The sequence below is a fragment of the Glycine soja genome, chromosome 6 (genome assembly GCF_004193775.1).
Source record: "Glycine soja cultivar W05 chromosome 6, ASM419377v2, whole genome shotgun sequence".
NCBI lineage: Eukaryota > Viridiplantae > Streptophyta > Magnoliopsida > Fabales > Fabaceae > Glycine > Glycine soja.
This window is the reverse complement of record NC_041007.1, coordinates 40,074,815-40,146,903: the sequence shown is the minus strand read 5'-3', so window position 1 is coordinate 40,146,903 and position 72,089 is coordinate 40,074,815. Positions and strand designations below refer to the sequence as shown.

Sequence of the window (72,089 nt, the reverse complement as noted above, 5' to 3'; positions counted from 1 at the left end):
TGATGTTATTATTGATGGTTATGTCAATATGGAATAAGGTTGTTGTGGTTATTGGTGATGTCATTGAAATGGAATGTTGATGATGTTGGAAATGCATTGACAAGTACGTGTTGTGTATGTTCGTGGGGGGGGGGGGGTGCATTGGCCTTGTTGGATGTCCCTTGTGTGGGAAAATATAGTGGTTAAATAATCTAAGCATTTCTGAGGGGATGCTTAGGAGCTTTAATTCATCCATGGTCATTGTACTTGATGGTGCCCACGTTCATACGTTGTATGTTGTGTATGTCCATGGGGGGTGCATTGACCTTGTCGGACGTCCCTCGTGTGGGAAACTAAAGTGGTTAAAGAATCTAAGCATTTTTGAGGGGATGCTTAGGAGTTTTAATTTATCCATGGTCATTGTACTTGATGGTGCCCATATTCCATACCTCATATGACATGGGAAATAGTATAAACTGTAGCAGTATGTACTTTGTACTAGGGGGTGTGTCACTTGGTAGGGAACTCCTTATGGCCCCAGGTTGATCACCTAGGGGGGAAGGGGAGTTACGGTGCACGACTAGGTGGCCTCGACAAATACTACATGGTTTCCTGAGTGAGGTGTCATGTAGACACGCTTAGGGCTATTTCCTTGGTATTGGATACGATACGTACCGCATTGCATCTGAGAGTTGAGGTCAGGTGCATGCATCATTCTGAGCAGTCTTGATTGGATCCATGGATGGATGATGAATAATTGTTGAATGTGTCTGATGAATAATTGTTGAATGTTAGTGTTGTATAATGAATGTTGTGTAAGCTCATGATGTTTGCTTATGTTTTCTTGCTAAATATGATTATTTGGTTTTAGCATTGGTTCTTTTTATAATGAACTCACCCTTGCAATTTTGTATTGTGTGGTTGATACCTGTGATGATCACGAACCTTGTTCGTGGGAGCAGAATGACAGTAGTAGGGTGCAGGAAGTGAGACTTTGTCAAGGAGCCGCCGAGCTGACGTGATGACGTTGGGATTATTTTGGAAGAGAGTTGTGTTTTGTTAATCAACTCCTCCATAGTTGGTTCCATGATTCTTTTGTTGAATTAAAGATGTAAATCACAGATTTGAATTATATGTATGAACAAGTTTAATTTCCATTATGTGAATAATGTGTACTGAATTACTATACTAATATATATATATATATATATTCACTTGAGTATTGGTGCGATGTTTGGCAGATGTATATCGAGGAAAGAAGGAAAATTTACTTTCATTTTTTTATGAGCAAATTAATGGAGTTTTCATTTAAAACTTGAAATTTTTTTATGGTTTAGAGTGGTGATATCGTAGCGACGAGGCGGGTCGTTACAATAATCACAAAGAAATATATTATCACACCTCATGAATCATATACACATCACATGGTATTAATATTTACATGCCACAAAACATGTATATATTAAATTGAACTATATTATTTTCAATTAAAAATAGTTAATAAAAAATTAAACTAAAAATGCATTGAAAGTATTTATCGTTGAATCTTAATATATTGATTTCCTTCAATTTAATTTTATTATTTGAACTATTATTTCCTAATTTATTTTAACAATTCACACACACACACACACACATATTATATATATATATATATATATATATATATATATATATATATATATATATATATATATTTGTGTGTGTGTTATAATCATCCACAAGTAATAAGCTTATAAGACCAAAACATGACAAAGAACATTTTCAACAATCTAATTCTCACGCTAATCTAGTAAATCTTGTTCTATTCTTTATATAGACTTATGATTATCCAATTGATTTAAAAGCAAAGTGCAACCCTACACATTTGAGTGGTATCATGGAGTATTATATAAAAATCTTTCCGATCATCATTAATAAATAAAATACAGAGGTTGACGCCAGTAAATTGAACAATAATATATTAAAATCAAATAGATATCTCGGGACACAAAAATACTAAAAGCGCACTTAATTCACGATAATAAAGCAATCAAGCGTACAATTTATAGGTACGAGAAACAAGAGAAAGACACACAATATAATTATAGATAAATTTTAAAGCACCAAACAAGGGAATAGAACCCATCAATTTGACTACAATGTTGCATTAGGACATCAATTGGTCCATCAAACACAGCCATTTTGTGATTAAAAGCAAGAGAACAAAATTAAATTTCATAAAACAGCCCAAAATAACCAAAAATTGGTCCTTTAAAGATCCTTATACATGTTCATTGTATTCCCTAAGCATCAGTAACTCATCCCTTAGCTCTAAGCGAGCTCAAGTGTGTGGTCCAGTAGCAATAGCGGTGTCTCTAACGATTCCCTGAGATTTCTCAAGCTTTTCCTCTGGTTGTTCTACTAGGGTTTCCAAGCGTTAGAGAGAATGAGAAGAGATTGAAACCTCAATTTCACTCTCTTTATGTGAGAGCCATATCTCACTCTACAGACATTATGTCATAAATCCCAACGGTGGAAATGTGCGAAAATGAGTTGCAAAGGTAGTGTCTAGATTTTAGGAAGATAAATGGTCAACGAGTTTGGGATCGTAGTTTTATGGGGATAGGTTTAGGTGTATGTGGGAAAAATGTCAATCCCTTGATCTCTCACCCCTCCCCCCCCCCCCCCCTTCCTTCTCAATTTTTACTTCACCACTAGATCAATCTTATAACTGTAAGTGCATAAGCTGTATGAAGATTTTGATGACGCCAAAAGATGAAAGCTATTCAACGTTGATTCAAGTCAAGATCAAGAACTCAAGAGAAACGATTTACAAATAATCCTTCATGTTGCCTCTCTATTTATAGTTTTATACCACTATTGTGTAATCGATTACCAGTAATGGAAAATTTTGAAATTCAAACTGAAAACATATAACTCCTCAAAATTAACTGTGCAATCGATTACCACATATCTGTAATTGATTACTAGTGAGGAAATTTTGAAAATAACTCTGAAAAGTCACAACTCTTCACAAGTTTTTTTAAAGGTTACCAAAGGCCTATAAATATGTAATATGTGACTTGTACTCAAAATTCTTTAGAGTTTTTCAGAACATTCATTGTCCTATCCTCTCAAGAAAATCTTTGGCCAAACACTTGCAAAATCATTAAGGATTCTTATAAGTTCTTCAAGTTGTATCATTCTTCTCTACAAGAGAGAAAAACAATCTTCTGTACTTCAAAGTACTCAATTGTTAATCAAGAGGCAGTGGGTCTCTTGATTTGTAAATTTCTCTGAACACAAGAGAAGGGTATCCCTGGGTGGTTTAGAAATTATAAAGGGATTTACAAGTTAGTGGAAATTTCAAGTAGATTAATTGAGGATTAGACGTAGGCACAGGGTGTGACTAAACCGGTATAAAACTAAGTTTGCAATTCTCTCTTCCCTAAACTCTTTTACTTTATTGTAGTTTAATTTTGCTTTGCATATTTAAAGAAGTATCAAGTAAATTGTTCATTACTTCCTTTCTACATATTTCTTTTAAAGAGAAAATTAAAATTTATTAGGGGATTTTTTTTTAACTTAATTCACTCCCCCCCCCCCCCTCTTATGTTATTGAGACCACTTATTTAACAATAAATCCTATTGTCAAACTTTCTTACTTATGCATGGATCCATAACTGTCCCTGTCTTAAGAAGATGGACTGCAAGGGTCTTTGTCACCTCTCATTTCTTACAACATCATGTTTTCATGATTGCTCCAAAATCATTTTTCCTTCCTCTAGTTTGCATACTACCTTGGGCCTCTTCTATTCCTGACTTCTTCACCTCTAAATTCTCCTCTAAGGGAAAGTCTCACTGCGAATATTTATCTTCATTTTTTCGTTCTCTTCCAACATCAAGGCATACAGATCACTATAAGAGAAAAATAAAAATAATAAACATAATAGAATTAATGTTTTTTAGTATTTAATTTTTATATAAAAATGTATAATAATGCAAAAAAGAAAATTTGTGTCATAATTTTCTAATCCTTGTATAGTTGTTGTCCCTAAAATAAGAAATTAAAATTTATAATTCACACACACATACACACTTACCTTATTGTCTATGACACTTAAAAATGTTGCAATGGGCCGATAGCTATTTTTCACTGGTTACTTAATGCACACATGACATTTGAATCAATCTAGTCATTTTAGAATTCAACTCAAATGTAACCAACTTAGTAGCTTTTGGAACTACACAAAACCTATAAAATTATTATATCATTGTAATCTAATTAATATTCATTATAGTTCTTTTTTTTTACATGGTTCTAATACACACACATTACACACATATATAGAGAGAGAAAGACAAAGAGAAATTTTGCTAAAATCACCAACGAATAACAATTAATCATCATCCATGAATTAAAATGCATATGTTATACTAGTTTAATTTAATAATCATTAAAAAATATTTCATTTGTTGACTTGGGTTATAAAAGACCAACTTCATGAAAATCCATCTCTAAAGTTGGTAATAACAAATTTTGAACTAACACATATCTCTAAAGTAGTAAAAATCCTAAAAGTATAAAGTGACTACAAAATATCAAAGATGACATATTTGCAATATTTTGAGTAGAATGGATAATTATTGTTGAGTTCTGACATTTTGAACTCCATCAACACCAGCTAATTGATTATTGATTTTTTATTCTAATCTGATAGAGAGATAAACTAAAGCTCTTGATAGTGTCAATAGACTTTTTGCCTCATCAACAATTGAGCAAACACAATATTGGGCATTCTTTCTATCATGTTGGCATTTGTAATCAAATGCTTAGCAAATTTCACCTCTTGGTCCTTGCATGTAAACCACCGTATAATAGCATATTTCAACTTATGATTAATGCAATTTCACCTTCTTGATTTTTTATACATGTGTGTGTGTGTTATAATCATCAACACATAATAAGCTTGAGACCAAGTGTTAGAGAGAATAAGAAGTGATTAAAGCTTCAATCTCATTGCCTCTATGCGAGAGCCATATATCACTCTATAGACAATATTGCATAAATCCCAATGGTGGAAATGTGTGAAAATGAGTTTCAAAGGTGGTGTCTATAGTTTAGGACGATCCAATGGTTAACGTGTTTAGGATCATAGTTTTATGCGGATAAGTTTGAGTGTATGCTGAAAAAAGAGAGGATTTCGGAAGAGGAGAGAAAGAGAACGAATTTTGGGAGGAAGGGAGAACACAAAGCATAGGTTCATAAAAACTATCCCGATATTGAAAGGGTTATTTATATGTCTGAGTACTTTGAACCTATCATTTATCCTATTTTTCTTTATTTTATTATTTTATATAAAGAACTATATTTTACTCTTTTATTAAATAAATAAACAATTAAAACATATCTTTATTTTCTAAAATATCATTTTACTCTATTTATTTTATAATACTATGAAACCCTTATTTTAATTAACAAAAACTCATTTCTCTCATTTATTTAATTTCTAAAACTCTATTAATTTTTGGTCCACGTGACTAATCATTAAAACTCAATTTCAATCCAATATCTCCCCCAAAATATTTACTTAATTTAATTAATTACAAAAACTCAAAATACATACGTAATAAAAATCAATATATATTTATTTACAAAAAACAGGGGTGTTACACTTCTCTAAAAAGAGTTAAGCTAGATAGTGAGATGATGGAGATTTTCACGAAAGTTGAGATAAGCATTCCTCTCCTTGATGCAATAAAATAAATTCTCAAGTTTGCAAAATTCCTGAGTGTGTTTGGATATAAAATTTTAACTGAGAAAAGTAATTTATCAGAGAATTTGAATTTCTGTAATCTAGAATTCATTGTTTGGATATTTTTTTGTGAAGAATTTAAATTTTTGGAATTTTAAAACAGAATTTTAAATAACTAAAAATGTGGAATTTCAATTTCCTTCTAAAAGGTGAAAAATTGAAATTCTCTTCTTATAGAAGAATCTTCTAAAATGTTCGCGTATTTCCTTAATAAACTTCATCATTTCTTCTACCTGAAAGTTTCTGAAATCATGTTATTGAACTAAAGACTCTACCCTCACACTAATGATCCTCTTCAAAAAACACCGTCTGAGCTCATGGAACATCGATCGGGTGTGAACGTAGAGGAACACGTATAACTAGCAAACCAATCATATATTCTCCCTTTTTTGTATTCATTTTTTTCACCTCACAATTTTAATTTTTTTTATCCAAACACAAAATTTTGAAAATAACCATGTGTTTGGATGGTGAATAATTTACCATCTAAAGCTTCCAAAAACTCCTCTAGACTCCGAAGCTCCTCTCCTTCCCGAAGCTTCCGAAAACTCCGCCCGCGACGTTCTCCTCTGGACTTGCCGCAGCACTCCCTTCCGTGCGCTCTTCGTCATCTCCGTAAGAATAAAATAATTTATTCAATCCAGTTATAATATTTCTTCGATATGTTGGTTGAATCGAGATTCCTTTCTGTTTATGAATCTTTTCGTTCTTGAAAAGTTCTCCATGCCTTTGAGTACAATATGATTCTTTGGTTTTTAAGAGAATTTCATATGACTCATTTTTTGTTAATTAAAATTCCAGATATTTAATTTCTCTTTAAATTATTATCCAAACACTAAATTTAAAATGACAGATATTCAATATCTCATTTAAAATGAATTACTCCGTTGAAAGTATCCATCCAAACACATAGTAAAAGAATTTCAATTGAAGTATTTGAAATTCTTAGAATTTAAAATTTTTCAAAATTTTAAATTCCCCCATCCAAACACACTCTCAAGGAATTGTGAAGATACAAGAGAAATCTACCAAAGATTTTAACAATTAATTTTATAGAAATAAATTATGTTCTTTTTTTTAAAATAAAAAAAAAGAGCTTCAGAAATTTTATATTTTTAGCTAAATTGATATATCCATTTTACCATTTACAATTAATTACAATTGGCATAAATTTATTGTTTGAAATGATTTATGTTACTTTCAAAAGATAAAATAGCTAGTAATAAAGTGAGTAAATTACATTGAATTCCCATTGATTTTATGAATTTTCTCATAATAACTCTTTATTTTATTTTACCTCTGTATTAATCCCGTTAATTCTTTAAAAAATATTACATTGGCACTCCTTATGCATTACATCAACCCATTTATTATTGTTTGGAAAAAGATTACACCTTGCAACCCTTATGCCCTAGATACTATCGGTTTAGTGCACAATCAAACCCACATTCAAAATGAGGAAGATTGATCCTATAGTTAATGTAAAATATTTTGTGTTAATATATAGTCTTACATTGACGTGGTTAAAAAAAATACAATATTAATAATATTCAACTCAAGTTTTTCCTCTTTTAAAATTATTTTACACCTAATTAATTAGAAAAAATTTCAAAAAACAAGTATATATCTTTTTGTACTTACAATATTCAAAATTAAGTTTAAAAATTTGTTATTGCATGAAGTGAAAATTGACAAAAATTCTAACAGAAATTTAAATGTTATTTTTCTTTTTATATTTTCAATTTAATATTTAAATAATAATGTAAAAGCATGAAGTTTCATCGCAATTTCATGAAACTTTTTTTCGTATGAAACAATATTTCTTTAGATTTGATGCCTGCGTACATCTTTGTATAAGTTTATTTTTTCAACAAAATATTAGGAAAGAAGTGTAAAAGAGAAAAGTGGATGCCAACCAAGTAAGATAGAATATTTATTATATAGACTTAATATGTTCTCTCTCCATTATAAATTGCCACATGGTCAAGCTCTTAGTCGAGTTTTATTAGAACTCATTTTACTACATAAAAACACAACTATGCCGAAACCTCCCTTGAATGGTATGACAAGCGGATGGAAGGATGAACACAGCTAACCAACTCCCTGCAATGTTAAGTCATGTCATCTCTTGGCTTCCTGTTGATGAAGCAGTGAGAAGTAGCATCCTTCCTAGAAGATGGAAACCCTTGTGGAAGTATGCCTCTTGCCTTGACTTTGATGTGAGTAGTGTGATAAAGCCCTTGTCCCAACTTGAGAATTCATCATAAGAGTGGTAAGTTTTGATCAAATTAAAGCCATATAAGTTATGATGATATTATAATTCTATAGGTTTGATGTAGTTTCAAAAATTTGTCTTCTTGTGTTTTGGATTATGTTTTTCCCTGCTGTTCTACAAATCAAATTTGATTTCGATCTTCTTTATACAACCGTGTTTTGCAAAAATTACATGACAAAGTTTTTGAAGTTCATACATACGTTATTTAAGCCAGTTTAGTGTGTTTCTTTTATTTCAAAACTATTTCCAATAAATTAAACAACATTGTATTTCAAAAGCTTTAAAATTGCTGGATTTAAAATTCAAACATATATGTGAGTTGTTGTGACAAAATCGATACCTAATTAAGGAATATGACAATTGAGTAATGCCTCATTTAGAATTTGTGACCCTCCAACACCCCGTGCTACTATTAGAGATTTTCTCATTATTTTTAAAATGTAGAATAATCTAATTATGAAACGTTGAAGTCACCTTTCCAAATTAAGGGTAAATTTGTCTCCTTCAAAAAATTTATTACTTGAAACCCCAACCAATTACTACTTATTAATTCGCCATTCAATTTAAACAAAAACACTCATTAGTGAGATATTGTTTTAAGTAAAGACAAACTTGAATTATACATCTACAAACTATTAAAACAATAATAAAACTTTATTCCAAACTTATTATTAAACAAATCTAGCACACAAACATAAGTTACAAATTTACATCCTAATAAATGACTACATCTTACAATTAAGTAACCTAAAAGAAAATGATTCATCATAAAATCAAATTCTTGTCTATCCTTTTTTATAAAAGAAAAGGACAGAGACTCGATGAAAATTAAAACCCAAAATACCCAATAAAACCCATAAGGCATCCTTGAGAAGATTCTCCTATTCCTTGAACACGTTTATTAGCATCAATGGTAATTGGTGTAACATCCCCATTGTGACACTCTAATAAATCATATAAGGCTACAAAAACCTTTGAAGAAGTCAGTGCAGGTACTTACATATTCCCAGGAGCACACTCGTGACTATAGACGATGGGAAGATCCATGCTCACTGAGTTTAAGTAAACTCATGTGACATTGGCATGGAACCAAATCTAACCCACCCTCAGAACATATCATCCTTGTACAAGTCAATGTTAGTTCATCGACCCTTAAGCACTGTCACTGAAAGTTGGAATATTGGGCTCTCCTTAGGTCCATCGTCCTCTAAAACATAAAATATGGGAGTGAGTCCATGTTGAATCAACATCCCAAGACTTTTATTATGACAAACCATTTGTAATACAAATTGTAAGAATGATGAAGAATGTTATGATGACTAACATATCTACCAAGTGTTTTAGTAGTACTATATATATATATATATATATATAAGAGCAAGCATTCTAATGAGTTCAAATCAAGCTCATAATGAATGTCTCAAGTGTGCATCAAGTGAGAAATCTCTGAAGAAATGATTGAAGCCCATATGGATATGATGAAGTTGATGCTTCCCTATGAGGATTCAATATTGGCATGCTGCAAAGACATCAAGAAGGCTATTAGAGCATTATTTAGCATTCATTAGTGGATCATTTTGTGCATAATTCTCATATTTTAATGGTTTTTTTCTCTCTTTTAGGTGAGTTTTGTAACATTGGGATTCATTGGCCTAAGAATTAAAGTTTGTTATTCCAACTAACAAGTAATTGATCTCTACACGGTCCCTTAAAGTAAGGTATCAGGGTTCAAGAAAAAATTACGGAAAAAAATATTTTTTATTCAAACAAAATATATATAATTAGCTTCCGAAAATATTGCATAGCAAGCCACGAGAAGTTGCATTGCAATTGTCATGTTCACTTTCACACTTAAACTCAGTTACCCGTTTCTTGATTCTACTGCAAAAAAAATCTAACACCACATTTTAATCCAAAATCTTAAAGTTCAGTATTATGGATTTTCTCTTCTGTTCAATTTTTTCACTTCTAGTCAATGTGGGACTTCACCTAACAATTGTACTCCAACAATTGCCACCCCAACCTAATGTAGCAATTGAAGCCTTCAATTTGTCAAAAGAAGAAAGTGTGCCTGTAAATTACGATACTATATAATGTTAATCTTCTCAGTGCTTGTTTGTCTCCTGATGACCTTTTGGAACACGGAATGCCCATCCATGCACATATAGTTGTAGCAGGATTTGAATTAGATACATTTGTCCAAAGCTCCCTAATTACAATGTATGCCCAGTGTGGTGATCTTAATACAAGTAACTATATTTTTGACGTATTAGCTAATAAGAATTCTAGTACTTGGAATGCCATTCTTCCTGCAAATGCTCATTATGGACCTGGTGAGGAGGCACTAAAGCTTATAATAAAGATGAAGAATGATGGGGTTCATTTGGATCAGTTTAGCTTCTCTGTAGCTCTTGCCATTGTCGGTAACTTAACTCTACTGGATGAAGGTCAGCAGCTACATAGCTTGATTATTAAACATGGTTTTGAGTCAAATGATTATGTTTTAAATACAACAATGGATATGTATGGAAAATGTGGGGAAATTGATGATGGTTTTAGAATCCTTCCCCAACCAAGAAGCAGGTCACAGAGGTCTTGGAACATTTTAATATCAGCATTAGCCAGGCATGGTTTTTTCCAGCAGGCTAGGGAAACCTTTCCTGAGATGCTTGATCTGGGATGGAAACCAGAAAATGTGAGAAAGCAAATGGAATCACACAGTATAAAGAAGAAACCTGTCTGTTGTAACATCCCATTTTTTTCATAAATAAATTTAAAAAGTTTTTTAGTAAAAATAATATAAATAAATAAATAGAATAAATAATAGGTCGTAAATGTCCCTAGTTATAAATAGCAACATGCTAGGTTTTTTAGACTGACTCCTCTGCCTTTCATCTTCGTTTTTTCACTTCTCCTCTCAAAACCCTTTCTTTTTCCCGCAGCTCACTAAACCTGTCTCAGAAAAATGACGATCTCGGACTCATTCACCGTTGGATCGTCGTGAAATTTAAACACCAGGTTCACAACCCAATTCCAAACATTCTCACCGTTGGGAGTTTCAAAATCATGTCTGAGCTTATAGGAAAACCATTCGCATTGTAGCCTTTTAATTTCTCGTAGAAACCCAAAACTGTCTCGGTAAAACTATGATCCCGGTTTCGTTAACCGTTGGATTTTTATGAAATTTGGATATATTATTTGAAATTCATTTGCGCACACTTCCATCGTTGGGATTTGTGAGATAATATTCGTGGAGGGAGAAAAAGGAATCACATGAAGACAGTACAAGTGGAGGTTTCAATATTTTCTCCGTCTCTCTGACGTTTGGGAATTCTATCGGAGCAGTCAGAGGAATAACTAAAGGAATCTCAGGGAACCACTAGAGATGCTGCTATCGCTGGCTGAAGACACGTGAGTCCTCTCAAAGGTAAGGGATGAATTATTCACAATTGGAAATTAGTGAGAACATGTGTAGGGATCCTTAGAGATATCAATTGGAATGAGTTTTTGGGGTGTTTTTTGTAATTTTCATTTTATCCTTATAATTATTACAGTGAATGATATATGTTTGACAGACCAATTGTTGTGAAATTGATATGTTATTGTGTTGAGCATGAACCTTATAAATCGAGCATTTTTCTAATTAGTATGAATTGATGAAATAAAGTAAGGAAAAATTTAGAAAGAGATATTGATTTTGTATTTTCTCTTTTTCTTGCTTTTTTAGGTTTTTATATATAATTTAAAAAATTAATATCATAATTGAAATTATCATAATTGAAATTGACCAAAGTGTTCATATAATTATTTAGAATTTGTGCATTGAAAGCTTACTTTGATATTTGTGATTCAATATGATGTATGCTAGCTTATATGTATAGAGGTAGTTATTTATATTAATAATTTATGTAAATAATATTGTAGAGTGTTATAGTATGATTCCAAAAATTATTAAGTGTTGGAGTTTGAGAATATTATGGTTAAATTTGATGAACATGTGTGTGTTGTACCTTATAAATATCATTAGGAATGTTATGAGATAGTTGATGTGATGTTATGAGATGTTAAAGTGTGGACATGATATTTGGTTGTGAATAAGTGGATGTGTTTAACACTTGATGTTACATTAATTATATTGTGAGCTATAAATTATACAATAACTCGACCAGTGTTTATGCGCAGTGTTAAAGAGAAAGTGTAGGTTCCTAGTTAGGAACCAGTGTTAAATTGTAGCGCAATTGTGTTAAACATGTTTGAAACACGAGTGTGAGGTCGTGGTATTGTATAATTCATGAGCGGTGTTTATAAATGAGATATGTGATGAATTATGGAATAATATGTTGCCTTGAGATTATAATATTGTTATTGAGATTGAGTAAAAGTGTAAAGTAGAACAAGTGTTGAATTGTGAGATACGTGAAAACATGTGATGGTGGATTGTGACATCATGAGATGTGAAATTGTGAATGAGTTTTGGTTGTAAATAAGTGTGTGATTAACTCTTGATGTGAAATTACTTGTGTTGTAAGCTATGAATTGTACAATAATCCCACCAGTGTTATCTTGAGAAAAGTGTAAATGCGCAGTGTTAAAGAGAAAGTGTAGGTTTCCAATTTAGGAACCAATGTTAAATTGTAGCGCAATATGTTGTATGTGTTTAACACACGAGTGTGAGGTCATGGGTATTATATAATTCACGAGCAGTGTCTGTGTGCTAAAATGATTTTAGGGGTTGGACCTGAATCAGGAGGGAGAGGCCCTGACGGACTCTTCGGAGTGTAGGCCTTGGGGGTCACCGGGTTTGAGTGCTCCTTTAAGTCTATGCTAATCCCATATGGTTGGAGCATTCTCGCAAAACATCGTGACCCTAACTGGTCTCCCTATGATCTTACTTAGTGAGAGTGACCTGACAAACCCATTGTGTGATGTGTCTTGTTATGTACTCCTAAGCGCCCCAGGGTGGTTTTTCACTGACACGGTACCACATTGCATATAGGCTTGAGTCTTAGCATAATTGTCTCATGCGTTTGCTAATTGTTTATTATGAAATTGATGTGTTATTATGTCTTGATCAGAGCGTGTGATTCTTGTGTAATGTGATTAATGATTGAAAAGTGAACTTTGAATGACAAAGTGGTGGAATTACGTGAATTACGTGTAACTAAGTTTTATTTGGTTTATATGATATGTATATCTAGTTGCCTTGTTTCTCTATTAGTTAGGAATGTGATAACTCACTCCCCATGTGTTGTTTGTGTTTGGATCCTGTGATGATCTTGAACTTTGTGTTCAAGGGAGCAGATGACTAGGTGAATTGCTTTAAGGAACCATGTGCTGAAGGACGTCGGGACACAACACTCTGATAGGATGTGGCATTGGGGTAGAGTTTTATAGACGGTCTTGTTTGAACCGAAGTTAATTTATTATTTATTTAGAAAAGTTTTATGATGATGTTAGAAAGGTGAATGTGAGTCTGCTACCCTCTTGAAAGGCTTGTATTTAAATATGTTTTAAAAACTTGAATTAAGTTTAATTTTTTTTAATTATTTCTTTTATTATTAGTACATATATGTGTGGGGTAGAGGGTGTCACACCTGTCGTTAGATCAAGTTGAAAAACCAGGTTACTATTGGAATAGGAGACCAATATCTTCCACAAAATGCAGAAATCTATGCAAAGTTGGAAGAGCTCAAAAAGATGATCAGCGAGGCCAGCTATGTGCACACAAGCTATTCATTGCAAGATACAGATGAAGAACAAAAGGAGCATATTCTTTGGAACCATAGTGAGAGAATTGCTCATGCATTTGGGTTGATCAACAGTTCAAAATGTTCACCTTAGAATTTGTAAGAATTTCAGTTTCTCTGGTGATTGCCTCTCTATTTTCAAGATGGTTAGTCAAATAATTGGTAGGAAAATCATATTAAGGAATGCTTACCGGTTTCACCATTTCAGAAGTGGCAAGTGTTCCTATTCCGATTATTGGTAATGGATTGAATTTTGTTGGATGAAGTAATTGAAAAATGCTATAAAGTAAGCTAACTAGTTTAATTTTGATTCATTGTGTAAAAGTTTTTATATAATCATTGAATCATAATTTGTCACGTCAAAAGTTTAACACTAGTTATAAAGTCACATTTGTTTCATGAGGTGACATGGATAAATATGTAGTAGCATAAAATAATTTATATGGACAGGACATTAAAATTAAAGTTTAAATATATTTTTTATGTTTGATATATTTGAATTTTGTATTTGATCTTTAATAAATTTTTGTTTTGCGATAAGTCTCCAATATTTAAAACGTTTTATGCAAAATCTCTATATTTAGAAACGATTTGTAACCATTAACTCAACACGTTGACAAACTATCTCTGAAGTCATGTTAGAATAAATGTGACATCTAAGTTAAGCACACGTCACCAATATGACATCATATTTTAATTAAAAATAAAATAAAAGATTAGAGTTCATTTGCAGGTTTAGCCCTTGCATCAGCAGATCCTCTCCTTTCCTGATGAACAACAAATTTAGGGGGGAGCTAGAGAAGTGTAGGAGGTTTCTTTTCTATTATTTTAGACCAACATCTTTGGACTATTTGCCTTTGTGTTTTGTTAATCGAGACCGGTATTACTCACAGTCTTGTATATTTAAGCTTCTTTTAAATTGAACCTTTTAAAATAATTTAGAGATCAAATTAATAATTAAATCATAAATATATAATAATTGAAAACATAATACATTTTCTTTACAAAATCTTGCGATTTCATGAAGAAAAACATACAACTAATTGAAAATAGGAATCGAGGTGCTAATTATTGATCAATTTCATCTGATTCCAGTTCACAATATTGAAATGACATTATTCTCTTCTAATTATTGGTTTATGCAACGAAAAAGTTTACTAAGGATTTCATAAAAATTGGTCATATATTAAGACCCACAAACATATTTAAGTTTGCCTTTTTTAATAAAAGAAGGAAACCCATAAAGAGGAGAGTTAGCATCCCAACAATGTTGACACCCTAGTCCACTTCCCTAAGCACTATTTAAGCCTACTTTATTTCAATTATTTTTTTGCATTCTTTTTTTTTCTCACAACCAAACACAATATAAATTCTTAGAGTAAAAACATTTCAAAAAGGAATTGATTTCTTTAAATTATTTGAACTATAGTAAAACACTAACACTTTGCGTAAATGAGAACAAAAATTATAGTTGATTTCAAACTCCAACTCATTTATTGACTCAAGAGTTTGTGCGAGTTTAAGTACGCTTAAAGAGTTTACTTGAGTTTATCCAAAAAAAAAAGTTTTAACAAGGAGTTAACTCAAGAGTTTGACAAACTTAGTTGTCTAAATGCATGCAAGTCATACTTCCATTTCTTCACCATCCATGCATAGTTAATTATCCACAATTAAAGTTGTTCTTTGATGGATGGAAGTTTGACATCAAATTCAAAAGCATTGTATCTCCAAACACGCTCTAAACGTGTCCCCTCACTAAATGTGATAAAAAAAACAAATTGTCTCTAGATCACTTGAATATTGAAGAAGTAAATATGGAGTCTTTGCATGATAAAAATTATTATAAGACTTATTTTTTTATCGATAAATATTAGTTGTTAATTGTTAATTTTTTTATTAGTAAAAAAAATAGAACCCATGATCTCTCACCTCTTTTCTTCTTAGTTTTTACTTCACCACTAGACAAACTTTCTTATTTATGCATGAATCCATAACTGTCCATGTCTTAAAAAGCTGGACTACAAGGGTCTTTGTCACCTCTCATTTCTTATGACATCATGTTTGCATGATTGCTCCAAAATCAATTTTCCTTCCTCTAATTTGCATACTACCTTGAGCCTCCTATATTCCCGACTTCTTCACCTCCAAATTCTCCAATAAGGGAAAGCCTCATTGTGAATTGTACACGTGCCTTTGTCTCTTCCTACGGTTTCCTAGCGTACCAGCTTTACCAGACTCGACTGTCCACTATGGTTCCGACTATGACGACTGCGCTCTTAAGAAATAAGGGAATAGAAAGAAAAAAAAATGAAAACAAAAGGCAATTTTTTGCAGTTTAAAGCTGTTAGAAAATTTATTTATACTTGTTAAAAGCTAAAACAAGTATTGGTTTTAAACCGCCAAAAATGTAATTTTGAATTTTCTTTTGATATTGGAACTGACATATTTATGAGGAAAATAATCAAATTGAACCATTTTTAAAACATAAAAGGTTAGAATGAATTTTAAAAAAATAAATAATCAAAATAAATTCAAAAAATAAGATAAAGATTAAATAGGTTATTTAGTATTATTTTAATCATTATCTATTTAACTATATATAACCTTTTTCATGAACATTTATCTTCATTTTTTTCATTCTCTTAACATCAAGCATACAAGTCACTATAAGAGAAAAATAAAAACAATAATCATAGTAAAATTAAAGTTTTTTGAGTATTTAATTTTTATATAAACATGTATAATATTGCAAAAAAGAAAATCTGTGTCATAATTTTCTAATCCTTGTATAGTTGTTGTCCCTAAAATAACAAATTAAAATTTATAATTCACACACACATACACACTTATTTTATTGTCTGACACTTAAAAATGTGGCAATGGGCCGATAGCTATTTTTCACGGGTTACTTAATGCATACATGATATTTTAATCAATCTAGTCATTTTAGAAATTAACTCAAGTGTAACTAACTTACTAGCTTTTGCAACTACACCAAACCTATGAAATTATTATATCATTGCAATCTAATTAATTTTAATATAGTTTTTTTTACATGCTTCTAATACACACACATACACACATACGAGTGACGGGGCAGAGAGAATGTTTTCTAAAATCACTAACAAATAACAATTAATCATCATCCATGAATTAAAATGCATGTAATACTAGTTTAATTTCATAATCATTAAAAAGTGTTGCATTTGTTGACTTGGGTTATAAAAGACCAACTTCATGAAAATCCATCTCTAAAGTTGGTAATAACAAATTTTGAACTGACACATATATCTAAAGTAGTACAGATCTATAAAAGTATAAAGTGACTACAAAATATCAAAGATGACATTTTTGCACAGTTTGATTAAAATGGATAATTATTCTTGAGTTGTGACTTCGTCAACACCAACTAATTGATTCTTGATTTTTTTATTCTAATGTGATAGAGAGATAAAATGAAGTTCTTGGTAGTGACAATAGTAGACATTTTGCCTAATCAACAATTGAACAAACACAAACAATGGACATTCTTTCTATCATGTTGCCATTATTGGATGACCAAGATACTTCCCAAAAATTGAAATTCTTGATCAATGGAGGAACAATATCACCATTTTTGTTCAATAAGATACCAAAGTGGATGATTGACTCATTCCATACTAGAAAGAATGACAGGAAATCTTTTGATAACACATATTCCTATTTCTCAATGATATCCCACGATCCAGACAATTGGCTGAATCCCGTGAAACGTCCATAATTGACCAAGCTTCCATGTGCTGAGTGTTATTCTTGGTAATCTTACCATCAACAAAATATTCAAATTCAGATTATAGCCTATTATTATTATTATTATAAAAAATTACCATTGATATAAAAAAATAACTTACAATCCTATCTGTAATTTCTTGTGTCGCCTCAGACAACATTTGACTTGATCTTTTCATGCAAGTCATCTTCCACTTCACGTGTCATCTAATGGGAGATGGAAGATCAACAATAATTTCAATGTTGCTGGATTAGGTTGCTTCCTCCAATCGTTTCTTTTGTTTTTCTTCTAATACGCTTGAAAATAATGCCTAAATATGAATTTCAAAAAAACAATGAAAATCAACTAACCTCCCATGAAGGGTCTCTACGGCTTTGACAAAAAAGGTTCAACTTCTTTTTGCTTATACCGTACTTTTCACATATTTTATCATCGTCTCCTTCCTTGTCTTCTGTCAAAGCCCATTTAGAGGTCAAATTCGACTTAAATTGTCTCCATCGCTCTCCTACTATTAGAAGGATTTTCTTTTTCATCCTTTGATCGGACGTTTCTGGAATATCAAATTTAGCCTACAATACAAAAAAATATATATTTAATAATTAGTCAATAACAATTTTAGATTTTTAGTACAACCAATTACAATAACATTCAACATTTAATTCAAATATCTGAATGTTCTTCCAAATCAAATCCTTCTAAGCTACAAGCACTTGTTTCCAGTTCACAAAAGTAACATCCACCTTGTCTCGAGCGACAATCCTTAAATACGTTCTTAATTTATTTATGTGGGGACCATCAGCTTTCCTAGTGGCAGGATCCACATGAACCACTGGCTCTATGATACATATTTTGTTCTACTATCTATCTATCTATATATATATATGGTAGATAAGAGGAGTATGAGGTAGAAGGCACAACAGCTACTTGTGCAACACATACATCTCTTTCTCATTATAATTAGTTTTATAGCTTTGTTGTGTGATGTACATTGCTTCTAATAAAGTAAAGTGGTTACTAAAACAGAGAATCATATAGACAAAGAGAGAAGGCCCTATATAGCGGAAGGTGTGACGCTTGTGCTTTCAATTAATTTGTGAAGCAATTATTATTGGTATTATAGCTTTTCGATCCATTGCATATTTCGATTCATGGGGTTCAGTTGTACCAAATTGACAACAACATGGTCAAACATATTTTTCCAGAGGAATTAGAAGCAACATGATTAACAAATATATTACACTGACCCGTAATCATTATACTTTTTTTGCAAAAGTCAAAACTAAATATTATTAACAAACATACTAAACTTCTTCCATGTTTAGTCTGACACATAATGAAGTACAAAATAAGTGCCTACTATATAGTAGCACATAAACCACAATAGAATCATCCCACCCTAACAATTGCACCCATGACACAAATCAACGAGCAGCTGTAAATCCACCCATGAAGACAAAGAGATGTGGAACCTTACAAGCAAAATCAAAACATATATCTACAAAGCTTCAATAGCTCTAAAATAATAGATTTTTCGCTACTTCACCATCTACTCATTGCAATCAAGCACTATTATGCCCAATATATGACCCTCACAACTGTTCAAGAATATACCCTCCAACTGTTCGAGAATATACCCAACACAATATACATCAATCCCAATTACCTTTTCTACTTACTTTCTACCTACACCAACATCTTCCCATGCACCAAAAATCACGCCAAAACAAAACATCCTCACAAATAACACCCATGTTAATTTTAGACATAATGTAACACCCTCACAGTTTCTTATAACAACCGCAACAAAAGTTAATTTATCAAAATTGTTCAACCATCATCACCTACTACCAATCAAGTTGAACAATCAACACAACCACAATCAGAGACTCCAAAAATCTGAAAAGCTTCTCCTACGGTGTAGAAGGAGGAAGATACACATAATGCACAAAGCTTCAAGAGAAAAACATACTAGAGGTTTTTGCCGTCATAAAGAGACCGAGAGTAAAAGTAACAATGAGACCCAAACCGAGAGCAAGAGTGAGACCCAAAGTGAGAGTGTCGACAGTGGTTTCAGCACCACAAGAGTGAGAGTAAGAAAAGGTTCGAGGGACTAAGGTTGCACAATGAGAAAGCTTGAAGGTTTAGGCGCCAGAGATTTTTTTATAAAAGACATTAAACAAAACTAACGTTATCAACGCATTCTACAACATCGGTTTTATGAAAACGATGTTGCTATCAGAAACTTAACATTGATTTTTTGAAAACCGGTTTTTGAAAAACCGATGTTGAGTTTTTTATATGAACATCGGTTTTTTTTGCTAGTAACATCGGTTTTTCAAAAAATCGATGTTAATGTTATCCCTTTATTTATGAAAATGCCATTGCGAAAATTTTAACATCAGTTTTTCTTTTAATCGATGTTAAATTGGCGATATTGAATATATATTTTATAGTAGTGATTAATCAATGATTTTGAGTTTAAATTTATATTAAATATTTGGAAAAAATACATAGTAATCCTATCTAACTCAAAAATAATTCTCATAGAAACAGTCTCTATCAAATATTATGTATGTATTTGTATATCATGTATGTATTCATAATCTTATTCATATTTAGGGTTTTGCATCATGGGAGAAAAGCGTAAATTTTAACATAGGAAAGACGGTAATATTTGCATCTCTCAAGAAAGGGGAGTGATAGTTCTACTTGGATCATTGACATATTGATAATTATTCTAGCTTTTGATAGTAATAATGGTTATATCAATTTAACGAAACAATTAAAAACGCCAAAAATGTATTGTTCAAAAATAACTTTTTTTAAATGTTTTAAAATATATTTTATAAGTAATAATAGCATGATATTGTAAATTTCATATTCAATTTTTTGTTTTTTTGAATCATTTGATAATATATAGAAAGAGTAGTATGAAAAGGAGGGTATTTACAATTTTATTTGATCATCAAGAACCTAGTTTAATTTTAGTGCCATAGACTTTTTTATTTTTTTCCATACCAGAAAATTTTGTTCAAAATCCATTCCTACAAAATTTCTAATACATTTTTCATCTTGGTAAAATTGAAATGTGTTTTTTTTTTTTTTGCCTGGGACAAGTTTCAGATATTCAAACATGTGTATTTTTATATTGGTTTAGACAAATGTCATATTTTACATCAGTTATGGTTAAAGAATGTAAAAATATCACAGTACATGAGTTATATATATAATCAATGTAAAAATTCAACATCTTAGGTTTAGATGTCCAAACATTGCCTAAACCAAAAATCAACAATTTCAATGTTATGTGGACGAAAAACATTTTTAGCCAAACAAAAATAACACCTCTGTAAGACTGATTTATTTTTTTCACTTGTGCCCCCAATGACCTTTGTATATATAAAAGAAAAAAAAACCTGAAACTTAAGTATTTAGAATAATTTTCCCCATCCAAATAATCTTTTGAATTAATTGAATATCGATTGTCACCACCAAACGGCAGAGATGGGATTGGTCTTGCTGTTATAGACTACAGAAGGATAAAGCCAGATGCACACATTTACTAAATACATCTATTTGAGTCGCATGGAATTACAGACAATATTATGTGGGAAAATATGTATTATTCCAAGATCAACATGCACGTGCGAAAAGATATAGATCTCTATTAACTGAACAATTATCTGTTTAACCAATACACCAAGAGAAAACTGTTGTCATAGACACAAACATAACAGCCAGAAAAAAAATTTCCCTTAGCATTGAAGATATTAAAACTTACTTTTTAATATCTTCAGACTGAGATTTAGATCACATCAATAGAATATACATGAGCCATTACTGTTTTTCACCCCACAAAAAAGAAAGTGAAAAGATATACAAAAGCAAACTATTGACTAATCAATATAACTGTGCGATCTTACGAGTCTACAACTATGCACAACCTATCATACTTCCACATGTAACAAAATTGGTAGATATACAATTTCTTTCCCTTCACCAATGAGTAAATTGGTAACACTTTTAATAAGTGCTCCAGCGAGATATAGAAACAACAGCTCGAAAAGGACAACAGTTCATGACAACAATCATTTTGCCAATTTTTCTGATTCTTCGGCATTACTATTCTCAGCAAATGAGTTTAAAAACTGAATACCATTATGCTTTTGAGCTGAACTTCCCCCACCATGATCGCCGACTTTTTTCCGTTTCTGATTTATAAAGCCTTGTTTTAGTCTCGCGTAATCTAACCTTGTATTGATTCTTCCATCCCTCAAATTTCTGTTTAAGTTTCCGAAGTTCTTCAAAGGAATTCATATTGGCAGACTGCTCCGGTTTAACCTCATTCAAAGCTTTTACTTCATCATCAAAGTTCTGTCTTTGCTGCTCGAATTCCTTCATCAGATTGCCAACTGTGGTCAAAGTACCATTGACCTGTCTCCCAGCATCAGAGACAGATAGACTACCAGAAAGCATTGGTGTGCTCCCACCAGGTGTTTGAGATCCCATGGAAGTAGCATCTTCAGAATCATAACCACGAGGCAACACAAAATCACGTCTTACAGGCTGAACTGTAGCATTCTCAGGAGCAAGGCTCTTTCTAGCAGCAACAAGACTCATCTGCATTGAAAAAGAAATCAGAGTCTTTTATAGAATTCTAAGTTGGATATGAAACCCTTGTGCATATGACTTGTAAAAAGGACATAAAAATTGTGGCAGATTAGAAAACCAACAGACTCGTTAACTTATCAGGAACACTTTTTTCTTAATAGCAATGACAAATTCAAGGCTGTATTTGCTTTGCAAGACAGAATTAATTGACAGAAGACGAAAATGAAGCATGCGAGTTTGGTTGCGATGATTTTGGAGAGAGTAAAGTTACAAATTGGGTGGCCCATAGCATAAAATTTCTCTTTCCAGTTGCAGTAAAATTGATTTTTTATGTCAAAAGAACAATTCTTTGGGGAAAAAATTGATTTTTAGACAAAAGAAATGGATTTATTGGTTGGGGGAAGGTGGGGGGGGGGGGGGGGGGGGTGGAGAAATTGATTTCTAGGAATAAAAAAACAATTTTCTTTGGTTATCAGGCTATATTTAGGCAAAAATAATCAATTTTTTGAGACAAAAAATTGGCTTTTTGTGTATCTGTTTAATTTTCCCATCCCTATCTCATCTATACTAAACAACTTTTCAGTATTATTTCTACTCTTTTCTCACCTATTCCTCTTAAACCAGACAACACAACATATCATTTTATTTCTACTCTATTTCTCCTTTTTCAAATTATCTCTCTTATATTTCCATCTACTCTATTTCTCTCCCTCAACAAAACATGGCCCAAAGCTAAACCCCACTTGATATCAAAATTCTTTCAGAAAACTGATACAAGTGATTGAAGTTCGGTTTGTTTTTTTCTGATAAAAAGTTATTTGGCTATTCAATTGAGGGAATGTTAGGATCCAATTGATATGGGAGTTGAGTCCCATATCAGAAGTATGGGATTCTAGCATGGGATTTGAAAGGCTTAGGTCTCTTCAATTACAATGACTATTTTTTGGGGTGTGATTCTCTCCCAAGGTTATTATCAAAATAGGATGAAACTGTTCATGTAGACTACACGAGAATAAACTAATATACTGGTCAAAATTTTTTATCAGACCAATGAACTACATCCATGATCCATTACAATAACATGCATATGTCAAAAATTGAATATTTGTCTGAAGTCTGAACTGAAAACTTACTTGCAAAGATGCCATCTGTTTTTGCCAAGCCTCCTCCATTGATTTCATTTTTGTCTCATATTCTATCCTCTTCCTCTCAGATTGTCTTAGCTGTTCCCTCAATTCAGTATTTTCTTCTTCCTTTTGCTCCACAATTGCATCAGCCTTGTCAACCCGCCTTTGGAGTCCTGCTAAAGCTGAAAGCAGATTCTGAACCGGCTCTTTGGACAAGTCCTGCTAAATCAAGAATGAGGGTGGGGTTTGTTATGTTTTGAAACACACCATGAAAATAGTTTTTGGTAGCATTCAGCTAAAAGGTTTAAATGATAGTTAGAACAATTACCAACAACAAAGACATAATATTTTTATATCTGGCTGTTTACCAGTGAAAGCTGGAAACAACGAACTTTGTTTTTTAATCTTCCTTAAGGGGAAAATTTATAAATTTATTATAGACAATTGAATCATAACTTTCTCTAGTTTGCTCAAAGGAACTTATATTTTTAGAACATATTTGTGTGCCAAAATATATATATATATATATATATATATATATATATATATAAACTAAATTAATCCACCCTATTCAGAATCCTATGATTTGCATCTCTTTTCCTCTGTCATTTGTTTGATAAATCCAAGATAACTAAACTGTGTGACTTGGGACATATTATCTCCAATTTTTACCTCAGCCAATGCTAGTGTGTATGATATTGAACAAGCATTCTGTATACTCCATTTTATTTCTACTTAAATGGAAACCAAGTGATTCCTAAGCTTCCCCCATAACTCTAGTTTACCATCAATCAAATCTCTCAACTCTACCATTAGAAATATATCATGTGCAAAAAGCATGCACTGGGTCGCAAGCTCCTAGGTATGATGAATAAGAACATTCAAAACCAAAATAAAAGGAATAAGGCACAGGGTTAACCATTGGTATAAACCTATAGTTATAGGGAAATCCTCCATGGCCACACCATGTGTGTGTGCATGTTGGTTTAACCTCATCATACATATCATTGGCGACATATGGCCTGAATGTAAGCAACTCGAACTCCCCTATTCTCCCATGCCTTCCACAAGACTCCCTATCATAAATCTTTTCTAAGTCAATGGCAAACATGTTTAGATCTTTTAATTTCCTCCAATGTCTTTGCACCCAATCCCTCGAAAGGTATATCAACTCCATGGTTGACATCTCAGGCATAATTTCAAATTGGTTATTTGAAAAGTGTCCCTCGAAAAGTGACTCTCGTGTCTCCCATAATATCAAAGAATTTATGTGCTAAGCAAACATTGCTAATATACATTCTTGCTAATTTTAATCAGTGCATACCAATCACAGGAATCTTAAACAGGTATAACTTGTTTTTATACATTAAAAAAACATTGGTAATCCCAATTTCCCTCACCCATAGACACTTGCCTAAGAAATAGTAGTGGTTGGTGGGTTAAAATGAACTGAATATGATTGGGACTTGGGTATTATGGGGTGTCTAAGTCCTACATCATGCGGTATGGAATGCTCAGTGGAGTATTAAAGTACTTGATTTCAAACTTACAGAAAATTGCATGAATTTAGATTTCGAACTCTAAATCATCACAAGTTTTCGTCTGAGAGAATTAATAAGAACGGGAAAAATTACATTTTAACGTAATACAACTGAAAAATAACCACATAGATGGAGATATCTAAACTAAGACATGGAGAAAACAAGACTAATGTAAGTTCACAGCAAAATACCTTTACTTCTGGTGTTATCTTCATAAAGGACTTTCGCCTAGGTTTAGCATTTTCAGGATATCTCTTAGACCTATTTACATGACTAGCATCCCTTCTTACCAGCCAACCTCGAATTACTGCAAGAAAAGGAAACAGATGATAAGAAAATCAACATCATCTCCAATAACTTTTGACAGAAAGCAGAATCATTCTAACCAGATTGTAATAGTATGATTGCATGGATCTCCTCCAGTTTTCTAGAATAAATTGTTATTGAAGACTTCACCATAACACCATATCTCCTTCTTGTATTTTCTCCACGAATAACTGCAATGCAACAAAAATAGCAATTTAAAAACAAAGTAGAACTAAGGTTATAAATAAGCACCTGAGAGGCTGTGAAAATTTTATGATTTGAGTCATTGATTTAGGCATCTAAAGTTCTTAATTCAAAGAGCATCAATTAGGTTTTTGAATAATATTTTGGAAGTACCAGCCAAATTGCACTGAGATTTCATTTATCATTATATTTTTATGAAAACATTTACTTCACAAATCTTCATTAAAATGAAGAAAAATGTGCATAATGCCTACAATAATTGATACTTCAGCTCCAAATGAAAATTATATAGTTACTGGCTGTACATGATTGTAATGTTGTCATTCCATTCTTAAGTTCACAGAAATAACCACGAGCTTGATGACCACGGAAGCATTTTTGAATCTCAAGTATTCCCTGAAAAACCTGTTTTCTCTTATTCTCCAGTGCATCAATCTACAAAACACAAGAATAACTAAGTCAGAGAGACCACAATGTAAACTCAACCAAAACATAATATAATTTAAAATTCTGCTACGCAAAAGATTCATGGTTCAAAAACAAGATACTAACTTATGTACCAGAAAATAATAATTTAGCAAAAACAAATGGTTGATAAACTTTGAGTGGCATACAGCTCTTCAAAGTGCAATTGAACATGAAATATGATTCCAATGCCAAACTAAGGAGAGGTAGTTATAAATCCAACCAACAAGAAGCAGTGGAAGAAAACAAAAAGTATAAAGTATGACTTCTACCCCTGCACAGAAAACTTGGACTTTAGACATATACCTGCCCTGCTCGAAGATACAATTTGGTGTAGCCAACATGGTACATTTCATAAGGGATATAAAATTTTTGCAAAACAGCAACCGAGATGCTCAATGGATCTTGCGATACGTTGGCCTCAGAAAGCAGAAACCCATACCTAGATACATTAAGGAACAGAAATCAGCCCATCACTCAAGATAATCTAAAAACCATGGGAAGTTTCTCAATTACCTTCTGGAAAACTCTTGATGGCCCATTCGAATAGGATATCCAGCCCTTGAAAGTCTAACAACTTCTAGAACTTCACAACACCTGAGCTGTTGTAGGACAAGGCCTTCATCAAAAATTCCAGGAAGATCCTTACTATTTGGCTTTATGCAGCGAATAAAGTGAGGTGTGGTGCTCTCCAACTGCTGCATCAACTTGAACAATTGAACCTAAAAGTATGAAACTAGTTAGATTTATTTCCCTCAATATACGCATTTCAATTATTTCTTTGTATACTTTCCGTACTATGTTTATTCAATAATGTAATTTTCAGAATATAGTTCATTTCCATCATCATGTTCAAATCTCCCATAACAAGTCATAATCATTTCTTTTGAAATCTTAATGAAGCTCGGGAATCTCAAGAAATGCTACAAAATCACCTTGAACTTTGTTGCAACACTCTGCTTTTGAGACTGGTTAAACATTTTGGAAAGCAATTGCAGCAGTTCACAGTTACAGGATGACAGGAATTGAATGGAATCAGAAGACAACGTGTCTCTATTTTTTTCCAGAAAGTCATTTGTATCATACAGAACCTGATAGAGATCCAGATGTTAGTAATGTGCATCAAACAAAATTGGTTTCCATGATACATAGTCTACCCAAAGGTGGCTCAGACAGAAAATTAGAAAGGATTTACTCACAAATACTTAACAATACAAGGTCCAGATTTAAAACATTTGTCAGACGAATAATTGTATGCATAGCATATGAATGACATTTGTATCAAACTGTTTCTAGTAAGTAAAGTAACGGACCAAATATTTAGACATGTTACTATATTGCAGGAAAAGAAAGAAATCAAACTTCTTATAAGGTAGGAAGTAGGAATTAGGAAGAAAGCAAAACACAATGTTTAGAAACAACTAAATGATCATATTCAGAGACTGAGGTCAGAGATCTTTTGCAAATCGCATGCTGGATAAGATTACACTCCAGATTATACAAGAGCTTAAAACTGTGGTTTCTACAATCCATACATTGTACTCTAGTCTTTTACATGCTATCTTGAGGAAAAGAAAGCAAAATTTAAACAAGTAAATTGAAGTACTAATTCAGATATAAAATTAAAAAGAAATAGATTTCGTTAGAATAAACTTCCAAAACTCCCTAAATGATGAGCCAGAACTAACCTCCCCTGCATAATGACGAACACGGAAAGCTCTGCCTCTTTCTCCTTTGAAGCAAGGATTAGCACCCAGGTGGTGCCTAAGTTTGTTGGCAAATGTTAAATCAGAAGCCTTGGCTAAATTTGACTCCTCATCCAATAAAGAGAATAGACCGTGAGGTTTCTGCACATTTTGCAACAGAGAACATATTGACTACACCAATAATAGAGAATGCTGTGAGCACAGCCACAATGGGACCTGAACAAAGTGTCCGGAAGTAGACACAAATAAAACTACAACCATAACAATGGCCAATTTCCCAAGAAAGTGGAGTAACTCAAAAACATTAAGAAAACCAAATCAAATAAGTACCTTCTCAAAAAGATCCAAGCACCCTTCATTATCCTCAAAATCTACCTTAGTCCAATCAACACCATCCAATTCATAGTCCTGATAAAATTAAAATTGCAAAATTTTTGTTATGAATATCAACCTAGTGAAGAATACACACTTAGCATATGATGATAATCTTATGCATGAGAAAAAATAGTACCTTTTCTCAATGCATTCTTTTTCAACTCTGAGAACAATAGTATGAAACAACTTTAACTCTTTGAAATGTGCCCTTTGATTAAACTATAATTTTTACAAAGCATACCACTATTTAAGAACCATGAATGTATTTCAACTACAGAGCCAACATGTTTAACTATTATACCAATTACACTGTTCAAAATATGTTCTTATTTGCATTAGTATTTGACAATAATTTACGGAAGTCTTGGCCAAATCTGTTCTTTTCAAAAGAATATAGAAGTATTAAAAATTTAAATGTAAAGAAAGAAATTTCAAGGAATTCACAGTAATATCATATTCTTAAAAGACATGATGTGCAGCAACAAAATTCATTATATTACACTAATAAGGCTCAATAATATTTCTGAAACTTTGGTGTTAACCGTGCTGAATGGCATCATGTGATCCATGTAGCTGACATCACCTAGTGGGATAAGGCTTTATTGTATTTGTATATTACACTATTTCATTCAAATTAAAGGCAATTGGCATCAAAATACCCAGCAATATTAACATTTAACATGGTTACTGACCTCCTGCTCAAGTTTAAATAGATGCCGATTAAAATGTTGTTGAATCCTCTCATTGGCATAATTTATATAAAACTGTTCAAAGCTGTTTTTCTGAAAAAGTGATACAAGAAACTATTAGTACGTATGAAACATTCTTTGAAGCATAAATAAACACATTAATACAAATTCCACACCTGGAAAGTCTGAAACCCATAAATATCAAGGATACTTATGGATTTCCCAGTATGTGGTTTACCCACTTCAAGTGACTTGTTAACTTGTTCTACAAGCCAGTCAAACAAGCTTGCATAGATGAATTTTGCAATTGCATCTCTTCTTTCAGTTGCCTGAACAAATAATGTGAGAAAGATAAACATACATGAAAGTACATCAAGTGAGAATGTAAGAGGAGCTAATCTTGATTCTTGAGTCGTGACCAATGACCATACAACCAAAATGGAAGGTTTAAGATTAGATTTAACATTAAAAAAAAAAATCAACCATCAATATATGGATGTATGGTCAAGATTAACCCCTTTCACTTCTCACACTCTCACTTAATACCATTCCCCACCCACACATATATATTGAAAATAGAGCATTTTGAGTCATAGAGAATAGAACGATGAAATGTTCAAATAATAAACACACCTGCCTCAATGCCAAATTTTTGGCAATAGTATCCTCGTCAAATTGAGTTTTAAGGGTACATAATGCTGTCATTAATTCCTGGGAACTGCAACCCATCAGCTGGGCAGTACTGGTTACAGCTGAAAAAAAGAATTAGATAAATTCAATTTACTCATAAGTTGTAAGTGAAATTTCATATATACCATCTAGAGAGTTACTATTTCAGTCAGTCAAATTGAACTGCTAGAAATTCCTTTATGACACAATAATATATATATATATATATATATATATATATATATATATATATATATATATATATATATATATATATATATATTATTTCTGTACTGTATACCGCATTGCAAAGAAGCCAGGTGAGTCTCAGTTTGCTTTGAGAACTCAATGACACTAAATTAACATACACAAACAGCCTAAGGAGGAAATAGTCCATCAAAAGGCATGCTACTGCTATATACTCTGAATCTTACCTTCATCATCAACAACCTCAATGTGATTTTCACTGTCTACTTGGAATGATATATTTCCCAGCCATAGTATTGCAGCGAGCATCTTAAAGATCATCTCTTGATCTTCTTTACAAATTTGAACAGTATCCAGCGCTTTCTAGGAAATTGCAGACGCCACAGGGGGGAAATGACATGAGATCTTGGGAGGTCAAAAACAAAGTTAAAGAGTTTATTGTAAACCAAACTAACTGTCAAGTGATATACCATCAGCTGATGAAAGTTGTTAGCATCATTGACACCATCAATTAACGTGCAGTCACTCTGAACTAGATATTTATATTCACTGACTGCTCTAAGATTCAGTCTCTCTGAGGAAAAGAGAATAATTTTACATGAGTCAAAATATTTGCAAATTCAATTATGTTCAATCAAGAAAACACACTGCAAAGATAATGTAACTTTAAAGGCAGAAATTGATGCCAATTACTGTGTATTAAAACTAAATGTCTGTATAAAATTAGTTTACAGAATTCAGAAAGTGCAGAAGAGATATACTCATAAGATTGCAAGGATCAAACTCTGCATTTACATTTTAAATAGATGGTCCCCAAACAAAGATAAAAACTTAGATTTCTGACTTAATTTTATAGTTGCTTTTTTATAGAATAATCCTGTTGTATCTAAACAGGATAAAATCCAATGATGGGGATTGTTCTTATGATATAAGCATGCCAACTGTCACTATGGTAACATAAGGGTAAGTAAAACTCAAAAAAAAAAAAAAAAAAGATACCACAAGCAGAGAACTTTTGGGATAAAAATTACTTCAATTCTTTCAGAAGGAACAGAAGAGCGGGCTTCTTCACTATGATTTTCTCATTTCATTTCTTTCTTCTTTTAACATGTCATTTCATTTCAACACATTGCAAAGAACACATACATAGAAAAACAAATATGTCATACAAGAAATGATTATGTGATGTAAAAGTATACATGTATACAAACAAATTGATAGATTGCTTAGAAAATATACCTTTAAGACCAGATGAAGATCCAGTACAAAGTTGATAAAATATGTGATATGATCTCTCACCATTGGCCAGTTGAACAACTCTAGACTGCTCACAACAGACATGATTATTTCAGAAGTGACAAAAATCAAACATAACAATTCCACTCTTAGCTCGAATAAAGAATCACAAATTACCTTTTCTAACATTACTGTTCCAGTTAGCATATGGGTTGGCATATGACAAACACAAAGCCATGAAAATAAGCCAACTCAGTAAATGCAACAGAAATGGAGATCATAAAGAAAAACATTTGTTGTATAACATATATAGTCTGAAAAAGCTTACAGGTTTGAATTTTAGCCCCACATATTTTACCCATGGAGCTGAAATGAACTTCAATCAACTTTCCCTGCACCAAATTAAAATGTATATCAATTAAACTGTTCACCCTTTAAACATGGTCCAAAAAGGTGCTGCCTAGCCTTCAATAATCAATAATAAAACAATAGCAAGAACAAGTTTCATTATACTGGGGGAAAAGCATAAACTCACAAATCTGCTAGAGTTGTTATTCCTAGATGTTTTTGCATTCCCAAAAGCTTCTAGTATACGATTTATCTGAAGAAATTCATTTTCTATCGCACAACTTCCACCACCACCAAGAGCAGCTAAGTACTGCAATGCAATTTTAGCTGTTTCTGTTTTCCCAGATCCACTCTCGCCACTGCGAACAAATTTCTAACAATGATTATTAACAAGCACACCAGTGAATGTATCTTATTACTACTATGAAAATCCAATGATATTGGTTTAGGAACATATATTAAGTGTCATGCACAAAATGTAGCCCATAAATGCAGTAAGGAGCTGACCTTATGATAATGGACTGATTTACTTCATCTGTAAGATACAAAAAGAAAAAGAAAACCTTTATAAATGTCTCATTCAAGTAGAATGCAAAGATTGCAAAGAAGGGAAGAGAAAGGGAGAATTTCATTCACCTCTTATCACCTTGTTATAAGCCGTATCTGCCACAGCATAAACATGAGGACTATCAATAATTCTCTGCCTATAAGCTGAGACAGAATCATTTCCATATGTTTGAAGATCTTTGAAAGGATTGAGTGCAATTAAAATTGGCCCTGCTTTACTCTACACACACAGAAAACACAAGCAGCACATGAGAGCATATAGATGATCATCCAAGTAAAAGGAAAGAATAATTCACAACCCACTTGCAACACCTTCCTATTAATCCTCTGACTTACTATATAAGGAAAGTAATGAGAATGTATTTTATGTTTTCAAGACATTAAATGCATTTACTTTTCATTTAATAATTAATACTTCCTTTATATATTAGGATTATTATGAAGATATTGTAAGAGGATATAGCAGTACTCAAAAGAAAAAGCCAGAGCAGGCATACATACATAAATCATTCCTTGAGAATATCTTAACTTCAGATTGTGAAGAACCGATGGCTCGTTCAAATAACAAAGTTTATTAAGATCATCCGCACCCTCCAAAACATCAGGATTAGCTGGCAGAATCTCTGATCTGACCACTTTCATAACCTGGAGAACACGTTAATCGAACAAACAGCCTGTCACCTTGCATACTCAAAATCACACATTATCTCTCAATTCTCAAAGATACAAAAAGAGTAGAAACTTACATTTCCATCTGAGAGTGAAATGGATGCTTCCTCTCCTGAAGTTGACTGTATCGTTCCTAGTTCCCACTGACCTCTTGGTTGCCTAGACCAAACACGAAGCTTCTGGAGACACAACCAAAACCCGAAAGCAAATTCAACAGAAAAGCAAATGACATACCATTAACAATGCTCAGTCTATACCAATCACTAAAAGACAAAAACAAATACAAAGCTCATTTCATGACTTTTAAGTACACAAATAGCCACAAACAAAAAATTTATCTTCCAGGGTAAATTTTAAAAGGAAATTCAATACATGTCAATCAAAAAACCTTTTAAAACAACCAACCAATAGAAAGGCTCCGGAGAACGAGAAGCAATTAATCAAAAACCAAAAGAGAGAGGAAAAAAAAAAGCACAGAACTAAGATTAAAAAAAAAAACAATTGGTTTAAATTATTTTAGAGAAACATCACTTTTTTTAATCAAATTCTTCAAGTCTTTTAAAAAGTAAAAACTAAACAATTGCAGTACTTCTCTAGAAATAATGTTTAGCCTTCAATGCAACATCATTTAGAGAAATAATCACTCATTTTGATAAACTTGTCCAGCTCTTTCAAAAAATAAACAGTTACTTATCTAGAAACAACTGTTTCTGGACATGCATTTAGCTTTTAATAATAATGCAACACCACACCTCAAAACTTTAAAAACCAGAAATCAATCAATATTTTTCCCAATTTAATTATCAGTTACCTTTTTGATGAAATAAGAAACGCTATCATCACCCTCCAATTCCCAAATCATCCCAGATGAATCACTGGAAGAAAGTTCCACGTAAGGAGACTCCACATCCTTATTCACCCTCTTGCTCCCAAAACCATTTCTTCTCCTTTTCTGCCCCAAATCATTCTCCCCGTTAGTCCCAGCTCCATGCTCTGGCGCGACGGCGAGCTCGCTGCCGCTAACCTTGAAGTTGTTCGGCAGCGACCGCCGCGCCGGAGGAAGCCGTGCCCGCGAGGCCGGCCTCGCGGGCAACGCCGGCGGCGAGTCCTTTTTCCTCTCCTCCTCCTCATCTCTCCGACGAAGGGAATCGAGCATCTCCTCTAGCGAGCTTCTCGCCAAGGAACATGGCGAAGCCGATAACACCATAATTGGTCACGCCCCCACCAATGAAAACCGCCGAAATTTCTCAACTTTGATCCAAAATTAGCGACCCAATTGAAAATTCACCACCCCCACTTCGAGTTTCGCCACTGCATTGCCCAAAGCCGCGAAATTGAAGACACCCTTTTGAGATTTCAGGCCACAAACACTGCCTTTATTGGTTAACCCGCCTTAAACTTATGCAACAGATTAAAAAAAAGGTTGTATAAAACGATGAGAACTTCAAGGGTGGGTGAAAATTTGATTCAATTTGAACCTCGTTGGATGAATCAATCAACAATGGCACTTGACAAATCGAAGAGCTGAAACATGGGTTTCTATAACTGGAACGTTAGTTGCGAGGTTTGAATAGTGACAAGAAGAAGAAGAATAAGAGGTTAAGGTATTGTGTTGTGTTTGTGAGAGAAATAAAGCTTTTAAGACAGATAGAAAAAGGGAGAGACAAGAGATAACGAAAACCAGGAACAATTTGTGAAAATTGCTGTTGTCGATGTCGTTGTTGTACTGTTATTTTCCTCTTTTTTCTGTTGAGTGATTTTTAAAACGAAAATTCAAAAAAGAAAGAAAGAAAATGGTTTCATATTGGTTTTTTTGTGTGATGCTGTTCTTCTAAAAAAATGAAATAAAATATAAATAAAATAAGATAAATTTGAAATTGAAATTGTGTTTTTTTGTCGTGGTAGTAGGTGATGATGCTGTTCTGTTGTGTGTCCAGAAATTCAAATCTTTCAGGTGAGAGGTGTCAATTCAGTACTGAAACGTTCAGAAAACTGTTCGGATCTGCTAGCGGAACGGATATTATTTTAGCCACGAATAAAAAAATGCATCAAAAATGGTTCTTTCATTGATTAATTTATTTAATGAAAATGAAATTTGTGAATATTTTAAAGGGAAAATAGAGTGGATGTGTTGGAGTGAGTGTGGAGTAAATAAAGCTGACAGATGTGTTGGGTAAATGAAATGAGCTGGAAGTGGGTCAAATTACAAAACTAGGTCTACCTCTTTCTTAGTGATTACAGTACTTCTAAAATAATCTTGACCCTAATCCTGATATTAAAATTTCTTTCTATTTGTGATTAACTTTTAAAAAAAAAAACACACAAATCATGTGAGTGATAAATACTAGCTATCATGTTCACTCGTGTCATTTTATTTTTCTTATTTTCTAATATAATTATATAGTATATTATAAGTTTAATTGCACTTTTATCTTCTAGATATCTCAAATATATTTTGTTATCTCAAATTTTAATTGTGTAAATTAGATCCTTAAAATATTATAATTGTAAGGCTTAAGGGAGAAGGGTAAAGGAAGAGGTCAGGGTTCCAATTTCTTCCTAACATTTCTAACAAAATCAATAAATTAGTATTTATCAATTAAAAAAAATAAATATACAATTTTGGTTGTTTTGACTATCCGAATGTTCATGAAACTTTCTAACATGATATTAGATGATAACATATGTTAAATAATTAACTTATTATCCAAACACATGTTAATATCAAAGTTTAATTACATTTTTGGTCCATGAGATTTGATATTCAATGTGGAGAACAAGTAAGTCTTTTCCTACTACATAATAATAATATATTTTTACTTAATATTAAAAAAAATTTACCTACCCAACCACTTTAATTAAAAAACTTTTCTTCTTTTTCATCATTTTTTTTAACCAAATCACTTCTATTTCTATCATATTATATCTCATTTCTTACATATTTATCTTCTTTTCTTTTATAACCTATTATCTTTCATTTTCTCTTTTTCTCTTCTCACAATCAAACACATATATATTTAGGTTTCCTAATCATGACTTATGAGGGATTAAAAGTACAAATAAGTCCCATCATCATGGATTAAATAACATTTATGTTATCAGGTTATAATTTAGTGTTATATAAACAAAATTTGTTAAAAAATAAACAAAAAATGAACAATTATAATACTTTGAAGGATCTAATTTATGCAATTCAAACCTAATAGCACAATTACAATATCTCAAAGAGAAAAAGGTTCAATAAGTCTATATTATTTAAAAATTATTTGGTATTGATTGTTTAAGTTTAAGCAGTAGTTTTAAGTTTAATCTTTTGACATACAAGTGTATTAAATGTTTGGAAAAAGACTTTTAAGATTCATAATAATCTTATTTGGTTCAACTATAATTATCTCTTGTATTGTGTGTATAAAAGTTATGGTTAGTAAAAAAAATTTAGGAAAAACACACATTTAGATAGAAAAACAAATATTTTTAGTTTAATTTTTATGTGTTGTTTCAAATGCTTAAATAGTCAACAAATATAGCTGTAGTTTTACACGTTTTTACTCTCTTCATCGGATCTTCAAATAAATAATAAGTATGTATATACTAAACTATAATATAGGTGACCTGGCCGTTTAATTAGTTTAACTGACGAGTTTAATTATTCTTTTGATCGAACTCGAGATAAGATTCAATCACCATGTATATCTAGTACAAAAAACACTCTAATTTAGTATGAAGTTATTAGTGGTTGCAGCAATCAGCATAGAATAAATAAATAGTAAATCTAATCCACAAATACGAGAATGTCATTTCCTTTCCTCTCCTACCTATAATGATGTCAAGTTTTACTTGGACGGCAAGTGAAGCAATACATACGTAGCCAAGGATCTAGAATATTAGAACGTAAATAACAAAATAGAAATTTGTTGGGAGAGGAATATTTACTAGTGTATGTTTACAGTCTTCCATCAAAATTAATCACTGATTTTGGATAGTGATTATTTTATATCAAGATTATAGTTAGAAACAAAATAATGTTTAGTGTATGTTTATTTATTTTTTTAGAAAAATAATTATTTGAAAAATTATAGAAAAATATAATAAGTAATTTAAATGCATATAATATACTTTATATAAATTTATTTCATTAAATAATTGTTATAATTAAATATAGTCATTTACTAATATCACCCTATGAACTTGATTATAAATTTAAATTTTTATTTTTTAATTTGATTTTTTAATTTTCCTCTTTCTTATAACATACGATTTTATCATGATTTATTATTTAATTATTTATTTGAAATTTTTAATTTTTTTAATTATTTATATTTTTACTTTAAGAATGCAATTAAAAAGCTTATTTTTAATTATGTTTTAATTTTTATTTATTTTAATTTTTGTCTTTAATTTTCAACTACCTCGTTATGGATCGAATCGGTTTTTAAAATTCCCTTTTCTCCTAAAACTAAGTTACTTACATTTTGATTTATTTGCTTCAATTAAATATATATATATATATATATATATATATATCCAGTTGTATAACTTTAAATACTTTTCTTTTGATTCATATTTTCTCATGTAGTGATCCACTTTTCAAAGAAGGACCAATATTTTGGAATGGGGGGTTATTGGTCCCTGCAATAATTGCAAACCAAAAAATACTAGTCATGCTTGCATTATCCGGAAAGGGTAAATTAGTTAATACATTTATATTTTAGACCCTAATGCAGAACTTTACATGGAATACACAGGATAACCATATGCCCTTGGACCTTGGTGGTCTTATTGAAAATGACATGAACAATTGTATATAGTTTTAATTTTGTCCACTAACGCTCAGTACTTCGTTGAGGGCCATACACATCATTACCTGAAACTTTGAACTTCATTTCATACTTGATATAAAGTACATTACAGCGTGTGCCAATTCATTTCAATCCCTTCATATCACTCATTTTCTCATTTATTCAAAATTTTAATTAATAAGTCAAAGTTCAGTAGTGACGGTGACCTTAGTACAGTAAGAGTGAGTTTTGAATAATTCACGCAGTTGGCACGCTTGTCCATTTCTTATTAGGTTTTTGCATCTAAAATTTCATAAAGAATAACCTAGCTAATGAATTATCACCAAACATTCGAGATGGGTGTAGATGAATTGAGATAGAATTATTTTAGTTTAATTAACTATCTTGAATTTAAGTTTTAAGTATTTAATACTATTATTATTAGAATTATCAAATTAGCTCGATCCGGCGAATGATAATAAGTCAAAGTATATAATTAGAGACTCAAAGAATCAGATATTAAATTCAAGTTCCAAGGCCACTAAATTTACTCAAATGGTATTATTTTATATTCTATATTTTAATATAAATACAAATTTTAAAAAATGTCAAATTAATCCAATCCGACATGTCAACCAGCTAAAGTGAATAATTAACAAAACTATAATATGTAAGAAACCATACTCACTTTTTACAGCTTTGCATGTGAAGTTTGATTAAGCCAACATTTTTTTAAGCACAATAATTAAATAATTCATAAATAGTCATCTTCATCTTTAAATGTGTAGAACGTCGATAAATTTATTCTCAAAAGATGAAAATTCAAATTTTAGTCCCTAAGATTAAAAGAAGTGCGACAAATTTATCCATTCGTTATGTGTCTATTATCGTTAATGAAAGAATTTATGTGACACATCCAGGGATGAATTTATCAACAATCTATACAATTAGGGATGAAAATAACTATTTATCCAAAATACAATTTAATCTTCATCTTTCTTCCTTTTTTAATAATTACAAGCATAACATTATAATATACACTTAAGAAAATAGGAAATTAAGTAAATATAAGTTAAACAAACATAATAATAAGTATAATATTGATTAATAAGCATAATTTATCTATTGTTCTGAAATTTTTAATGTGACAATACATTATCTAAAATATGAGACTCAAACAAAAATGAGACTTAACTTGATTTTATCACTACCTAATGTTGTTATAATAGAAATTCATAGCAATATACATATTATGTTTATTAATCAATATTATGCTTATTATGTTTGTTCTAACTTATATTTTTCCTATTTTATTAGGTGCTTATTTAATGTTATGTTTATAACGATTAAAAAAGGAAGAAAGATGAATATTAAATTATATTTTAGGTAAATAGTCATTTTTCATCTCTTAATGTGTAGAGTGCTGACAAATTCATCTCTGAATGTGTCACGTAGACACTTTTATTAATGGTAACATACGAAAGTTAACGGATAGATGAATTAATTTGTTGTATTTTTTCACTTTCAGAACTAAATTTTGAATTTCTATCTTTTGGAGATGAATTTATCAATGTTTTATATATTCAAAGACGGAAATGACTATTTATCCTTAAATAATTAAGATATTTTACTTCTTAGGATTCTAAAATATTGAAACAAACTTTGTCCCTCTAGTTCAATTATGAAACTAATGAGATTTAGTCACACAAGTTTTTCATTCATTCTTATAAAGATGTATTCTGCCAAAATTGAACTAAGTCATTTTTCACAAATTCAATTCAACGTGTGCAGCTCAATCAAGCTATACTCATGGGATAAACCAAGACAATTTATTTTGATGACTCTATTAAATATTCCAAAAAAATCATAATAATTTTATTCAATTTTAACAAAATTATTTTTAAAAAATACATATATTTTCCTAACAAAGAAACAAGGTAATCAGGTGGGTCTAATCACAAAGAGGAAGAGGGTGGAGCGTGGGGGTACCCTCTACCATACATTGATGGTGGCCTAATGGATGCGTATGGCTTGTTGCCTTCACATCCCTTCTAAGGCAAAAGTGTTCAAGTGACGACGGTAAACTGAATCCAAAAGCTACATATTAACATGCACCATGCATAGCTTTTGAGGAACTGAAAAATCGGATTCGAAAGTAAATTATTCTGTTCGGACAACCATGTCAGTGATTTTGCTTTTACTATCATTTGAAAGGAACATTCTGACAAGTCTAGCTTCGTGCCCAAAATTAGTATTTCACTATATTAGTTATACTATTTATCCTTTAATATTATTTTGATACACCGGCACATTTAATTTCTAATTACTTTTTAGTATTATTGTAATGACAATTTTGTATACTTGCTTTCTGTATGAATAATTATTTCCACACACATTTGGTTTCAATTTCTCGAACATATTTTTATTTTATCTCTTCTTTTGAAAAACTATAATTTAGTTTTTTTTTTCGTGCTGCCTCTCTACTAGTATCATGACTTCATTTTAATTTATTACTAAATCTTTGTAAATATCATGACTCATTTTTATTTAATTTCTTAAAATATTAAAAGTTTGTTCCTATTTTATCTATCGTTTCTTAGAGTCTCCATACAAAAAATGAAATTTAACAAGAGTATTACATAAGAATGAAAAAAAAAACACAACCCTTTCAAAATGAGAAACCAAATTTAAAAAAAAAACAATTATGTATATTATAATTCAGTCAAGATTTTTATATAATTTCATAAAACATTTGAATTTAACTTCTATAAAAAAAATCCTTTATGATTTTTTTTACTGGAATCCTTTATGAATTTAAATATAATAAACAATAAGAAAATTGATCCAACATATATTTTTACAATTAAATTAAAATATGTTCTCTCTTTTATATTCAGAAAATTTTGGGTAGATATGCTCCCTTACAAGGTTAAAGGAGACGAATATTTAATCTCACTGAGAATTTTTACTAGATTTTACATATAGCCTTCCAGCAGAAAAAGTCAAGATTTATACTAGATTTTTCATATGCTCCCTTACAAGTTTACTGAATACCAGTATAGTCTCTCTATATATTTTTGTAAAAAAAATTAAGCTTTAAAAAATAATTAATACAAGAACAGATTCACATATCTTTATTTCTAGAAGGATGTGTGTGTAATTCAAAGCTTCACTACTCCTTACCATATACATAAATAATAATAATTAAAGGCAAATCACATATTTATTAAGCCACTTCTAAGACAAAACACTGGTCCCACTCCCTCAGCACATCAATTTATTAAGCCAATAAAGAGATGGGCACCCTATCCACAAATCAATTCAATTCAAGCACATAAGTCAGAAATTGATACAGAACAAAGTAAGCAATGACTCTGTTCTTCTTCTCTTTACAGATCTTAATTTGTTTATCTTCACATATGTGGGTCTAACCACAGCAACCACACCAACCATGATCTGATTACCCTTGTATTTAATGTTTGTTCTTTTTACCGCTAACACTGCCTTGATTGTGTGAGTTATTGCTGATTCATTGTGACCCCATTTTGCACAGTTTAGCGCACAGCAAGTGCTGTGATACTATTGCATAGTTAAGACAATGAGACTAATATTCCGGACAGTGGTGGTTAGAGATTTGAATTATTTTACATGTCTATCAAAAAGATATGCACTTTTTAATAAAAAAAAAATCACTTTATCCAATCAAAATGGGTACCTTTTTCCCATTAATTGTTTGGATTGTTGTCCTCCATAGCTATGCCATTAGTTGATGCTGTTGTTTGACTAATTTTGAGGAATCCATGGCCTGGTTATAATAATGCCTTTTGGGAAATATTAATTAAAGTTACACATAAAGGCAGGGTCTGATATCCCTTTATAATTGTGAGATGAATGGATTTGATTAAAGATTGTGTTAGTATACATACATATAAACACAGAAAAATAAAGTTCAATCTTTTTTGTTTTTACAATATTAGCTCAATCTTTAACATTCATACTGAAGGTTTTATTTAGTTTTTCATATTGTAAAAAATAAAGAATTAATTATGTTTTTTTCTTGAATTTTTTTTAATTTTTCCCTTTTCAGTCTCTAAAAAAAATTAACTGGTCTTAATACTTTTTTTGTCTTAAACCCTTTGATTCATGAAACAAAAAAGATGCTGACGTAAAAAAAATCTAATCAATAATTATTTTTATTAAAAATTAAATTCAGATAATATATGAATGATTAAACTTTAATTTCAACATATTAATTATTTGTACTCAATCACTTAGTTAATAATTTTAATATTTAATTTTTGTTTCGTCAATATATATTAGGCTTTGTGATGGTTTTCTTTCCAATGATTTTAATCTTCATAAATTACTTACGTGAAGTATTTATCCAATTAAAAGATTCTGGAGACAAAAATCACCCCAAATTAATTTACTTTCAAAACTCATAAACCTAGATATCAAACTCAGACTCACAATGGGACAACAATCAAGATCAAGGTTGTTATTCAAGTTTGGAAATAGGAAATTAAGGATATTGTGTGCAAAATTAGAAAGGAAAAGATTATTATTGTTACAACAATCAAGACCACTCACGCAAGAAACGCAACGCACATTGACGTACTCTCGAGTCTCGCACAAGGAAGCGACGCGCCTCAGTATCTGAACCCGACCAAATCTTCGACCCCTCAAGATCCAAAAATCCTTCATTGGAATTCCCCCTGTGCTTCCGCCTTCACTCATCGGGGCGCATACACAAAACGATGAGATAACAGTTTTTTTTTCACAATTACTTTCCTTAAAAAATTAAACAAACAGGCCCTAAATGTCACTCACCAGAGCATTGTGTACTAATCTACAAATAAGCTGTTATATCATCTCTATGAAATGTTCCACTTATTTGAAAATATTAAGGCACACTATAATCATACTAATTTAAAATAATATCTTTGCTCGGTTCATCAAATAGTTTTGCCACCAAACCCTCAGTATTGGTTAATAGGTTTGGTATGTTGTGTATAGCACGATCTGTGCTATATGTTTATTTATTATTATTATAGCATGACTATTTGTATCTCCATTTTTATCTTGATCGTTTTGTATAAAATTGAAATAAAATGATCCTTTTTACACATTCTTGTATTTTTAAAAAAAATATTTGAATGGTCATATGAAGGCTCTTATATGGACTAAATTAAATCTCTTTGTAGTGTAGTACTTCCTGTGTTTAGTGAAATTTTGATTTGGTCCAAAATATTTTATTTTCATTTTAGTATCATTCTTAACTTTAATTTAAGCATGTTCTCGTTCAAATTATATCAATGACTGCTGAAAACTGACATGGAATGTGTGTACATGAATTTAATCTATTTTAATATAACGAATTTCATAAAGTCAAATTTGTTTTTTTTTTAATTTCTTTTATGACTTTTAGCATTATAAACAACTAATTTTGAATCTCCACTATAAATTTTGACAGTTTGGAACATTAAATAAATTAAATAAAATGAAGTTTCAAAGTCAATGAAATGTTTTTTTTTATACGAATCAACACACATATATATAATATGATATAGGATTATTTCTTAATTTTTACTAACAATAATGGAAATAAGTAGTAACATTTTCATACTTTAAATTTGATGTGTGTTAGTTGCGTTGAATATTTGGAGAAAGAATTTTATTTTTGACCGCTCAAATATAATTACTTCCAGTAAAAAATATGTGATTTAAAAAAATTGATGTGTGTTTTTAAATCTAATTTATTTTATGTGTTTTTTTAACTTTTTAAGATTTTTATGTTATATATAATTCTATTTATCTAGCATCTTTTTAAATTATGTAAACGTTTTTAAATTCAATCCACTTTTTAATATAAACAAATCTCATAAAGTCAATTTTTTTTTTCTTTTTTATTACTTTTAGCATATAGTTTTGAAATACCAACATTAGTTGACAAAGTGATATCTCAATTTCTGTCATTTAACTAAATGATCTATCCTTTAAATCCTGATTTTGAGTATAAAATAAATCTTCTTAGAAAAAAAAAACAGTCAACTTGTGTGCATTCATAAGTCTCAACGGAGATTATTAACTGCTTACCGTACAACAACAAAAATTACAGTTATGAATCTCTACTGTAAAGTTTGAGAGTTTAAAAGGGTTCGAGAAGTTTTTCAAAGTTAATAATATGACCAGCAAGTATAATATCCCGATTTTTAGACCCTGTATGCATTTAAGAACCCGTATGTGCGATGTTTTTATATATTTTAAAGTGTTTAGTGATTGCTTCCGCCGTTTTCTTTTTAATTGTCAGATTTTTTAGAAAATTTGTTTCCATTTACTGTTGTTTTATATCACTTTGAAAGATATTATCGTAAATACGCTGGAGGTCCAGGAATGCAGAAATTTGAAATATTTATACAACACATCTTGCAAAAGCTAGCAAATGAATATACAAATTGCAATTCAAATACCAAATACATTTAGACACAAAACACCTCTCATATCATGGAAGTCATGCAACGCATAAAAGAAATGCATGGGAATGTAAAATATAACTAAATATAAGTTACAACGGTAAAAATACAATAGATGTAAAGATCACAATTCCAACAAAAAAAAATGCATCCAGGTCGTTGTTGCCACCTTCTATCGCATTCGCATCCCTTAGATCTCCACATTTCCTTCCATTGCATCCCTCATATCTCATATCTATATCTTTTGTTACGCCACTAGCCACCACCTCTACCACAACCCCCAAACCTCAAATTAACCTTAAGAGTATGTTTGGATAGATAAATTTAATAGGGTAATTTAATTTTTTAAAGTAATTTAATTACTTTTTAGTTAAATAAGGTGTTTGGATAAAAAATTTAAAAAATAAAATAAAATTTTAGTATTTTGATCAGGTATTTTAATTAACTTAAATATTAGGATTTCAAATTCTTTCAAAAAAGGAAAGAATTTGAAATTCTTTTCTGAAACACATTCTCAGCTTCTCACTCTTCTCTTTCTCTCTGCGCTCAATCTCTCTCTTGCAACAACACTCAATCTCTCTCTTCGTAGACCTGGCATTGTTGCTTCCAAAGAGCACAGTGCGAAGAAAGGGATTAGTTTCGAGATTGACAAAGCGACCGTTACGATGGTGGACGGAGACTCTTCCGTTTTGAGCAGCGTCACCACTTTGTCTGCACATGGCACCAGGGATCTCCACAAGGTTGTTGAGGAGATTCAGGATGAGTTTGTGATGACGTCAAATTTCGGGAAAGAGGTTGTGTTGTTGCTTGAGGTTTGCAAACGGCCTTATAGATATAGGGTTGCTGCACTTAGAGGTATGAATGAATGTTCTGTCTTCTTCTGTAAAATGTTAGAATTATAAGTTACGGATGGAGTTGTTTTTGTTTGTGTGTGTGGGGCGGGGGGGGGGGGGGGGGGGGACTTGAGCTTGTGGATGGTGATGTGTGAGTGTTGGTATTTGGTTTGTTTGATCCTTTTGCTGAACCTGTTGAGGTAGCAAAGGTGACGTAGATTGGCTGATTTGCTCCTTTTGAGACTTTGGTTGTTTTGTTTGCTGATTAGATTTAGCCTCTTTATGTTTTGCCTTGTGAGTAATAATAATAATTTCTATTCAGAAAATAACTGAGATGAGCTCAACTCCAAGGAGTACTCCACACTATTGAGGAACACTGTAGTATGTATATGTATGCTTGAAGGTGTTGTTGAAGTGAAAATGCCACCCTGCCCCACACAATTTAGTGTTCAATATTCCTAAACTAATCAGTTGGTGTTAATCCTAGTCGTGGTATCTAGATTCTAGTGTGAACTATAAAATTTGCAATTTTGCATATATGTGTGTATCTATGTGAAGTTTATCATTTGGGGTTTGAGATCACTTGACCTTTTGTATTAACTAACTTGATAACTCAATTATGTTTTGGATTTGAGTAAATGTGAGTAAGTTTTAACACATAGGAAACCTCCCTGCAATTTAGAGGAACCGAATTCAACATATAGACTTGTTCAGTTTGTTACTTGAGATTGATATTTTTGGTAATCACAAAGCAGCCAAGAGGTGTTTGAAAAAATAGTTTGTAGACATAATTAGGTAAACATGAATTTATTCATTGTATTGTGAAGACATTGGACTATGATAACAAATGATCTACAAAATTCACTAGCCACAAGTTCATTTAATCTCCCATCATATTTATTCATCACTAATTTAAACGTGGTTATTAACATGTTCCATTTTCTTAATCACAGTAATTTTTGTTGTTCTATGTGGATACTTTTCCTTAAGGACAAGCTTAAAATTACAAGGTTCTGGTGCCTTGGTGTATCAAACAAATTCAAGTAGTTGTTCATATCATAATTCTAAGAAAAATTCTGCAAAAGCACATAAAACTAAACAAGAAACACACAACTTTTTCTCAAAATGCTAAAATTAGTTATCAGTATTATTTCATTCTTGAACTCCTCTAAACATTGGCTAGACCATCTTGCTTCTTGAAAACCTCACCACTGTTATTTACTCTCTTTGGAGGCTTTCCATATTAAATGGAACAAATAATTGTTATTAGATAGCCTTCCCAAATTACCATTTACCAATAGTTGTAAAGTTCAATGTGCAAACACAACTACCAATCCACAAAGACTAGTAATTAGGGGGAACTTAGCTGAATAATACATGGTATGTTGTTAAGCTTTGGAGACCCAAAGCCATGCTCCATTGGATTGCTTGTAGTTGTAGCAAACCAAAAGTCAGTCCCTCATGAATCTACATTACAAAATCTTCCCAACCAAAACTCCTTTTTCATCCCTTAAACACATGCCAAAGCCAATCTTCTGTTGTAAATTAAGGAACACAACATTTACATTACATTTTAGATAAGATGTGGGTGGAGGTTGCCAAGCCACTAAAATCATAGTTTCTTTGAAGAACATTTATGAGAAATTTTGCAGGAAGTTTCAATCACACCTCACAACTCAACTACCATGATTTTAAGAGGCTAAATATTTATTTGTTTTTTCTGTAAGAATTAAAGGATTGACAATATATTTTTTAAGACTAATTTACATATGAGTACAATTTTTAAAATACTTATCGTCAGAAATTTTTTAGACATTTTCAAATTATAAGCACACGTTTACAATCCCTTGACTTACATATGTCTGTAATTATGTTACAATAATTGTCTGTAATTATGTTTGGGTTTTAGTTGAGAGAGCTCAAAAGTATTTTTATTCGCAAAGTAACATTTTTTCTTCTTTATTTTGTGCATTGGAATTTGCATAATGCTTTTCCAACTTTAATCGAAACATAGCTTGAGTTGTCTTGTGTTTTTTTTTCTTCAATTTATTTCTTTCTTCCTTTTTAACATTAAATGCATTTTGTACTATTTGTGAATTAGCACTTCAGTGTGTATAATACAAATTTAAATGTGAGAATTTTTAAATGTATAATAAACGTGTTGCTGCACTAGGATTTCAACACAAATTTAAACATTTATAAGTGAGAATTTTTAATTATTATGAGAAATAGAACTATATATCTAATCTATATAATTGTAAATAATTCCATTGTGCCTCACAGTTAAGGGAAGGAAAACTTTACCCATAATTCTATGCATTATATATACTATTTGTTATTTTCTTTTTTTTTTCTTTCTTTGTCAGAGAGCTTTTGTGAACAATTTATTAAAATTAATGACATCCTTTGTTATTATATTACTTTTCTTTTAGTTATATAGTGTGGATAGTCAAGAAATGGAAAATAGTATAGTTGATGCTTCGGCTGCTTCGAGAAAACGTAGAAGAGATGAAGAAGAGGAAGAAGAACTTGAACAAGCATTTTTCATTATTGTTAGTGTTGTCACTATGCTTTTGGGTGCACTGACTTGGTATCATAACGAGTACTTTGTTAAGGAACCTGCCCGAAATTTGGAATTATAAAGGCATAGTTTCCTCAATTGTCTATTCAGGGGAACAAAAACTAATTGCATTGAACAATTAAGGGTTAGTAAAAATACATTTTTTAAGCTTTGTAGAATTTTACAAGAGAAAGGGCAATTGATAAAAACAAGAAATGTTCCTATAGCTGAAGTTGTGGCAATCTTTTTGCATATCCTTGCTCACAATCTAAAGTATAGAGTTGTGCACTTTAGTTATTGTAGATCCATGGAAATAATAAGTAGGCAATTCAAGAATGTCCTGCGAGCTATAATGAAAGTAAGCAAAGAATATTTGAAGTTCCATGACTATAATCTAGAGGGCTCGGTGGAAAACAAACGGAGATGGTTTAAGGTAAGTTTGTCATTTGTTAGTAATTATAAGGTACTTTAAGTGATTACAACTTATTTTTTATTTTGAAATGTTTTTAGAATTTGATAGGAGCACTTGATGGGATACATATTCCAGTAATAGTTGTTGCAAAAGATAGACTTAGATATCGTAATAGAAAATGGGATATCTCTACAAATGTTTTAGGAGTTTGCGATACAGATTTAAGGTTTATATATGTGTTGCATGGGTGGGAAGGGTCAGCAGGAGATTCTCGAGTATTGCGAGATGCTTTGCGTCGTCAAAATTATCTCCATATTCCAAATGGTAATATCATGAAATGATGAAACTTTATTTAACATATAAAAGAAATATGCATATTTTTTATATAAATATTTTTTTAAAACCATTGTAGGTAAATATTTTCTTGTGGATGCGGGGTATACAAATGGCCCTGGATTTTTAGCACCTTATCAAGGGACTAGATATCATCTTAATGAGTGGATCGGAAACACCCCTCAAAACTACAATGAGTTATTTAATCTTCGTCATGCAGGTGCAATGAATGTTATTGAAAGGTCATTTGGGGTATTGAAGAAAAGATGAAGTATATTAAGAACTCCTTCTTTTTTGATATAAAAACACAAATAAGAATTATTAATGCTTGTTTCATGCTACATAATTTCATAAGAGATGAACAACAAAGTGATCCAATTTTGGAAGCCCAAGACTTGGAACTTTTATCTGTTGTTGACAATGAGTTAATCAATCAACAAATGGAAAGAGTCACAAATAATATTGAAGATGAAGTAACAACTATCCAAGCAACTGAGGAATGAACATGATTCTGTGATACTTTAGCAATGAATATGTTTGCCACCTATCAAATAAGAAGAAACTTTGATTAGGGAGATGTTTTTAGTGGATTTGGATTTTGTTTCTTATGTGTAATTGACTCTATACTCATGTATGTGTGATACTTTGGATTTTTGTATTTCATAATACTTTGGATTTTGTTTTCTTTTTATGTGTAATTAATTTTATATTTTCGTAGAATGCTAATTTGGCATGTCTCACCTTTATATATATGTAATTATATACATGAGATTATTTTTTTTGTCTAGAGAAATGGAATCAAGCAATGTGAAGAACAAGTCAAGTGGAAAAAGAAAGATGTCTAGTGAGGACACAAGAAGTTACTTCACATGGAACTTGGAAATGGAGTGTTTGCTAACTGATGTGCTTAGAGATCAAAGAAATTTGGGCAATAAAGGTGATGGAAATTGGAAAGAAGTAGCATACAGTATTGTAGCTCAAATTTTGTCCAAGCGTTTTGGAGTTCACCTCATGGAAGATAATGTTAAGAATCATTTTATGCTTTGGAGAACATGGTATGGAATTGTGAGTGACATTCTTAGTCAAAGTGGATTTGACTGGGATAGCACAAAGTACATGATTGCCGTTGAAAATGAAATTGCATGGAATGAATATGTAAAGGTAGTCAATCATCTTTTAATTTTATTCAATTGTAGTTATTATTTGTGTTGTTATTAACATGTTTCTATTTTTTTTTCAAGTCACATGAAGAGGCCAAACAATTTCGATTCAAAGTCATTCCTAATTGGGATGATATTGTTGACCTATGTGCAAAGGATAGAGCTACTGGACTCGGAGCAAAAAATGCATTAGATGCAGATGATATCATGAGCAAAGAAACAAATGAAGAAGAAGCAATTCATAGTGTGAGTTTTGTCTTAGAGGGATCAAGTTCCATCACAAGAAAAAACATTCACCCAAGTAAGAGTGGAGAGAAAGAAGGAATAATTTTCTCAATGAAAGAAGTAGTCGAGTCATTGAAAGAATTTGTTGAAGTGACTAAGAAGAAGATGGAGAACAAAAAAAAGATGGAGATAAAAGAAGCTCAGGAAGTAGTACATGAAGTGGTGAGTGAGCTAGATAATATATCTAATTTTAATGGTGCGCTTCGACATAGAGCAATCGATTGGTTGACAAAAAATCCCATTAAGTTTGTGATTATAAAAACTCTTCCATTGGATGAGAAGAAGGATTACATCTCATCTTTTATGCCTTGATACCAAATTACAAGTACATTTGATATCATGACAAGTATGTTGATGTTGTATAATTATGTTTTACATTTATATCTCTCATTTTATATAGCAAATTATGTTTTAACAAATATGATTTATTCAATAGCACTTAACATTATGTTTTCTTGTGCAGAAAAGATGTGAAGGAATTTCTGTGTTAAAGCAAATGCAATTAGAAAATTTGGAATTATTTTGGAAGTTGGACTTATTTTGTGACTAGATTTTGCATCAGTCCAAGTTTTTTTTTCGGTGTAATTGCATTACTGGCCATGACTTCTACTGAAAACAAGTTTTATCTATAGACTTCTAAATAACATTCCAAGGTGAAATGGTATTAAATATTTTTTATGTTGACTTTTGTAGTGGACCGTAAATGGAATAATGATTTAAATAGTTAAATTAATATATTTTTAATTGAAATAAATTAAAATAGTACATATTTATTGGAATACCACACTCGACAAATAGTACATAGAATTTATTAATGAAAAAAATAATTATTTTATTAAAAAATTGTTTTATTCAAATATAAAATTTTAAAAAAGAATGCATTTGATTATTTTATCAAAATAAGAAATTTTGAAAATGAAGAAATTCAATTTCTTTATCCAAACACAAAATTTTGAAAATGAAGGAATTTAAATTGAGGTTTCTCCATCCAAACATCATACTCTAAAGAGGAAGTGATTTGATGGAAATGTGAGAAGTGAGGCAAGATTGTTTCACTAGTGAAGAAGATGAGAGCAAATGGAATAAGGGCAACACTACTACAAATAATGGCTTTAGCACCACTAAGTTAACATCGGTTTTATATAAAACTGAAGTTAACAAAAACATGGTGACAATCTTGTAAATAACACGAGTTTGTTGACATTGATTTTTCATAAAATCGATGTTAACACAATTTTGTTAACATCAATACTTTCCACGGCATTGGCTTCAAAGATGATTTAAAACCATCTTTAAATGTGTCAAAAACCATCATCAAAAACTTTTTTTCCAGTAGTGTAACAAAATGCGAAACCTAAATTTTCTTATGTTGAAAAAATTGTGGTCCCCATTGGCCTTGAAACCTTAAGCCCAAGAATACGACTTTAAACTTTTAATTAAGAAAAACTTGAAATTGCAACACGGGGTAGAAAGTAGGGAACACATGAAGCTTTCCTTTCATCAACACATGTTAGAAATTTCAATTAAGCAAGCAATGTTGGTTCTAATCAACGATTCGAGCATGAGGAAGTTAAACTTGTTTTCAAAGTTCATATGAGAAACAAGTCCACATATCATAGGGTTTGAATATCAATGCCAAGAAAATGAAAAGCTCCAATTTCAAAGAAAATATTTCATAGATGTTATATACATCTATTGATTTAATTGGTGTAAAAACTTTTTTTTACACTAATTTCTTTTACCATTGTAAAAAGTAGTTTCAAATTGGTTAAACTCACAAATGATGTAAAACTTCTTTAGTAAATTAGAAAATTGATAACATGTCTCATTTTACATTGATTATTTAACAATCAATTTAGAAAGTCCAACGTAAGACACTATTTTTATGAAAAGCCCAATGTACTAGTGTCACTATTAAAAAAAATGTTTTCCACGATCGTTTTGAAAGACTTTTTATGATGGTTTTCAACCGTCTTTGAAGTTATCATCGTGAAAAGTTAAGACTTTTCGTGATGGTTCTCAAACCGTCTTAGAGAGTCGATTTTCTAAGACATTTTTCTTCTTTGTCTTTGACATCGTCTTCTTCCTCTTTGTCTTTGTCAATATTTTCTTTCTTCTCCTCAGCAGCATCTTCCACTTCTACTTCCTGATTGTCAAATGCTCTATCTTTGTCAGCAACATTTGTGTCCTCGGATTTTGTAGCGACATCGTCCGAGGATGCGTCATTCTTGGGAATCTCTGATTTTGCATGATCCTTGTCTTGTAGGGAAGGCTTGGTGTCTTCTAGGGTTTCGGTGGCCATGTTTTCGGTGGGAAGGAGGAGAGAAATTGGGAACCCCAGTGGAGAGTGAAACGACATCGTTGAGGGTTTGGGAGATTGAGTGGAGGAGGTGAAGGGAGAAGGGGTTCATTGTGGAGGAGGTGGGTGTGAGAAGGAAGAACCAAATAAGGTAGTGGGGAAGTTGGAGAGTGATGTGCAAAAGAGTAGAGGGAGAGATACAAAAATTAAAAATACATTCACTTCTAAGATGATTTTTACACAACCGTCTTAGAATGATAGTCTTCGAAGATGGGAAAGCCATCCTAGAAGGCTAACATTCTAAGACGATTTTCACGAAATCATCATGAAATAATAGTTTCTAAGGCGGTTTCCGTAAAGCCTTATGTGTTGGAAAAACCCATATTTACAAAATTGTCACCATCTTATATACTAAGGTTGTTCTTAAGGAACCGTTGTCGTTTCGCCGTCATAAAAAATGCTTTTTCTAATAGTGTGTCAACAATTTATTCTTCTATCTCTCATGGTTTTATCTTCACTTGATCTCTATCAAGTCCTCAAAGTAGTAGTAAATATTTCTAGATTATCAAATAATCTAATAATCCACCAAGAAAGTAAGATTTCTCATACATGAAATTCTTGGACAAGACAAGCAAGGCAAACCATAGTCATCATCATCTGCTCTCTCAAGCCTAACATTCAGCTAGTACAACATCTCCTCTTGCAATTATTCCTACATCTCCTCCTTTATCTCCTTCTACAACCACACTCTTGTATCTACCCCTAGAATATCAGTAGATATATGTGAATACTTATAAATAGTTGCTTATTAATTATACCTTTGTAGATACAAACAGATGACAAAGGACTTACTCTTCCCACCCCATTGTAATCACCATCTTATCCATATCCAAAATTTAATCTATTTTCATTAGTTTATTATGTGTAGTTTGATAGAAACTTAGGAACAAATGATGCACAATTATAACATGTATATAACAACTAATAACAATCATAATATTGTTAGAGACATGTACTTGAATAGGAGATGAAATCCATCTTTAATATTTGCATTGGATAACAAACACTAAATGGGGGAGATACTACTTTCTGTTTGGATGCTAGGGTTTTCGCACAATGTTGTGTCACGATAAAAATTGTCTAATAGGGCAACAATTTAGACTCCTCATTTGGACACTTAGTGAGGCTTAACCCATCATAGGAGCATTCACATAATAAGCCCAAAACTAACATCCATTTATTAATATACCATATATTTTATTTACATAATTGATATTAACAATCTAATAATTAAACAATGTTAATCCACAAAATTCCAACAATATCCAACATGGATAACATTAATTAATTATTGGAGACAAATAATTATGAAAACAAAATATCAATTATGTCTAAAGAAATAATGAGCTATCAATAATGTAGAAAATTATATTCGATAGGGACAAACATTATACACACCTATAACCCACATTTCATACACAAGATGGATAAAGGAAAACATAATTAAATATGATGAATATGTAATCCCAAAAATTGGTCTCAAGCATCTCAATGATGCCATAAGAGATATGATATTAAAAGTGACATAAAAAAATCTCATATCTCATCAATAATTAAATGCACAATTTCAAACTCCCACTAACCCAAAACATCAAAAGACTTAACCAAACACAAGTGAGCAACAAGAAATTCTCAAAGCTCAATAGTTAAGCCTTTGGCTAGTGTATTTACCAAAATTCACTCTATAATAATGTGCTCAATTTGATTCTAGCTAGGACTCTATATAATTCTCTCTTCAACAAACATGCAAGTGCATATACTAGAAGAGCTATTATTATTTTAAGAGAAAAGCACAACAATAGCGTTGTTGCCATATACACAAGTGCCTACATATATTCTCGAGAATGTGAGAGCAGTAGAAACAACCACATAATTAGGCAAGTAGCCTTACAAAAGGACATACTCTATCACTAAAGTAGGAGTGATTGTAAGTGTCTACTTGACACTTTTCTAAGAAACATCTTCTCTTGCCATCATAAAACAAAAGCCAATTAAAGATTTTTGGTTGTCAAGGATACTTGCAAAAGCAATGATTTGAAGTTGATCAGAATTCGCACACAAAAGGCCCTGCAAGTCTATAGACCTTATATGGCTTTCTAATGACCCAAAACTGGGTTGCTTAAGTATCTATCTAAGGTATTTAATACCAAAGACAATATTGGGACAAGAACACAAACTGGACCCTACATTAGGTTATAAAAAACTGAAGCATTTGGGACATTATCTATATCAAGCATTTCTCTATCATTATGAAGATATTTGAGCTTAGATGATTTCTGTTCTTTCTAACAAGCACAATAAACAAGGAGTGAGGAGCCAAAATACCAATTGAATCATTTGATTCTTCTTTTATATTTTTTATACTATTTAAGAATGTTGCATGACCTATCACAAAAGGGATGCCTAAAATATCTTAAAGTGTCACTTAGGTCCTTCATCAAAGCAACTACTCAACATACAATTAGTCTTGGTCAAGAAAAAAACAATCAACTGATATCATTAACATATGAGACAAATCCACTCAATAAATTAATATCAAGAATTCGCTCCCATTATCTTTAGATATTAATATTTATGCCCATATCATTAAGCCTATATAATATTATGAAAAAAATAAGACATCTTCAAAAGGTAGACATGAGGAAATTAAAAAAGGAGCGTAACTATAATTATTCAAAAGCTGAAATTGGAAACAAATTTCTCCTAAAATGAAAAAAAACTAAGACATGTTCAAAAGGTAGATCCGATGAAACTATCCATAGCAATTTGGTACTCAACTTCACTTAACTTCATCTGGCTCTTGAGTTCCTTCCTTTTGATTTTTCTTCTTGAGAAAATAAAAATCACTTAGTTTATGTCCATACTTCTTGCAATACATGCAACTCACTTTAAATGAATTCTTGTTAGGCCCAAATACTATGTTGCATCCTCTACCTTCTTCTTGCCATAGTTAAGTTTGCCATCATTATCCTTTTTCTCATCCTTAGTACTAGATGTGGAAGCAACATATTTGCCTTTATAAGGTATAGCAACACGCCGAACAATGTGAGACTTACCCTTCTTCATAGACTCTTCCTCCTGAGTAACAATAGTGATGGTATCATCAATGGCCCATTCATGATTTTTGAGTGTTATAAGATGTCATTAGAACATCAAATTGAGATGGTAATGACTCTAGAATCTTCCAAATCAAGAAACCATCATCAATCTCTAGTTTCATGGATCACAATTTGCACTACAAAACAATAATAACATTACTTTAATATGCACTACAAAACAGGCCCAACATAGAAAATTTCTTATCCACTATGATCTTGCCTAAGGGTTCCAAACCACAATGAACAAGAAATATAACAAAGATATGATGTATAAACTCATGTCACACAAAAAAACTCAACACCAATAAGGTGCTAGAACAAAATTGACACAAGAAAAACCAAAATACATCATATCAAATGTAACAAAGATGTAATATACAAACTTATGCCACAAAAATCCTAGCACCAATAGGGTACCGGTACAAAATTGGCAAAAATAAAACCAAAATACATTGTATCAACACAAATCAAATTAATAACAATATGTCGATAAGGTATAATTATTATCAATACAATATTAAATACGAATAAAATCACGCTAATTACACAAATTTTGAACAAGTGTTCCCATGATAAGTGAGATGAAAATTATCTAAAATATTCACTACTAGAAAATAAGTCATTAACATCGATTCTAGAGAACATTCAACATCAATTTTGAACCTATATTGAAACGATTTTCATTACAAGTAGGTCATTTTTTACATCGGATATAAAAATCGATGTTGAAAATCATAATCTACATTGATTCTTCCCAAAATCGATGTTGTATAGCAGCAAAAACAACATCGGTTATACCAAAACCAATGTTGAAAGTACTATACAACATTGATTTTGCCCAAAATTGATGTAGAAAATAGCACTTTCTACATCGGTTTTTCCTATAATCGATGATGTATAGTCACTTTCTACATCGTTTAATTACATAACCGATTAGAATGCCATTTTTAAAAAAATGACCTATTTCTCTTTATTTCCCTCCTTGTAATTTTAAAAGACACAATAAAAGCTTAAACAAAAAATTTAATGCACTTCTATTAACAATATTTGGTTCTCCATTCATCTCTTTAGCTTAATATTTATATAGAAAACCTTAAAAGTTAACCTTATTTCATCCAAGTATAATTTACTAAGAACACATTGTCCATATTACATTGACCCCAAGAGCGAGTTGCTTACCAACCTAAACTAATTACATAAAAATGTCAAATTTCGAAATACCAAAAAAAAAGGAAAGAAAAAAAAAACATCAATGTTCAAAAAACCAAAGAGCAAAATGTTTACAAGAAAATCATTATCAATACTCTTTTGCTAAAGATGAATTACTAGAGTAAAATAAAAGCTTAAGACCAAAGTTCCAGTTTATAATCAATAACTAGTATATACTCACTTTGATAATTCTTAGTTTCATAAAATCACCTTCCAGATATGTTGCCATGCTTGACAAACTTCAACACTTGCATGAATGCATTTATATCCATCTAATAAAAAAGATACATTTAGTTTTAATATTATATATGAAGTTGTTTGTTGCTTCTCTAGTAAGTGTTTTGAGGGTCCTCTACACTAAACACCAACTCCTTGTAGATGGAGAAGAGGGTATTGTCTGAGGCATCAAACAAGAGTTTCTTCTCATTGGGAAGTGGTGGTGAGTTACAAGGAATATTAGAAAACTATTGAGAGAGAAAAAGGCAGGGATGAAGAGAAATAAAACAAGCATAGGAATAACTTTATTACTTAATCTATATTGAAATAGGATAAAGAAATGCTTTACCATATTCCTTAATTACTTTAGAAATCATTTCTCTAGAAAATCCCATGCAACAAAGTGGTCATGTACCTTGAATTAGCCATTCTTGCAAATGAACACATGTAGGGGAAGAGAATAGGACATTAGTAGCTACAAATGAATACATGTATGAATTCCACAAAATCTAAACAATAAAATATACATATACATGAAAAATAGTTTCGTATTGTTTCAGTTCATGAGGTTTTTTTTTGCATTGACTTGCAAGGATAGTTTATCATTTTGGTAATACATTCTTGCAGCTACATCCAGGGCACTAACAAGCCTTCTTCTTTTTGCATTCATCTATATTTGTAAAAATAATAATATGTTGTATGGTAACTACTACTACTACTACTACATGTTTATTGTCCTTGAGTTTCATCCAACAAGTGCAATGTTAACCACTGCTAATTGGACTTTTTGATTGCTTTACAGATTACTATAGGTTTAGTTTTGGTTGTGGACTTTGGACACGACAAAGAACTAGGGAAAAGAGTGAGTGCCATTTTGGTTGAATGAAACGGAAGGACAACACAAGGCAACACATAAAAGCCATAATATGTAAGAGATATAGAAGTTTATGGATTTTAAGAAATTTGCTACATGTCCAATAAAACGTGGTATATTTCGAAGTCGAATTTTAAAGAGTAAAGAGAAAATAAATATATTATTTTTAAATTAAAAGAATTATATATTTTAAAAATAAACAAAAGATTAAAAATATTGAGTTTGTGTTTTTACTTTTTGTATTTCTTTAATATTAAAAATATTTTTATCCTTTCTTTTTTATTAAACTTTAACTCCCAAATATATCATAAACAAAGAAAGGTTCTAAAATTAATTTGACTAATTAAGAGGAATCTGATATGAATGAGTATGAAAATGCTGGTGTGGTCGTGCTTTTATTTTTTCTCCTTTATTTAACCCATGATCTAAGGAGAACAAAATTCCATAGTCGTTAAGAACTAAATATATGTTGTTGGGTTACAAGTGTGAGATAAAGTCTCACATTGGGTAGAAGTGGAAAGGTTGAGCATCATATAAGTGAGGAGAAGACCCATAAACCTGAGCCTTAAGGTTTTGGGTTAGAGTGTGGTGTCAAGCTTCCTTATGTGGTGGCTCGTGGTCCACAGATGTACCCCTCGAATCTCTCCAACAATTGGTATCTGAGCCAATGGTTCAAGTTGGTGATCGACTCAGACGAGTATGCAAGTACCGTAGGTGGCCAAAATGGCTATACTTGTGGATGATAAAGACTTTCCCTAGAGGGGGAGGCTACCATGTGGAAGAGACTCACACTTGAGGGGGAGATATGTTAGAGTACAAGTTTGAGGTGAAGTCCCACATCAGGTAGAAGTGAAAGGTTGAGCACCATACAAGTGAGGAGAAGACCCATAAACCTAAGTCTTAAGGTTTTGGGTTAGAGTATGGTGTCAGGCCTCCTTATGTGGTGACTCGTGGTCCACAGGTGTACCCCTCAAATCTCCCTAACAATTGGTATCAGAGCTAGATGGTTCGACTTGGTGACTGACTCAGACGAGTAAGATGGCGGTGATGGATCTCGGCCTTGGGAATCCCTTGTATTGAAAGTCTTCCTGGCGGTGAGTCCAGGCAGCGTGTCCCGTAGATGGAGCGGCGGTGCAAGTACCATAGGTGGCCAGAATGGCTATACTTGTGGATGATAAAGACTTTCCCTAGAGGGGGAGGCTACCATGTGGAAGAGACTCACACTTGAGGGGGAGATATGTTAGAGTACAAGTGTGAGGTGAAGTTCCACATCAGGTAGAAGTGGAAAGGTTGAATACCATATAAGTGAGGAGAAGACCCATAAACCTGAGCCTTAAGGTTTTGGGTTAGAGTGTGGTGTCAGACTTCCTTATGTGGTGGCTCATGGTCCACAGGTATACCCTTCGAATCTCTCCAACAATTGGTATTAGAGCCAATGGTTCAAGTTGGTGACCGGCTCACACTTGAGGGGGAGATGTGTCGGGTTACAAGTGTGAGATGAAGTCCCACATCGGGTAGAAGTAAAAAGGTTGAGCACCATATAAGTGAGGAGAAGACCCATAAACCTAATCTCCCCAAAATATGCTAATTTTGATTTTTAACCAAAAAAACAAAAGTAGCTCCTATCAACTTGTTCCGACCTAGGATAATAAGCTCATGAGTTTAGTCTTACTTCACCATCAAGAAACGAAAGAAGACTTCCATCTCCAAATTTTACTCAGACATAACTCGCTTCTTTTTGGGTGTGAAGCAGTGTCAAACTAAACTACCCAACAAGCATTAGCTCTCCCTGAAAAGGAGGTGATCTAGCTGCACCTTCCAGTATGACTACCTTGTTACAACTTCACTCTAGTCACTAGCCCTGCCTTAGCTAATTAGATTTTCAAATTGCAATTCCACATTTCAGTTGGTGGAGTTAAGGAACAGAGACAAAATGCATAGCAATTTTTGTAATGCATCACACACTAATTGTCATTTTCTTAATTGGGTTTCTCTCTTTTTAGTAAATAACTTCTTAAATATTTCGTTGGTTGAAGACCACATTTTAAGTGAAGTAATTTTCTGTAAAAAAAAAAAAGTGAAGCAATTTCTTAAAGATATTAATTATTGATTATTAGAACAAATTAGTGATAGTAAGATACACACACACACACACACATATTAACAAAGTAACAACACAAAGAGAGAAGGAAAGCTTGTTTTAGCACCTGAATGAAAGAAAGCTGGGTCAAGACATTTGAATGAACTGAGGGGAATGGGGTTGTGCCTTCCATGTTGAAGTTGCTTTTCACATAACTCCTTTATTCCTTTGTGCTCAGCCATTGGCTCTTGCAAATAATCATAAAAACAATATGGATTTGGAACTATATCGTATAATATTTGGCTACCACATACAAAGCAAAATCAAAATCCAAAACTACAACATCACCTAAAATGGGGTCGTGAACATTATGATCCTCTCATCCCCACAACTAGCCCATAACCCATCTATGAAGCATTTAGATCAAAGAATGCATGAGAAGAGAGAGTTGAGTCTGAGGTTCAAGTTCTTTTCCATAGTAATTTCACCAACAAATTCCATGCTTTTAGGAATAAAAGTTGATCAAATTTAGCTTTTGAATCTTAAAGGGTGATAGTTGATGATGCTTGGCCTTATCCTTACTCTCAATCTTGCTTTTTTTAATACTACCTTGTGATCACACTCAATGTAATTCACCAAGTTAATTGGTACATTTAACTTATATAATTGGCTTTAACCTCTGCACATGCTTTATGAAAAAAGAAAAGAATTGGACATTGCACTATAAAACATTTCACTACATTATGAAAGAAGAAAAGAACTAAACATTGTATAAAGTTAGAAGAAAGAAAACCTCATTTATTACTCTATTAAGAAGTCATCACATCAAAAAATCATGTAATGCATCAAATTAGATAATAAAAAACCACATAAGTCTTTTAGTTCTTACATATTCCACACACTGACATGCATATTACCTTAGCCTTAAAACTCCACATGAGTTTGACTGTTGAGACATCCCTTAATCTGTCAAATAGAGCACACATCTTGGTAAAGAAATAATGGACATAAAACAAAGATGGAAGAGGATAAGGATTGAAACAATGGTTGGTGATGATATGAACTGCATAACCAAATCTAACTTATTTATCGACAATAATTGGCAAAAAATGCAGTGAAATTTGGCACCAAAGTTGACATTCAAATTCAAATTAGGATGAAGATCATTGCTTGAGGTACACATGTCTAAAGCAACACTCAAATTTTTATGTACTACACTCATACCTTTGCACTTAGAAAAGAGTAGTTCATGCAAAGGAGTCATTTACCAAAAGTTCAATTAAATCATTTATCATTTATAAAAATTGAAGCAATGTACAAATGAGAAGAATAAAAGAAAAATGAAGCTATGAAAAATGCAAAAGATTTAGCGCAATTGAAATGAAGCGAAGGTAAACTCATTCTAACTTGAACCCTTTTCGTTCTTTTTTATTTGCCTTTCATGGGAGAAACTTGCTTCCATATGTGCAGATCCAAGCCCTAACTAGTTATTTGAGTAACTTATTATCTTTTCTTTTCAATTTGGCTTCAAAAAAAAAATTAGGGTTTATTTGTCGATGATTATAGAGTACTCTACGTGTAGGAGAAGGATAAATAAAAAACACAATAAACATAAAATTGGGTTGAAGATGTGTTTTCTTGTTAATAATAATAACTACTGATTTAATTGAGCATCTGCTTAAACTTCTGCCAGAAGTTCAAAAAATAGAAGATAAATTAACTACCTTAGAAACTTTTTTCAAGTAGTGGCTTTAGCCTTGGGCTTGTGATTCTCAAAATCGGAGCAATCCCTATTGTGTTCATCCTCTTTGTAGTTCTTTTCGACGAGCTCCAGTGGCTTGTGACAAAAGAGCGTCAACTGGACCAGTCGCAGGCAAACACTATGGTGTGGCGGTTCAGTAGTGACATTGTAGGAGGGACTGAGCTGAGTGACGGTGGCATCCATCTTGATGGAATTGAATTAAATTGATGAGATCTATGAGATAGGGTTTTGGGATTTGGGGTTAAAGGAAAAAAAGAGTGTGATTTTGAGAGTTGAAGATTGACAACATTGGTTTTTCAAAATATTGATGTTAAAGGATCAATCACAACATTGGTTTTTCAAAATATTGATGTTAAAGGATCAATCACAACATCTGTTTTTAATAAAATTGATGTCAACTGAGCACTAATAACATCAATTTCATAATAAGCGATGTTAAACTATTACTAACAACATTGATTACCGATGTTAAGGATGATATTTTATTTACAAAAATTCCATTGCACATTTTTTAAAGTTGATTTTCTTAAAACCAATGTTAAATAGATGATGTTAAAAACATATTTTGTAGTAGTGATTAGACACAAATAAATCATATTCATTTCACAAATTTTATCATAATTGTGTCCCACCATAGGTGAGATAACAATTATTCAAAAAATTATAAAAATTGTATTAATTACTCAAATTTTATACAATTGCTCCTACTATAGGTGAGATGACAATTATCCAAAATATTAAACACAAACAAATAATTTAAATTACATAAATTTTATATAATTGTTCCCACCATAGGTGAGAGGAGAATTATTCAAAATGTTAAACACCATGCTTGCAAGAAAATTAAAAAATAGCATTAAGCATGAAATGTATAAAAAAGCATACAAAATGACAAATATTAATTTCACAATGCCCAATAATAATTTCTCAAACAAATGCCTTAACAGAAGGAGCACATTGCAATCAAATTTATTTAATATTTTTATAATTATGCACATAATCTTTAGGCAGAAAATATGAGCACAATATTAGACCACACAAAGTACTCTCAAATAAATCAAAAGAAAATATTTTAAAGTATCAAATAAGTGCCTAAAATTTAATTTCTCAATCACGATACTTTGAGAAAGAGAAGTTATATATTTATGATATAAAATATCCACAAAATATTTTAGCTCCAAATTTTGAAAATATGTATTTAAAGATCATGATATTCTACAAAAATTAATTATTTTATAAAAGGATTATGATTTTCGATATCTGATGATCGTATCCTATCTTAATAAATAAAAAAAGATATTGATATAAAGATATTGACAAATCTTGATAAAAAAAAAAGAAAAAAACAACAAGATACCAAAGAATTAAAAAGAAAAATTCAAAGATGAATTATCATGATGCCAATGATTCAAGCGCCAAAAAATTGTCATGTTTCAAAGAATTGCAAAAAAAAAAAAAAGAACATATGTTACCATCAAAACTTAAAGAAAAAAGATATTGACTTCTTCAATTAACTAAAAACAGTCAAATATCAAACAAAAGGAAATGAAAACAATAAACTAGTATCAAAATCAATTTACAAAGCGGAGTGAAATATGTATACAATTGGAATCAACAATTCTTGATGCGTGAACAATGCCATGCGCATGCCAAACAAAATTAGGTGGAGGTTAAGCGATTGGTTTTAAGATTAATTTTATAAGAATTTTAATGTTATTACAGCACAAAACAACCATAATATAGTTAGTGAGGTAGATTTAAAGAAGAGATGAAATTCGTCTTTAATAACTCGATTGAATCCCAAACACTAAATGAGAGAAATACTACTCTCTGTTTGGTGGATAGAGTTTTCACACAATGTTGTGAGCTATAATAAAAATTATCTAATGAGACAACAATTTTAAAACACCATACGAGAGCAGAGATCCTTCGTCTGGACATCGAGTGAGACCCTACCCATCATAGGAAAACTTGTAAGATCAGGCAAAAACTAATATCCATTAATTAACATATCATATATTTTATTTACATAATTGATATTAATAATCATATATTTAATGTAATAATTATACAACGGTTAATCCATAAAATTTCAAGATAGTTTGTATTTTTCAACTTCATCTTTTTTTTAGCTACAAGCTTTTGCTTTAATTTTAATATATATCAAAAACCATGATTAAGACACATATGCAAATTGTATGAAGTTTGACTCGTTAAAGTTATCATTGATCGTTATCATAGCTACACGATGCGCATATGGTGGTGAATATTAATATATTACGCGATTGGTGTCATGCATGATTAACAAAAAAGAGTGCCAACCATTGTTCATGACATGCACCCTTACCTTCACCATACACTATAAAAAGTTTGTCTAGAAAAGGACGACTAATGTAACATTATTAAATCCAGTAATTTAACTTCAATCACCAAATCTAAGAATACTTAGCATTATAGCTATAATCGTACGCCCATCCAAATGTGATAAAATTAATGATCAGCCACGCACCACGAGTCCAAATCATTCAATTTTATGTCCTTAGTTAGTTACACACATACGTTGATAATTATATATTAGATCACTTCTAGGTTTGTTTTCTTAATATTCTGACACACTATTTAACTCATCGGGATCGTGATGCTTGAGCCATCTTGTAAGGAAAAAAGTATTTGTTTTTTTTTTATAAAAAAAAAGAATATCTCTCACAGACTCACAAGTCACACCCACTGAAACCTGAAGCCGAGAGAGAAACCAACATGCTGGGTTCCGTATCTCGTTCTCATCGACTCATTGCATTAAATTTCCCTCCTTTTATTCTTTTAAAGTTTTTCTTTTTTTTTAAAAAAAAAAAAGAGAAAGTCTTGTCATGTGCTGAGATGCCTTCAATCATTTAACATCAAACCGATAAATGAAATTTCTGACAAGTTTATGAATTGTCTCGGAATGAGAGAATTCTTCCCCTTTAGCTAGCTTTTTAATTTATTTAATCTCACTATTTTTTAATTAGTCAAATTTGAACATAAAAATATAAAATAAATTAATTTTTAAAAGATAAAAATTAAAATTTAATCTATGAATAAATAAAAAGAATAATAAATTAATTTTGTAGATAATTTAATAATAAATTAATTTTTAAGTTTTATAATTTAATGTCAAATTAATCATAAAAAATATAACATATCATAAAATTAGTTCTTAAATATTATAATTTATATTAATAATAAATTAATCTTATAAATTTAATAATAAAATTAATTTATTTCATTTTTTACTTATTTAAAAATTAAATTTATATTTTTCATTTTCTACCATCAAAGACAAATTTGCCTATATTTTTTTTTTCATTGTCACCACTGCTATGTGGGATCGATGTTTAGGAAGAATGAGAATTGGCATTCAGGTGGAACCACGTGCTCATTGAGTGACAGCCTGATAGGTCGCCATAGGATGTAACTACACATAAAGAAATTATAATATATCCTCAAATAATATATTCTCATGAATTTTTCTAATAGTTTTAATTCAATTTACCATTTTAATTTTTTATTTAATCATTCTTATAATTTAAAACTATTTATCTATTAAAATGATTAATTTATATTTTTCTGTGACCAAGCTTGAGAGTTTTTTAAAAGTTGATGACATTAGATCAATAAAGAACCAAAACTAGCGGTGCCACTGCCACTAATGTGAAAAATATCGAACGATGTTGCTGTTGCCATGTAGCCATGACCGTAAGTAATGGTACACAATGTGGAGAAAATTATATGAAGTGGATCGAGTGAATGACCAAAGGACATGAGTGACGAGAATCATGGGATATATACTCTTTAAGAGTAAATCTTATTTACTCCTCATCCTCTCCAAAATTATCCTCCCCTTCTCACTATGTACAGGCTTAAATATATTTTTCTTTTAAAATTTAGTATTTTTTTATTTTAGTCTTTTGTAAAATATATTTGTTTTATTTTTCATTTTTAAGATGTTTTAGATAGTATTTTTTTCATTGTTCAAAATACTTTTTTTATTTAAAGTATTATCTAAAATATTTGAAAGATGAGCAAGATGTATTAAGTTATATATATATATATATATATATATATATATATATATATATATATATATATATATATATATATATATATATATGTCTGTGTAAAAGAATGATCAAGTTATTTTAATAATAAATTTTCATGAATCATTTTTTTTTTGAAATTTAATTGTTAACAATGAGATTTTAAGAAAATCAATCATTAAATTTAATAGTTAACCATTATATTAAATTTATGTTTTCATCTTTCAAAGATTAATTTATTACTTAATAATCAAAGACAAATTTGACTATATTTTTTGCTTAAATAGTTAAATGTATTTTTGGTCTCTATAATATAATATGTATTTTTTTTCATTTTTGTCTTTACAAATATTTTTTTTCATTTTAGTTCTTATAAAATATTTTTACTTCGTTTTTAATCCCTAAAATGCTTTGAATATAAGTATTCATTCTGACTATAGGCACGAAGCCTTAGAGACTGCAACAATGAGTCGACCAGTAAAAGTGGACGCATTATATCAGTAACTACAAAAAAACAACATGCCCTGTGATAAATGAAACATTTTATTATAGGAGCCAACTTCATTTATTGACACCTCCTCCATTGATAAAACTCAGTGTTAAGATTTGGTTGTATTTTTTTGCCATTTAGTTTTTGTGCTATCAGCTCTGTCCTTTGATGCAAAAATTGGAACTTTGGTGCATTACTTACTAGATTGTATATAAATGACCCAAGAAATTTTTTAGTTCAGTGCTGCATTCTAAAGCTTATTTAATTAGAGGGATTGGGATTCACGGCAGTCAGGGAATTTTCCCATATTCAGGCATTTGGCTAATCGCAACCATTGTATGAAGATCAGACCAATTATATTTTATCTCCACCAATCTAATTTAAATTAAGTATTCGAGACATGAACCATCCGATCTTTGATCTTCGATCTTCATCTCACAGTTCAGGTTCATGAATGCAAGGACTGCATTTCCAGAGGCACCCTTTGGAAATCTTGTTCCGATGGTCAACAGAGGCTTTTATCATGAAAACATTGTATATTATTTAGCACCTAAAGCTTATTAATTTGCATAATGAATCAAACAAATGGTATTCATTACATTCAGATGGTTAGTGGCAGCATACACCTCCTTGATAGGAACTATGGAACAAGCAGTTTTCCTCACATGTCTCCAAATGTTACTGTGATTTTTTTTTAAACTACATGATGAGCATAATAACCTTTATCTATGATGCCATCTCATACGAGTTTAAAATAATTAAGGACTTACCTTGTTTTTTTGGTGGGCTGATCTAAAATGTCTACGAAACATGAAACATGCAGTGATAAGTATTATCAATATAAATGGGTTTTCATAAAAATAAAAAAAACACTAGAAGAACGAAATACCCAATCTGCTCCTTTAATATCAATAACATTTGGCAGTACATTTTTTACTAAGTAAAACTAAAAAAACTTAATCTTAAACATTCAATTCACCCTGTATTTCATGTGGTAGTGCTTTGTGCTCCCTCACTAAAACAAGATTCTGCTATACATGCCATTGGGGGATTTCATCCAGTTCTCCATCAATCTGAAAATTTTAGTAGCTTGATGCGTAAGGGGGTGATGCCATTTACATCGATTCATTTAGTCAAAAAGAAAAATAAAATTAGCCCAACAGGTGCTCGTGAATTTGCCTGATTGAGCAGTTATTGTCATGTGTAGAGAAGAAAGAGGTTGTTATCTTATGGTGGGCAAAGGTAGTGGTTTGATGGCAAAGGCAGTTACAGAATATCAACTACAAGGATATTAGTGAGTGAATCTGTAGCACATGTGACATGCTGAATTTGGAAGCACGGGAAGTGTAGATGTAAGACTAAGATATGTAACCAATATTTGGAAGCATAGGAAGCTCTTATGTAAAACTAACATATGTAACCTGCAAACATGGATACTGTGAAGTGTGTACCATGTTCTCATGGATCGGTTTTAATTTGTGTTTCAGCACAAATTTTCTATGTACCATTTTCTGCACAAATTTAATTTCTGTGTTCCATGTTCTGTTTTTCTATATAGCAGACAAATTTTACATATTGACACACATGCTGCCCTTTAGAGTATCTAGATCCTTGTATAGCATCTGCCAGTCAACCAACCCTATATAAAGATTGGAAAATTAATATCCAACAGACTTTCATGTATTTATCACATTATAACCAAAAAGGCCAAATATTTTAAGATACTAAACTAAAAGGAAAACAGTATTCAAAATAGCAGTCACTCAATCATATACGGCATTCAAATTTGTCATGCGCAACAAAAGAAAAAGCAATCTGCCCTATGTTTCATCAAGCATCAGAAATCATAAGGATTATTGTCCTTGTACAATATTGAAGAAGTAACAAATTCCTAACCAGTACAGGAATAGCATGCAAAATTAATAAGACAGTAAAAAACTTAGATCTTGTTGAAATTCTTAGTTCCATGTTAACTTGCATTCTCACCTGCAGCTTAATTCCCAAGTTGTTGCTACATTAAAATGATGTTTTCCACTAATTTATAAAAAAGTTGTTTGGCTTATGCATATTCGTTTCACCAATGAACAACTAAGCCAAGAAACAAATAATAACAGTGGCAATTAAAGGCATAGCTTCAATTAAAAGCTATGACCTTGGATGGAGTATCAAACCACTTTAAAAAATCATACATACCATGATCTCTAGTTACCAATAACACAAATCATTTCTTGCAAAAAATTGGAATAAAATTCAACTTTGAAATACGTTGCACATAATATATAATAACTCTGGCTGCTACAACCACAAAGAAATAAGTTTGGAAAATAATTAATCAGTGATTTCCTAGATCCTCGAAGAAGCACAAGAGAACCCTACAATACTAAATGACTACCCACATAAATAAACCTAATGTGAGCAATCTTTCCCCAGTCTTCGCCTTCTGGTTTTTGGCAGCGCTCTTTGAGCAACGGACAGTTGCCCAAGATTTTAAGAGTTGAAATGGATTTGGGCAGACCCTCCTCTGGTAAGCATTGGAGGCTTGGGCAGTCAAAAAGAATCAATTCCTTGAGAGAGGAAAGGTTGCAGATACCCTTGTAATCCAGCCTTTTAAGATTTAGACTATTATAGATGCATAGAGATGTAAGAGAAAGTGGCAGCAAACCTTCATCAGGGAAAGACTCCATGTCGAGTCCAATACCCAAGGTTTCCAGAGAGAGATTGCCTCCCAAAGCTTCTTTTAGAGACATGATAAGTTTGGAGCACTTATCAATATACATCTTTTTTAGATTTGATGGCAAACCTCGGTTAGGAAACGACTCAAATTTTGGACAATCATCTATCTGTATCACATCAAGATATGGAAGGAGGGCGTGCATGCGTTCAGGTAATGCTTCAAATTGAGCGCACTCACTGATTACAAGATCCTTGAGATGATTATGAGCAAGTCCCTGTGAAATCACATGTAGATTACGACACCCCCGGAGAAAAAGGTACTCTAGCTTTGGGAAGAAATCTAGTGGAAAGGTTGTTAGAGAGTCGCAGCCATTGATGATACTCAATGATACAAGGAAATTGTAGCAACCAGTCATTGGAATATTCATATTCAGGCAATTATAAATATACAAGTACTCCAGAGAAGTAACAAATGTGATGTGTCCTATCCTTTCCAGCATTGATGCTTCCATGATGTATCCGCAGATGGTGAGCTTTTTCAAAGTAGTTGGATGAAAATCAAATTGCAGCTTTCCACACTCCTTTAAATTTAATTCACGAATTTCTGTAGAGATGGGAGAAGAAGCCACAAGTTGTTCACAGTGTTCAATATCTAGTCTCTTTAAATGAAGAAGTTGCTCTGGCAGGTGCCCTTTCAGCTTGGGACATCTCTTAATAGAAAGACGTTGAAGACGAGGAAAAGCACCTGTAACGGCTTGACATTCCCATTTTTCCCATTCTTTCATGGCGGAGAACTTCAACGTTTCCAAAGATGTAAATGAAGAAGAGTTATTCCCATAAAAATCAGCATCAATACTCACTATCCCATCAAGCCTTTTAATCACCAGATCCTTCAGAAATGGCAAAAGTCCAAAGCGAGGCAAACACAGGCAATATTTACAGTCGGTCAACCTTAAAGACACCACATTTGATAATGAATTATCAGATAGCCAAGATGGAAATTTTGTACCACCATAGTGTCCAATTGACAACTTCTCCAAGTGTTTGGAAGGTTGTAGATTCTGAATTACAATTTCATCCCTTTCTTTAATTGAATCATCGGGGTTCTGGTCCCTAACCCATTTTAAGTCTATCTCCACAAGGTGTATTTTGTTTTTCAAATCCACTGCCAATGCATCCGAGGGATTCTCAATGTTCTGTAGCTCCCCAATTGATATCCTTCCATGAAGATTGAGTTCTCCTAGCTGATGAATACCAAACTCCCTACTTTTGCCAACATCAAATGAACTCATCAATACATGAAGATTCTTCAGTTTTCCCAACTGCTCGGGCACCTTTCTCACTTCAGTTTTTATTAATTCAAGGCGACGCAAATTGGTGAGTTTATGGAAATTTGTGGGAAATTCCTTCATATGTGAACAACCATTCAGCTTCAGTATTTGCAAGTTGTAGAGTGAACATGTTGATTCAGGTAGTTTTTTTATGTTTGTATTGGATAGGTCTAACGAATGTAGATGTTTTAGATTTCCTACTGAGTCAGGCACCTCTTTAAGTTCAGAACAACCAAGCAGAGATAAAACCCGTAAGAACTTAAATTTGGAGAACAATTGATGTATTGACATCTTGCAATACCAACTATAGTAAAGAAAATCCATACTCTTACTTGTTGGCATAAATGTACGAAACCTTTCAACATCATGTAAACTCCCAAGCTCCTCATCATAACAATAGATGTCGTTGGTTTCAAATGAAAAATGACGAGCTGTTTTTGGAATACTTTTTGCTTGATCATCTTCCAACCTGAAATAGATGTCCCCACCAACATACTTTGCCAAATCATTGAGAAGGTCATGCATGACAAAATAAGTCTTGTTTCTGATCCTAGAACTTGTTAAGAAAAATATTGGTGATAGATCATTGATGCTTGATTGTTGAAAGAAGGATCTTGATAATAGATCATTGAAGTACTGTTCACCAACTTCTTCTGGACTCTTACTCTGTTGATGACATTGTAGAAAATTTTCAGCCATCCACAACTGAATTAAACACTCCTTGTCAAACTCATAATCTTTGGGAAATAAGGCACAGTAAGCAAAACATCTCTTGAGATGGGAAGGGAGGTGGTGATAGCTCAGTGCTAAAGCAGGGACAATTTCACTGTCCTCTTCTGAAAATTCCCATATCTTGCTTTTTAATATGCTTTCCCATTCTAAAATAGATGTTTTTCTGTGCAATAGACTTCCAATTGTTTTCAAGGCTAGAGGCAGTCCCTTGCATTTTTCAACTATCTTCATGCCAATCTCCTTAAAGTCTGGATTTGATTGAGCATTATCATCTTGGAATGCATGTTTATTAAACAACCGCCAACAGTGATCTTTTTCTAATTGCTCTAGGTGATGTTCTTTTGACTGCATTGTAGAAGCAACTTTCTTACTGCGTGTTGTGACAAGGATCCTACTTCCTTGAGCCCCACAATCAAGAGGTCTCTGAACAGTTTCCCATTTATGTCGGTTTTCATTCCATACGTCATCCAAAACAAGAAGGAATTTGTTTCCTGTCAATTTTTCTTTCAGTCTTCCATGAACCATTTCTAGCTCTCTACTATCATCAACTGATTTAGTAATTGTGTCAAGAATTGTTCTTGTTACCTTGAAAACATCAAATTCATTTGAAACACAAACCCAAGCTTTGATATCGAATTTACCCTCTATCCTTGGGTCATTATATACATGTTGGGCAAGCGTGGTCTTACCCACACCGCCCATGCCTACAATAGAAAGTACTGAGAGCTGGTTACAGTCTTCAGTGTCAGATCTTAGCCAGTTAAGGATCATTTCTTTGTCATCATCTCTGCCATAAATAACACTTTCACTCAGCAAAGATGTAGATGGCAATTTTTGTGACACTTCACTACCCGATCCAGATCCATAATCAACACCACTAGCATTTTTCAAGCCTAGATCACCCTTTTGGCTTGAGAGAAATTCTAGGCTGTCAAGGACTTGTTCAATCCGTGATTTAATTTCCTTGTTAAAGGAACTGGCATGAGAAGTTTTGAAGAAATTTGGTACCTTGCAAGAACAGCCTGTAGAGGTTTGAGATTCAGATTCAGCTTCCACTTGGCATTTGGAGATTTCATATTGTATCTCATCCAAGACATCCTCGGCATCAAGCACAACATTTTTTACCTTAAGAAGCCAGTTTCTGACATGTGGATCTCTGAACTGCTTTTGTTCTGCATCATCAGCCAGAGCCTGGATGGAGTGCAGCTTGATTTCCATCTTGCTCAGCAGCTTCTCATCGAGTTTTCTTCCATGAAAGAAGTCCAGAACTTGAGGAGAAGTAAGCTTCTCAAACGCAACCTGAAGGAAAGCCGAAAGAAGAGCACCACCAACCAATTCTGCAGCCATAGGAGAAAGAAGAGTGGAGTGGATGAATGGAAATGAGTGATTTGAAGTGCGGCTTAACGCCAACTCAGTGCAGTGCAATGAAGGGTCAATATTCTGATGAAATGAGTAGCAATAAGCTATTTTATGAATGATGGCTTTTCTTTATGGATGGAGAACATTTTTTTTTTAATGGTCAGTCAACCAATAACTTTTGAGTCTTGCCGACAACACACCATGATAAAAAAAAAATTCTTACTTCTTAAATATCTGTCCTGTGGATTTTCAAAGAATAAATGAATAAATAAACCATTTGTTAATCTAAATGACTTAATTATCAATTTGATTTTTAAATTATTTTAAATGGTTTAATTAAGTTCTCAAATTTTTAAAAAATTTATTTTGATCATTCTTGAAAATAAATTAATTCGATCTTAAATTTTCAAGTACTTAGATGATTATATTAAACCAATTAAAATAATTTGAAAATTAAGTTGATTTATTTATAAAATTTGAGAATTAAATTCAATCTTTTAAAAATTTAAGAATTAAATTAAATCTTCTAAAAAAATTTGAGAATCAAATTAAACAATTTAAATTAACGTGATGATGAAATTGATAATTAAGCTTATGTAAATTGATATCTTTCTCACTGTTCAAACTGCTTGGATATCCTTTTATCTTCATTATTACCTGGCCTTATTTTTTTTTAATGCATTGCTATTAATCGCTTAACATTCTAAT

At 31.7% G+C, this 72,089-nt stretch overlaps 4 protein-coding genes across 5 annotated transcripts; 2 read left to right on the top strand and 2 right to left on the bottom strand.

Annotated features, from left to right (window-relative positions):
- Positions 1-21,213: 21,213 nt before the first annotated feature.
- Positions 21,214-34,014, bottom strand: LOC114416937 (myosin-2-like). 2 transcript variants are annotated; one of them, XM_028381978.1, is made up of 24 exons: positions 33,100-34,014; positions 32,366-32,467; positions 32,121-32,264; positions 31,689-31,839; positions 31,560-31,587; positions 31,240-31,411; positions 31,033-31,096; positions 30,882-30,895; positions 30,708-30,792; positions 29,939-30,042; positions 29,696-29,831; positions 29,226-29,344; positions 28,769-28,921; positions 28,596-28,685; positions 27,859-27,936; positions 27,511-27,669; positions 26,758-26,913; positions 26,339-26,544; positions 26,129-26,264; positions 25,663-25,792; positions 25,234-25,344; positions 25,039-25,154; positions 23,313-23,528; positions 21,214-22,188 (listed from the first exon to the last, which is right to left on the bottom strand). In XM_028381978.1, exons 1-24 carry the CDS (start codon positions 33,493-33,495, stop codon positions 21,727-21,729), a joined length of 3,528 nt encoding a protein of 1,175 aa, XP_028237779.1. In that variant the 5' UTR covers positions 33,496-34,014; the 3' UTR covers positions 21,214-21,726. The 2 variants fall into 2 exon arrangements, with proteins under 2 accessions (XP_028237779.1, XP_028237780.1); XM_028381979.1 differs by having other exon boundaries at positions 21,727-22,188; positions 23,313-23,525; positions 33,100-34,013.
- Positions 34,015-44,204: 10,190 nt separating this feature from the next.
- LOC114416240 lies at positions 44,205-48,180 on the top strand. The gene is made up of 5 exons (XM_028381109.1): positions 44,205-44,394; positions 47,160-47,365; positions 47,443-47,668; positions 47,757-47,801; positions 48,128-48,180. Exons 1-5 carry the CDS (start codon positions 44,205-44,207, stop codon positions 48,178-48,180), a joined length of 720 nt encoding a protein of 239 aa, XP_028236910.1.
- Positions 48,181-48,469: 289 nt separating this feature from the next.
- On the top strand, positions 48,470-49,434 carry LOC114416238. The gene is made up of 2 exons (XM_028381108.1): positions 48,470-48,838; positions 48,919-49,434. The coding sequence occupies exons 1-2, from the start codon at positions 48,470-48,472 to the stop codon at positions 49,432-49,434; spliced, it is 885 nt and encodes a 294-aa protein (XP_028236909.1).
- An 18,017-nt stretch (positions 49,435-67,451) lies between these two features.
- Positions 67,452-71,481, bottom strand: LOC114416936 (putative disease resistance RPP13-like protein 1). The gene has a single exon (XM_028381977.1). The coding sequence runs from the start codon at positions 71,367-71,369 to the stop codon at positions 67,659-67,661; it is 3,711 nt and encodes a 1,236-aa protein (XP_028237778.1). The 5' UTR covers positions 71,370-71,481; the 3' UTR covers positions 67,452-67,658.
- Between the last annotated feature and the right edge of the window lie 608 nt (positions 71,482-72,089).

Bases quoted from the DNA above. Each gene is read 5' to 3' on its own strand.
- LOC114416937 (XM_028381978.1), bottom strand. From the start codon at position 33,495: ATGGTGTTATCGGCTTCGCCATGTTCCTTGGCGAGAAGCTCGCTAGAG. The intron at 31,840-32,120 runs GTATGTATGCCT...CTGTGTGTGTAG, and splicing joins ATTCTCAAGGAATGATTTAT to AGTAAAGCAGGGCCAATTTT. The intron at 31,097-31,239 runs GTGAGTTTATGC...AATTTGGTGCAG, and splicing joins ATAACAACTCTAGCAGATTT to GGAAAGTTGATTGAAGTTCA.
- LOC114416240 (XM_028381109.1), top strand. From the start codon at position 44,205: ATGGTGGACGGAGACTCTTCCGTTTTGAGCAGCGTCACCACTTTGTCT. The intron at 47,366-47,442 runs GTAAGTTTGTCA...AAATGTTTTTAG, and splicing joins ACAAACGGAGATGGTTTAAG to AATTTGATAGGAGCACTTGA. The intron at 47,669-47,756 runs GTAATATCATGA...AAACCATTGTAG, and splicing joins TTATCTCCATATTCCAAATG to GTAAATATTTTCTTGTGGAT.
- LOC114416238 (XM_028381108.1), top strand. From the start codon at position 48,470: ATGGAATCAAGCAATGTGAAGAACAAGTCAAGTGGAAAAAGAAAGATG. The intron at 48,839-48,918 runs GTAGTCAATCAT...TTTTTTTTCAAG, and splicing joins CATGGAATGAATATGTAAAG to TCACATGAAGAGGCCAAACA.
- LOC114416936 (XM_028381977.1), bottom strand. From the start codon at position 71,369: ATGGCTGCAGAATTGGTTGGTGGTGCTCTTCTTTCGGCTTTCCTTCAG.